Raw genomic sequence first — 59,521 nt, forward strand, 5'->3', positions numbered from 1 at the left:
CATGAGAAACAGGATGGACGTACTGAATCGCGTGTGAAGTGCACCTTATACAGGAGGGTCAGAAACTGTGACAAGTTTAACACATGTCATTCATTCATTTTGAAGGCAGAATGCCTAACTCAGTCGAGATTCATATAAGCGAAAATTGCCAAAACTTCAACAGGTTGTTACTCACAGTTTTAGGTCCCCACGGGCCTCTCAAATTTGCCAATTTGACGAAAAGTAGCCACCAGTGGCAACCCCGTTTACATGCCACGTTCATGGTGCGCTTGCGATCGTTTCACTAGCGTGATATTCAGCCTGCATGACAGACACAACTGATAGGTAATACATTTGTGAAGAAGAAAACGTATCGTTGGCAAGCAACATCACCAACGCTTGGGTACTGGGTGCTGGGCTTTTCTCACTCGGCTCGTGCTGATCATCGCCGGCATCTGCTTGACCGTTGCTCTGCCCGATCGTGTTTTCATCGTAGGGCTACCGTCGCAACAGTCGCCAATAAACCCCTTTTTCAATTAGTGGAGGGTGCTGACATTCCCCGTCCCCTGAACCTGGGTGCTGCCATTCGCCGTCGCCTAAACCTGGAGCTGGGCAACCAGACGCTACCTCCCATCATGGCCACCAACACGCGCAACCTGGCTCTTCCAGTCCATCCCCCAGCAACCCCGGCGTTCTTCGTTTGCAAGAGCCCAAGGTCTTCAGTGGAGCTGATGAGACCGACGTGGAAGACTGGTTCGCTAACTACGAACTGGTGAGCGCAAACAACAAGTGGGATGACGCGGACAAGTTAACTAACGTCATCTTTTACCTCACTGACGGGGCCGAAATGTGGTATAACAACCACAAAAACAACATTACGACGTGGTCCATCTTCAAAACGTCGTTTGCTGACGTTTTCGGCCGACCTGCTGTCCGCAAGTCCAGAGCCGAACAATCTCTTGCGGACTTGCGCACAAAAGCTATCTGAATCGATCATCAGTTACATCGAAGACATTATTAGTCTTTGCAACCGTGTGAACACCACCATGCCCGAGTCGGAGAAGATTCAGCACATCCTCAAAGGAATAAATGACGTCGCATTTCAGATGCTCCTGGCGCACAATCCTGCCACCGTTGCGGAACTTGTGACTTTATGTCAAAGCTTCGACGAGTTGAGGAAGCAGCGTGCCCTGACTCGGCCATTTTCCTCACACGTCAACTCACTATCCAGTCTTACTTCTGTTCCCGATTACTCACCAACCCTGCAAGAGATTAAAGACTTTGTGCGTGAAGAAGTAGCTCGGCAGCTGTCGTTGATTCCCTTCACGCAGCAGCCGCCGTCCTCTCGTCTGCCCTCACCACTCCGCGATGTTATTGCCGAAGAGGTAGCTCAGGCTGTTCCCGTCGCTGCCCACCAGCAGCCTGTGGCCATGCCTGTTCCCCATGCGCCGGCTATGCAGCCCGTGGCCGCGCCTCTTACTTATGCCCAGGTGATACGCAGCAGACCCCGCCAGCAGCATTTGCCACCCATGTCTGCACTTGCTCCCCACTCGACCCCTCTTTCGACACCTTGGGCCGCATCGCGAGTCAGCAATTCCTGGCGCACTGCTGACAATAGACCGATCTGCTACGCCTGCGGTACTCTAGGACACGTGGCACGATATTGTCGTCGCCGCTTCCAATCACAACACAACGCTTCTTGGCCGTTACCGTATGACCCGCAGCCCACGCACCTGCCTGCTCCCTATCCCTCACCGCAGTATGGCTACACTAACCTTCCCGAGTCTCAGTCATCCCAGCCCCCAGCTCCGACTCACTCTCCCCGCTCGCGGTCTCCTCGCAGGCGATCTCTGTCCCCAACGCGTCCCCGACCCGCTTCCTCCAACCGGGAAAACTGAACGCCGCAGTTCTGGAGGCAAGAACTGTGCCGTCGTCGAAATGCCCAAGCCCTCGCGCTTCACCTGCTAATGTCGTCGCCATATCTGTCGATAGTGTTTCTACCTTTGGCCTCATCGACACAGGTGCTGCCGTTTCCGTTATAGCCACCCAGCCCTGCCACTCCCTACGCAAAGTGACCACGCTGCTCTCTGGACTATCGCTTCGTACGGCTAGTGCACAACCAGTTCGACCTCTCAGCACCTGTACAGCCCGCATATTCATCCAAGGCTCTATGTACTTGTCGAGTTCATCGTCCTTTCGGTGTGCTCGCATGACGTTATCCTCGGGTGGGACTTCCTGTCACATCATCATGCCGTCATAGACTGCGCACGCGCTGAAGTTCAATTTTCGCACCTGTCTGACGAACCTTTGAACGAAACTCTTGAGGGGTCCCCAAAACTCGTCGTGCGTGAAGACACTGAAATTCCGCCAGCCTCTCTTGCCGTTGTCCCTGTTTGCTGCGATGACCATAACAATGCTACAGTAATGTTTACACCTTCCGACATTTTCATGAGCCGCAGAGCCGTTTCCTAGCCTTTCGCTACGCTTGACGTCAGTGCTGGCTGAAACAATATTTTCGTCTACAACCCCCTTTCTGCACCGCTTACGCTACTTGCCGGCGAATGTCTCGGTCGAGTGGAGTACCTCGATTCCTCGTTATTCCTTAACATGCCAGACGAATCGTGCAGTAGCGCCTCGACCGAACTTCGTGCCCTTTCCCCACTGGAATGCTCATCGAGTGACACCTTCTCGAGTTCTATCGCTGACACCTTAAGTGCCCATGAACGCGCCGAGCTTCTTAATCTCCTCCAGCACTTCGCGAATTCATTCGACGTTTCTCAGCCGCAATTGGGTCGGACTTCCGCAGTGCACCACTGCATTGACATCGGTTCGCACCAGCCAATGCGTCAAAGACCGTACCATGTCTCTGCTGCAGAACATCACGTCATCAACGACCAGGTCGAAGAGATGCTACGCCGTCGCATTATTCAACCATCGCACAGTCCTTTGGCATCTCATGTCGTTCTAGTTCGAAAGAAGGATGGATCGATTCGATTTTGCGTCGACTACTGGCGGTTAAATAAGGTGACGCGGAAAGACGTCTATCCATTACCGCGCATTGACGACGCCCTTAACAGCCTCCAAGGAGCCGAATTCTTCTCCTCCTTAGACTTACGATCTGGATACTGGCAGGTTCCTATGGCAGAAGCTGATCGCCAGAAAACTGCATTCATTACACCAGATGGCCTGTACGAATTTAACGTAATGCCATTTGGGCTTTGTAATGCTCCTGCCACGTTTGAACGACTTATGGACAACACACTGAGTGGACTGAAGTGGTCTGTGTGTCTATGCTACCTCGACGACATTGTCGTTTTCTCTCCCGATTTTCCTACACATCTGCTTCGGCTCCAACTAGTTCTGACGTGTTTAATCAACGCTGGACTCCAACTGAACCTTAAAAAGTGCCGCTTCGCCGCGTGAGAGCTGTCCATCTTAGGGCACATCGTGTCCAAGCATGGTGTTCTACCCGACCTTGAAAAACTGCGAGCAGTCGCTGAGTTCCCGAAACCTACTACACTGAAAGAATTACGCAGTTTTGTCGGACTATGCTCGTACTTCCGACGCTTCGTGCGAAATTTTGTGTCGACCATGTCCCCACTGACCAACCTCCTACGCGGTGACGCAGACCTTTCATTCTGGTCTCCTGACTGCGACGTCGCGTTTGCCACGCTCCGTAGTCTGCTAACATCTCCAATTCTTCGGCATTTCGACCCCACAGCTGCAACGGAAGTTCACACAGACGCTTGCGGGGCTGGTCTTGGCGCTGTCCTCACCCAACGCAAGCCGGGCTACTCCGAATACGTCGTCGCTTATGCAAGTCGCACGCTTACTAAAGCTGAGGCCAATTACAGTGTCACTGAAAAGGAGTGCTTGGCGCTAGTGTGGGCGCTTGGCAAGTTCGCCCTTATTTGTACGGTCGCCCATTCGACCTGGTAACGGACCACCATGCACTTTGTGGGCTCGCGCGCCACATTGAAAGATCCTTCTGGTCGCCTAGCTCGTTGGGCACTGTGAATCCAGGAGTACAACATTCGCGTTATATATCGCGGCGGACGCAAGCATTCTGACGCCGACGCCCTGTCGCATTCACCTTTACCTCCCGACTTGGCCTGCGGAACCACTGGTACCAACTCCGTCGCATCTCTCGACCTCGACTCCTTTGCCAGTGAACAACACAAGGACCCGTGGATCGCTTCCCTTTTTAACTGTCTCTCTGGATCGTCAACCACTGCGGTACCACGATCTCTCCGACGTCAAGCTGCTCATTTCGCCATTCGTGATCGGCTGCTACACCGACGCAACTACGCCCCTGAAGGTCGTAAGTGGCTCTTGGTTGTCCTGCGCAGCTTGCAATTACAAATCTGCGCCTCCTTTCACGACGATCCTCAATGTGGTCATGCCGGAGTTTTCAAAACTTACGAACACATTCGCCATCGCTTCTACTGGCGCGGAATGTATAATTTTGTTCGAAAATTTGTTATGGGCTGCCCTGACTGTGAACGCCGCAAATCACTGCCTTTCCACTTTTCCAGTGCGCTTCAACCACTTCCGTGCCCTGCCAAACTTTTCAATCGGATCGGAATTAATCTCTATGGCCCTCTACCGACAACATAAAATGAAAATCGGTGGATCATAGTCGCTGTGGACCATTTAACACGCTACTCTGAGACCGCCGCCCTTCCAAGTGCCACTGCGCGGGACATAGCATCCTTCGTCCTTCATCGCTTCATACTACGACATGGTGCACCTCGAGAACTACTAAGTGACCGAGGTCGAGCCTTCCTATCAGAAGTCGTCACATCTCTGCTTTCTGAATGCCATGTTGTTTATCGCAAGACCACGGCATACCACCCGCAAACTAACGGGCTCACGGAGAAATTTAACTGCACCCTTGGCGATATGCTCGCGATGTATGTGACATCCGATCATACTAACTGGGATCGCATTCTTCCATTCATCACGTTCGCATACAACACTGCGGAACAGTCCACCACTGGATTTTCACCTTTCCTTCTTCTTTATGGACGCGAACCATCCCACACCATCGACACTCTCCTTCCATACTGTCCTGACGCATCCGAATGCCCATCTGTGTCCGAAACTGCCCGAAATGCGGAAGAGTGCCATGAACTCCACGCACCTTTACGTCACAAGAACAGCAGCGCCAGAAAGAAAACAAGGCCGACTCTTCACAAAGCCACAGCTATTCCCCCCGATCACTTGTATGGCTGGCTGTTCCTTACCAAACCCCCGGCCTTTCCTCAAAACTCATTCTAAAGTACGAGGGCCCATACCGCATTTTGGAGCAAACCTCGCCGGTGAATTTTCTCATTGAGCCACTTTCCCCATCTGACGACATGCGTCGGTGTGGACGTGACATCATCCACGTCGCCCGCCTTAAGCCATATCATAGCCCTCTCCCTCCAGACTCTTAGGTCGCCAGGATGGCTCTTTTTCGGCGGGGGCAAATTGTGAAGAAGAAAACGTATGGTTGGCAAGCAACATCGCCACCGCTTGGGTACTGGGTGCTGGGCTTTTCTCGCTCGGCTCGTGCTGAGCTCTGTCCCGATCGTGTTTTCATCGTAGGGCTACCGTCGCAACAGTTGCCAATAAGCCCCTTTTCACATTGTATATACGAGATACCAGATTGTATATACATGCATGCTGACCAAATCGTGATTAACGTGAACGTACTAGATACCTTGAAATGAGTGGCTTCACTTGCCTTAAAGAGAAGTTGATGTATGCAGTTTTTGCTGGCTGCTTCTCATTACATCAATTCCCACTGTGCGTGGAATCTGCCAGATTTTTTTTTTCAAGTTTGTTTTTAACTAAGTGCATCCTCAGTCAAAGCCCGCCTTCATCACAATTGTTTCTTCAGGGAAAGATCTTATATAATGCTTCAAGGGGCCAAGTAAACAAGCGCACGGAATGAATATAATAGTGGTGGCGGTGATTTGGAGACACCTAATTTATGCAGCGCTACGAAGGGCACAGCACAGTGCCTAGGGGAGGAGAAGTGGGACAATCGTAGATAGAGAAGGAGGAGGCGTTAGACATGACGTGGCCCGGTCATCAACAGGTACAGTAGGCTAGCAGTAGGGATGGAGGTGCCAAGAGCAGTAGGCCGCGATTCCCATCTGGTCAAAGAACTCCGCCAGCGCCAGACTGCGAAGTGCAGGTAGCTAGGGACAATACGGGTGGAGGAAGGGCTTCAATGTGGAGGCGGGAAGGCCCTGTCTCAGGTAGGCTGTGGTGACGCTCAATCATTCCTGTGCCAACTTCGGGCAGGCACAGACGAGGTTGTAATGAGGCTGCAGCGAGCCAAGATTCAGCGAGCTGTGCGCATCGCGCCGGACAGGGGAAGGGAGAAATCAGAGGGGAATTCAGGAAGGAAATGCGCGCAAGGAAGTGCATCACTACTTTCCAGATCAAAAAGCTTTATGCCGCAATAGGGTGTCTCAATGCATGCGCAGAGCGCCCTATGCCGCAAGGCAATGCAGCACCATCACGGAAGCACAGCCTCGACTCTCATGGCGACTACGCTACCTACGGCAAACACAACCTAACAGGAGTAAGCAAACACCCCACAAATGGGGCCACAGCAGCTTGTGCTGTAGAACTGGCAAGTACTTTCATAGCCTAAATCAATATATTGCACGCTGTTTGCACTATGCAGATTGATATGTCAGATAATCGCACTGCAATCTTTATTAGAAAAATTGTAGGGCACAAATCACAGACATCTGCAAGGATCATCTTATAAGGCAGAGTTTTTGAGTAGCCAATAGCCGCATCTGAGCCTTCTGTGGTTTTCCGATGGGTGTCTTGGGAACTTTGGCATCGTAGATGAAGTAGCGAGGAATTTTGAAATGACTCAGCTGGAAAACAAAAAAATATAGCGTTTGAAGTCAGTGCCCGCATGTAGTTCCTTTTTGTGTCCCATTTTATATGTTCTAAAAACTATGCGTAATTATGGATTAACCTGCATTACCACCATTTCGGGCAGAAGTCTGGAATCTCATGCCACTATCCCTGTTGACTGACATTCCTTCACAACATGATATTGTTTAATACGCACCTTGCCCTTGCAGTGCTCTTTGAGTTCTCCATCTGTGGCCTTTTCATTTGGCTTGAGCACTATCCATGCACACACCTCTTCACCCAATCGTTCATCTGGCACACCAATGATCTAATCAAATATAAAAACGAACCATACCATATTAGAAGCACACAGCACATACCTTTTATAATAGTGCGCTGCCACATTGCGAGACCCGGCATTGACCTCTGAGAGACAACAATTACATTACAAATGTAAACTACTAGACTAGACTTCAGCACCACAGGTAAGCAAAACTATGCACACACGAACATGGAAGTGTCATACTTGTGATTTCCCATACTATGTATGCATAAGGTTGAGACACTGTGTCAGATTACACTGTCTTCAAGATTACTCCAAATTTCTTGGTTGCCAAAATTGTTGAGACAGACCCACGTTTTCCGCCAGATATACTAGATGATTCATTGCATTCACTGAGAACCCGCATGTACAGGCTTGTCCACTCTTAGGGTGAACAAGATTCAGCTCGGCTGCGCTCGGCGGAGCAACTGTGCGTCGAGACGAAGTGGTGCAGGAGCCTGGCGTTCCTGTTGTATTACAGCAGAGCTAGCGCGACACTACATCACTGTAGCACATGATGTGAAGGACCTCACGTGGGCCCTTGTGCACATGTGCAGCATCCCAAGGACGTGCAGCCGCTCCAGATGAACCGGCTCCCCAGCAAGCACAGCAGCACTGATCAGGGTTCATTAATGAACAAGCCCGTACATTCGCTATGACATTGCAGCCGTGAATCATTAGCAGGGTGCACAGAACAACAAACCCACTCACGTGACACTCTTGGACGGATGGGTGAGTATTAAACAGCTCCTCCACTTCGGTCGGGTACACCTTCTCGCCGCCACGATTCACCACATCTTTCAGGCGGCTGACGATGGTCACAAAGCCTTCGTTATCCATTACACCAACATCACTGCATGGTTCAACAAGTAAAAGGACAAAATATTATGAGTCCTCCACGTTCTAAAAAGTGGGGACAAGCAAAGGTTGGAATGTACAGTCCGTTTCACACTCAAAGGAAATCTCACAGCACGTGGCACCGCGATGCGGCCATGATGCAGTGAGCATGGCAGTCGCGCACCAACAGCAGCTTGCGCACGCGCAGACGCTTGAGGGGCGTAGCGCTGAACGGTTCAACCGCGTCGTCGACTACAGTGGCAAGCGCAGGCCGCATTGTCAAGCAGCGGGTGAATTTCATCGTTACTGCGTGAACTGGGCCAATATTGCTCATCGCGTCACTGTACTCTTCACTGCCGCCCATAATGAGGGCTGTCATTGCTGCCCCTGGGGACTTGACAAGGTTAATTTTTCTTTAACGTGAAATAAAATGAACTGTGTCTCATACTGGTATAAGAAGTGAAAGTTGTAACTTCATTAACCATGTTTTTACTTTTATACTGCAACGAGATGAACAAACTGTGCATTGAGCGAGACATAAAAATCAGTCATGCTTGTAGTAAGAATATTGTAATTCGATTATGCTTAGTTCATTTTTTCAATGATCATAATTTACATATTTCACTACAAGCTGATAAAAAAAAGTGCAGCTGAAAAATGAGCCTCTTTAGTGATGTTGGAGGAAGGAGTTTGCAGTGGCAACTCTGCCTTCCCAAACTAACAGTGCTTACCGTTAGAGAGATAGTGAAGGTTGTCTGAAGTGTTCTACAACATGATAATGACATTATGCTCCCACACAAGAAATCGACTGAATAAGGGCTAGGTAAAGCATTATGAAAAAAAAAAAAACAGTGGCTAGACACTAAACACGATCAATGGAACACACAGTTAAAGGTGCCAATGCATGTAAATCCTTTCAAGGTTATCGTGAGCTAATGAACAAGAGTGTTACTAGAGTCCACAATGTATTGTCTTTACCCGGTCTTGTAAAATCCATCAGGTGTCATAGCCTCCTTGGTCTTCTCTTCATCGTTGTAGTAGCCAAGGAAGACATTAGGACCACGACCCCAAACTTCCCCCGGCGTGCCCGTTGGCACCACTGTGCCCGTGTTGGGGTCAACAATCTTCACCTGCATGGAAATGCGCAGTTTCACTACTATCTTATACCATATACCGTGACAATCTGTCTCAATTACTAGACAACTGCAGTTGCTAACCAGACTGTTTGAGGCAACGACCACTGATTTTTACATAACTTATTTTTTATACAGTAGAGAAGCTATAAATAAGCAAAGATGAGAAAAGCAAAGTGGTGCATGTGGCAGCTACACGTGCGTAACAGACGACTACACATGAACAAAAGGATTACTGGTCGCTGTCACCGGTCATGGCTATGGTATGCAGAAAAGGCTGCGAGCCATTTTTCTTTGTACAAGAAATTTTCTATCCGTGCAAAGATGGAGCCTAACACTGGAAACACATGCTGGAAACAGCGTGCTATAAGAGGGTTCAATAGAAATTATATTCTTCATGCAGTGTCATCATACGACCATGCTACTGCTACTTCACACATTTCTGGCACCAATTTATAAATTATGCGTCTTTGGCCAAAGCTATCTTTAGAGAACACTATGTGCACACAAGTGGCAATGAACGCGTTACTGATGGTAATAAACTTCATAACCTTCTTGAAACAAACTCTCATAAGTCAAGTACCTCTTTCACATTTTATCGCCATCAGCAGAAGACTTCTAAATGTGAACCACTTGGAAAGTCTTCTAGTTAAAATCTCATTATTTGCAGAAAGGCATGTGTAAAATAGCACAATGAGCCTATATTCATAAACGTTACAGAACATACACTTAGCAGGAATGCAATAGGAATAAGTTCAAGGCGAACACAGGTAGCATGCAGCGGAGATGAAGAGTGTAGCAAAGATGAGACATTCACTCTAGATTAACGCCATGGAGAGAAACATGCTGACATATGCAAAGGACAAAGCAGATGGGCTAACCGAGTGCATCACGAGCAGGGAGCAGAAGCATGAAGGAGAAGCTGCAAAATAAGGAACAGCACATTGTTACAGAACACACCTGCTGCTTCTTTTACATCACTTTTTGTTACGACAGCAATCGCATGGACACTCAAGTGAGCATAGATACAGGTTTAGAAGCCTCTATTGAAAGTATTTTCAATAGAAGGGTCTGATGTTGTGGGTGTTGCTTATGATTATAGACAGATTCCATTTATAACAATATTAGTAATAATAGTAAATACTAACGAAGTTCGGCATTGTTTCATATTTATTTCAACAGTAAGAATTGACATTCCAGCATGATGCTTTAGTTCTATGTTGGTCTTGAGACAAATAATTTACAGAGCTGTATAAAGGCATAGGACAGTTTTAACTGGTCACAGAAGCAACAGAAATATTCAAATATGAACATGGTCAGTTTAACTATGATTGACAGATATGTGGGGACCATCCCAAGACCACCATATGATTATGAGAGACGCCGTAGTGGAGGGCTTTGGAAATTTTGACCCTGGTGTTCTTTAACGTGCACCCAAATCTGAGCACACGGGCCTACAGCATTTCTGCCTCCATCGAAAATGCAGCCGCCACAGCCGGGATTGTTCCTGCGACCTGCGGTTCAGCAGCTGAGTACCTTAGCCACTAGACCACCCCGGCGGGGCCAGTTTAGCTATGTGTACTCCAGTAGCGAAGAACCATTACTTTATATGACACTCTTTACAAATCAATAAGGTTTTCTTGTGCCTTCAGAACAAAAGAACAGCGACAAGTAAGAAGAATATTATGAATTTGTCACATGCAACCCACTGGTACTGCATGGAAAAAAATGTCAAGATGAGGGAGAAAGGGGTTCAAGATTAAAAAGACATTCCCCAGATCCCTGCATGCTCTGAAGGGATATTCACGCTGACAATTTTCTGACCATGCGATCACAGTATCAATCGCATACACACAATTTGAGTCCTTGCAAGGACAAAAGATCTCCAGAGATATGAATGACAGCATTACATTTTAATGCAAGTGCAACAATGCTAACTATGGATACCAAATTATTGGCCCTACAACAGAGCCAAATAACTGTTTCGCTTTCTAGTGCTACCACAGGCATAGTGCTCACACGCACCAAAATTCCCACTGTTCAGCCGTAATAAAATAATAACTGTTTGGGTTCGAAACCCCAACATCACGACACAATTATGTGATGCTGTAGCGGAGGGCTCCAGAAGTTTTGAGCACCGCGACGGGTCACTTCTCAGCTATGCCCACTACACCGTGAAGCATACAAAAGGTTGCACAGTAGATATGCAGCTCTGAACTGTGAAGTTTTTTTTTTTAATCTTGTGTGCTAATAAGGCATACAATGGCTGCGGCAGAACTCCTTGTCAATCAGCATTGTGGGGGGGGCTTTAATAGCAATCATTGTTTTCTATGGTTTTTGCAGTCGCCTGGTGCACTGCATCATGCCAACATTTATTTAAATTTCCACAAGACAAGACGCAGCACCAACATTTGAGTACAAGAAAGACAAGCTCACCTCAAGACCCGGTAGTGGTCGACCAACTGTGTTCAACTGCTTGTCGTCAGGGTCATCATTGCTCGTCACTATAGCCGCCGTAGTCAGCTCAGATGTGCCAAAGCCCACCTGAACATTGCGTTCAGGAGTGTTCATACAAGTTTGCTATTTCATACTGCGGCAAGATGGGTCAGAGATATAAAACTTTCTCACTGCTTGAATAGCAGTGCCAGATAAACAGAATTCTTTTTTTTTTTGCACTTGCTGCAAAACTAAAAAATTCAAGGGACACAAGCAGATTATTAAATTTTAGTTGCATATGCATCTGCAATGCACACTTACAACAGTCAACTACACAGGCACTTTTGCAATTACATCATTTTGCAATTTCATCAAAACACACTAATTGCAAAAACCAAGAATCAAGCTTATGATCTTACAAATCACAAGAGCGGAATTTTTAAAGCATGTTTCATGAATACATGTATTCAGAATTAAATAGAAGACCGTGTGCTCAACTGGATGCGACTGATCACGCAAAAGAAAACATGCCGTGTAAAAAGATGGAGGACAATTCATTCGAGTTCTTAATTGTGAATAGTCGTAACCGAAAGCTCGCCAGTACACTTTGGACAATCCAATAAAAAGAAAAAAGCTTCAGCGCTATCGATATACACTCCAAAGCTTAAAATGGGCTATCTTGAAAAGAGAACAGTTTTTTGTAATATTTTAGCACTCTTGCCACTCAACATTTCCTTCTGAATGCTGCTCAAGTTTTCAAAGCCTTTGCAGGATTGAAGCTTCAAGGGCTGATGCTGGCAATTACCCACTTTTCATATTTAAGTATACTATGAAATTTTAATAATGAACCAGCCACAAGATACATATAGAAGGAGCTGTTATCAAAAACAGAGATGCTAATTATGGAATTGATACAGGGATGGTGGCTTCACACATATTTAACCAACAATATAAACAAGAAGATCAGTGAATATCACTAATACGTTATTACTTGTGATCATGAAAGGGAAAGATGTGTCGTAGTGGGCAACCTGGGTTTAACCTCACCTAGCTGCACGTGCACCTACGAGCAGCTGCCGCCAAACTACACCTATCCAGGGAGACTGTCCGCAGAGCTGCCATGCGGAGTTTGCTCGGCATGTTGTGAGCCGAGTATGAGCGACAGAAGGTTTGTGCTTCTACTGGGGCTGCTACTGCCAGATTAGCATGTGAGTACTTGTCGCTGAAGTTCGGACACTTTTCCAAGTGTGAGTGATCAGATCTAGTTCGACTTTACTCTGTTTACACGAAGGAAAGGCCTAGCATCAGCCAAGACCTAAGATCGACCAGCTTCACTGTTTCTTAAGCATTACTTGGCTAGCGTGAACTTCAGTTTTATGGGCAAAGTTCTTGAATATTAAGGCTTGTCTGTTGGTGGCCTTGGCGTGCGCCATAGCCGTGATGACGATGGAGAGGGTGACGATGATGATCACAAACAACAACTGGCTTGTGCAGTATATGACGTCTTGATATGCTCTACGATGCATTTCACGTGACTGGAAACAACGAACAACCACCGGGAACGCACCCGAACCTCGTCATAGCCAACTTCAGGACAGATCTGATGCCACAAAGCAGTAATGACGAAGGCAAAACGAAATTCAGAACTCAACACGACATCCCACTTATGGCCTATAAACAGTGTATATAACCGTGCACCACTTTGTCATAGATTTACATACGCGAGTAGTCAATGTCACGGGTGGTTTACAGTAACACCGAATATTCTGCTGCTTCACCCACTCGTCGTCGTTCACTCCAGGGATATGGCATATTTCTTTTTGTATCACAGCAATTCGTGTGTGACCAACTAAAACAGGTGTCTCTTCAGGGCCAACAGAACTTTTCGTACTCACCCTCACATTGATATGCAGCTTTTCTCGGACCAGACTACGTATTGCAGGCGTGACAACATTTCCACCGGACTCTCCTGAAAGAGTTGAACTCTATGAACACGAGCATCTGAAATAACTGCAACGATGAGTCGATGACCTGAGCTGCCAGAATCGCTAAGCTTTGATGGATACAGCAGACATAATCTATTTCTTCTAGGTCAACACTGCAGGCTCTGGATTCCCACAAAAGGAAGAAAGATGGGGTCATCTTCAAATGTTTTATAATTGTACATTCAGCAACGGTATAAAGTTACAGATGCACTAGCATTCATGATATCAATTGCAACATAACAAGATAAATGAAGCAAAACATTTTCAATGATAGCCAGTTGATAATGGGTGGTTAAATTTGATGTGCTGCCTCAACTAAATGAAACAAGCAAAAAGAAATAAATGATGAACAAAAAAATGGACAACTATGTTGTCATAATTCTTTATGTTCACTCGTGCAGTGCATTATGCAAAATGTCATGCCTTGACAGCTAAGTAAAATCAAATAGTACAATGAATTCAACATCCACATCTCAGTATTTTATAAGAAAGCTCAGCAATCTTTCCAAGCTGCCCTTTCAGCCTATATACAACTACTAGTTACTGATACAGTACAGTACCACACTAATAATCTATCTGCAGCATCAGTACGCATGACTGAGTGTGCAAAGCATGTCAAGAACTTTACGTCTTATTGTTGCCGGGACAATAAAACATTGCAAAACAATAAATTCTCATTAAGTTTAGGTTGTAGTAACCAGACCATATTTTTTTTTCTCTTTGATAAGTTGTGCTTTAAGATGAGCTTATTGCAAAAAGACAAGTCCACTAGCTATACATAGCTTGCACTGGCAATGCCAATAGCTCGAATGACTAGCCAATAGCTTGCACAAGTGATGCATAGTTTGCACATAGCTTGCACTTATGCACTCAAAGTGGTGCCAGTAACTCTCTTAAGGCGCAAAGCGTCTTATAGTCAAGCCCAATCCAGTGTACGGCATGACCACCCTTACTGCGCACGTGTGTACCCTTCCCCTCTTTTCCCTCTCCCAGGATACCTCCCTTTCTCACCTCACAACGCCGTCGCAAGCAGCCTTTGCAGTCTACACCCGCTCCCCCCTCCCTTCTTTGGTAATCCCTTCTCACTGCGTTTACACCCTATTGCACATGCACACCCCCACCTCTTCTCTAGTCTCGCAACGCTGACACTGGCAGCATCTGCTAGCGAGTTTCTTGATTGAAAACACTGATTGCTCACACTGCACAGCCGTTCAATGGCCATTCCGTACACATAGGCACTGGATCTTGGCCTCCAAGGTAGTGCCGGTGAGATATTGCTCCTGTACGTTGTTGAACAATGAAAATGCAGAGCGTGTGTATGTTAACTAAAAGTGGATTGCAGGTCTCTGTGTCCTGTCGGAGTCCTTTGTCTCTCGTTGCCCATTGGCAGCGATTGGCATGTTCCAGTAGGAAACACCGACCAATCACTGCTTGCCTTGCGTCTCCCAGGTTCCTCTCCTGCTCAACGCTGCGATGAGCACCAACGTCAATGCCACTGCCAGTGTAAGCGTTAGCGTGCGCTGCTTTGCATCTACACATGCTTTCCTTTGCCAGGAGATGGTGTAATTTTTTTGTCTTCACCCAACCCTCGAAGGGTCTATGAGTTAGCTCAAGTGATGAGTGAGTGAAAGAGTGAGCGAGAGAAGGCACCTGTGTTTGTACCGCCCACCTACGGTCCTCACCTGCCCATCCATCTATCTACCTATCTAGCCACCTACGTCTGGGTAGCACCGAAAATTTTTATAGGAGGGTAAGAGAGCTTGAGGATATGACTGTCTGGTCACGGCATGAATAGTGTGAAAATCCTGTCACGTACATCATCAAACCTTTCCCTCCAAACACAAGCGGCACATACCACGGGCCACATTACGCAGGTATGCGCCACAGGCGACTAACATTTTTATATCTACCCTGGAACGGTGAGACCAGGCATAGGTAACGTAAACGAGAGAGTTAAAAAAAAAGAGACACCAGCAGCAAAGACGCAACAAATGCAGAGATAAAAATCAGAATCTCAGCTGTAGTCAAATGCAAGCATTTTGCATGGCAATTGGGTATTTACCACCGTGTCACCCCAGGTCTTCAAACGGCTTTGGAAAAAGACTATGTAGGCGTAATGCTGGTGTAACGTCGATTGTTGTTGCAGTGGTGGTCATGTATAGCAAATCAATAGACATTACAAGTGTACTTTTGACTGCATCTTGTCAGGTTAACGTGAATTGCGAGTGAGGATTTGCTCAGCTTGTACAGCAGTCTCATAAATATTTGATGTGTATTCCTATGATTCGACAAGCTACATTGAAGTGTTGCTCAACCCTGGAGCAGTAGGATAATGAAAGTTGTGCATGTTATTCTGTGCTATGAATGTCTATGCTTTACTGTGATTGCTCACCTAACGTCAGACCATAAGTTACCCTTTAAACACGAGTGTAGTCAACCTACCTGGCAAGCCCAAGAAGTGCGCACAACTACTGTGCTTATAAAAAAAAATGCACAGCATATCCACAGAGTGAATGATGATGAGTGGGGTGAAGCGGCCTTCAGCCTGTGCATCTGTTCGTTCTTGCTTCCGTCCGTCCGTCCGTGTGACAATCGGCGCATCCGTCTGTGCATTCATCTAGTGAACACTCCAAGTACCACCATCTCGCACACCCTGTGACAGATACCCACTCTAGAGTGGGTATGTGTCAAGCGTATCACGCCGATAGACAGGGGACATTGCTCTACCCTAAGGAGCTTCGCCCCTAAAACAGGTCGATCTCCATTGCAAACCTTGGCTCATAGCCAAAACATGCAGCGTAGACAATTACACGCTAAGTGCTTCACATGAAGCGGATTCCCACAAGGCGTAGATTCTGGCAAATTTCCTTCATCTGTTGGCCTTGCTATCAACCAGCATCGCACTGTGCTAATCCTTTCAACACGAGATGCAGACAGAGAAAGTGAAATAAAAAAACCTAAAGTTTCAATGCATTCAGTTGTATTGGTGGTGCAATGTATAGGGTTTCTGTGCTAGAAAGAGCAGGTTCACTTCATTTGGAATCTTCAACTTTAAGTTTGCTTTTCTTCTGTTTATTCTTGTTTCTGCTTATATCATTTATTACAAGTCACCGTTTTGACATCATTATTTTTACCTTAATTAGGGGTCGGTGATATCAGAGATAGGCAACTCGCACACACTTCTTCACACTTTTTACTCACAATGACGCTGCTAACACTTCATTTTTGTAATGCTATTACACAATATGTTATTCGACAGCTTAATATCACAGTGTCTAGTTAGACTGACCTAGTTGCAGAGAGGAAATGTCAAACTGTTTCCTCTGTGGGGAGTTGATGATGTCCACAAACATGGTGGGCGAACCATACAGCTCGGTGCATCTGGAAAAGTTCCACGAGCATAGTTTTAGAAGCTCTGCAAGACAAAAAGAAAGGAATAAGCTTATACTAAGAAAATCATTTATTAACTCGGAATCGGTATGAAATTGGTGAAACGAAGAAGACCGCAAAATCTAAACGAAAGTAAATTTGTTTTTCTAGGTTTATCTCACTGTATTCAAGCTACCGGAGAGCTTTCATGTGTCTGGTATTCAGATATGCACAACGGCATTAGTGGAGTACTAGGTGCGTAGCACAATCCTTTGTTAAAACCACAATTAGTACAGGCCAGTTTTTTTTTTTCCCATACTAGCACTCACTAAGAACACAGCCGCTCGCCAAAAAAAGACATGGCTGAGAAGCATGCGTGCTAGAGTTGGAAACACATGCTATGAGAATATAGATCAGGATACTCTGAATTAAACAAGAAATGGGATTTGCTTTCGCGTAGCTCCACTCTACACAAGCGAATCCTGGTTGTCCGGCACGCCCATGATCAGGCCGGTCGGCGAGACCAACCGGTGCCGACGTGGTACTAGCCAGGTGCGTGACGTGTTCACATCTTTGTCAGACCACCACTAATGTTTCACTCGCTCACAAGCATCTGGCCTGGCATCTCACTGATTAACTGGCTGTGAACGCCTTTGAGCGTTACTGTTTACAAAGAAATGGGCATTTATTTGTAAGCATTTGATTATCTGTCTCATAGGAATACTTCAGAGAGATGCTGCATCACCTGTGCTCCTGAACGGCCTTCAGGACGGACACAGCATCGTATGCAGGCGCTGGCACAACAGCCTTGGCACCCAGCACCAGTGTGCGAGCCAGTACCACGCTCAGGCCATATACGTGGAAGAAGGGAAGCGGGTTGCACATCACTGTCTCCTGCAGTTGGCAAGTAAGAGAGCACCATATTTTATACATCAGAAAACATGTTTCATGTTGGGAGTAAGAGATTACAAGCACTTTACACACTGACAGCAAAAGGCATGGGCACTTTGTACACAAGGTTGGAAACTATCCAAACCACGCACGAGAAATGAAACGCCGATTTGCCATGCAGGAACGTAGAGTTAGTGGCCCACCTTCTGGTTTAACTTTTTCTTTCTCTTTTTTTGTGCAGCTGTGTCATAACAAGGAAACTTTCATGACAACTTAATACTGCTGTATATAGCTCTGACTGCATGTGCCATAAATGCCTCTGCTCACTCAAACTGAAGACAGAGAATGATACTGACTTGCGTAAGCTTAGCCCTCTGGTCGTACATGAGAACATTGTTGATGAAGTTGCTGTGGCTCAGCACAGCAGCCTTGGGCGCTCCAGTCGTGCCCTAAAAGGCAACGCGTTGGTTACAGAGGTACATACTGCTCGGGTCAACCATTCACAGAGCATTGCATGCATGTACGATTGACTCACAGAAGTGAACACTATGGTGAATGGATCATTGGCGGACACACTTTTCTGCGCTCTCTGCAGGTCGGCCTCTCCCCCTTGCATCAGATCTTGCAGAGCAATGCAGCCACTGCAATAATGACATGCACAAGCGGGCATGAAGCCAGCTTGTGTTCAATCATGGTCCTAAAGCTTCTGCGAGAGGCTACAACACAATAATAGTGTCTCCAAGTGTGACCAACGTAGGAGTGCACTCGCTGAACGCGGCATGATGAACGAGCACCACAGTACATTGACAACTTCCGCGTCGTCGAGTTAGATGCCGTGAGTGGCTGAACGTTCTAATTGTGGCGCATCTAGGCAACACTCTAAAGCGTCAGCTGGTCTACAGGTGCGCAGTCGAGCGTCTACTTTAATGTACTTCAGCACGTTACAGCGAAAACTTGCGACTCCAGCGCATAGATAAAAATAATCTATACAAACAGTGCTCTTCGACACCCCCTCATCACGCCTAAGGAAGAGTAATGAAGGACACCAAAACGACCAGGTTTATCGTTTTCGTAAAGTACAAAACGTTTCTACTTTCAATCTTTCCGTTTCTTGTTGTCCCTCTTTTGTTCACGTTATAAATCCCTGTTCTCAGCTTGCTCATAGAAAAAAAGCACAACAGAAACTAAGCCTCTGCAGGCACTTAACTAAGCTTACAATATTACCCAGTCATGGCCTCCCAAGATATTCTAGATGCAACTAAAAACATGTCAGTAAAGGTTGCCGACAGCATTGAGCTATAGCACTGCACAAAGGTGCAGTGCTAAATTCAAGGACCACTGGGTCCCGTAATAAAACTTTGAATTCGCCAGAAATATGTAACTGTACTCAGTCTAACTGCATAAAAAATGTTGGTAGCACATTTTAGACGTGTTCAAAATCCCAATTTAATTAAGGCTGTTAGCTGAAGTAGCGAGAATATTCAGCTTTTTCCTGTGCCTCACGGTTTCTAAACTTATGACGATGACTGTACTTACATGTATCTATCTTAAACCTGGAAGGAGCAAGAAATTTAGGGGGATCCCGAGTTTTGATCCATTTTATCAGTAACAACTTCACAGATTAAGAGATGGTGAAATTAGTAAAAACACTGGGTAAATTCATTTTTGGTAATGGAAAGGTAAAAAGGTTTCTTTTCAAATTCAACTTTTCGATTCAGAATAAGGAATTCCACCTGGACTATCGCTGACTTGACTGTCTGTTGTAAGCCTGTAACTTATTTCCTGGAAATTAAGTTGAAGGAGAAGTTTCAAGGGGATGCCAGGTCCAGCCATGGGGCGTGGGATTCTCGAAGTCATGGCCAAATTAGAGTTACTTTGTTACTAGCATGTCAATGAGAACGCGAATGAGTGTGAAGGCATTTCAGGACATTTTAACTTTCAGTGACTCACTTAGGAAACAGGAAAACAATTTTCCAGCCCCATTTCTAAATCACAGCATTGAAAGATGTCGCCACCTGCAATGTTGTCTTCAAATTCACGTTTGATAGTGTCTTAATGTAAACCTCTTAAGGCTGTGCTGTGTTTAAATAATTAACTAAAAGTCAGTACTAAATAGTACCACTGCATGTGTAGTTGGCTTAGGAATATCAGAAGAGTTTGTACAACAAATCAAGAAAGAAAGAAAGAAAGAAAGAAAGAAAGAAAGAGCACTTGCATCACAGCCTACTGCATTTGGTTAAGCGACAAAGTAAGGCAACAGCTAAACACAGAATCTTTCAGGAAACTGATGACAAGTTTTAAAAAACTCCACATGCGTGCTGTGAGAACGCAATGCTATGGACGCTTGTTGTTTTTCATTGTGGCCTTTTCGTAAGTTTTATCTAGGAGCAGCTCTGTTCATTGTGATAGCGCATGTGAAGGTGCCAATGTATATCTGTGTGATTGCATAGTAACATTTTTTCATAAATCTTGCATTTTCCTTAAAATCCCACAAAAAGTCTAGAAGTGCTCAAAGAACTACTAACTAAGCACTGGTCAGCACAAATAGTTAACAGCAATTATATACAACATAAAATAAAATACTTGGACACTATAAGGCTCATCAACTTCTCCACTGTAGATATTGCAATTAAAGGGTTACTATAAAGCTCAAGTAGATTCTAAATTATTTAACCGAGCTCAATTTGAGAAACAGCCTGAGCATGTCAGGAGCACAGTAAACAGTAAGTGATTTTCATATCGTTTCTTTTTTTTTAGGTTTGGCCAGAGTTAGCAGACATTAGAGTAACAGCACGTGGGTCAAGAGACAACAAAAAATAACAATTTGTCACTTTATTCCATTCAATCTATTCTACATACACATCATTACACCGTTTTGCTACAGAAAGCATCAACCTGCTCAATTTGTCATTTTTTAACAAGAGAACAAAATATTGTATATCACTTTTGCACAGCTGACAAGGCAGATAGAACGAGTGAAAGTTTCATACACTAAAAAAGTTATGCAAGCTTACTTCTCATAGTAAAACTAAATAAAAGTGAGAGGGAGAAGTGGAGGACCGCATTTCAAAGCTTCTAAGAGCCACTGTACCTATACTCTCATTTCAGTTGACACTAGATTTAGACGTGCCGGCACAACATTCAATCACTGTCACTGTTGTTACGACAATCATTTCAGAAAGCAATAACGAGCAATGCACGAAACTTACGGCATGCTCTGGTCGCTGTCGATGATGACAGTCTTTAGGGATGGATACCTGTGAAAATCGGGAAAAAGGGAAAAGCAAAGGAAAAAAGTCGCAGAAATGACAGCTTGCGGCAGTTCTCTCATTGAAAACACAGCCCTCGGAATGCTGCAAGAGTGCATGCCTTGTGCTCGTTGTCTGCTACAGTCTGCTGCTCTGTTCTCAACAAAGGCATTGTCACTTCAGCCAGTACACTATTATTGTTGTATCGCCTTGACAAACATTGCACACAAGTTTCATTTGAAAGTGCCACTCTTATCACATGTTCATGGCACACAACCAACTCCCACATACACTGAAACTTAACTACAACAAAGTTTGTTACTACTGAAAATTTTTTATAAAGGTGTATTCCTAACACTAGATCTATTGCAACACTATTCTCCATTTACTTTGTTATAACCAATATTTCGTTATATCCAGGTTCGTTTTACCGAGATTTGAGTGTAGTTCATCTTGCTGCTTAAAGGTCTTAAGGTATTTATAATAAAGGCCAATTGATGAATGCCATATTAAATCGGTGTAATCACGCATTTTGGTGAGTTATAAAATAAATGATGATGCATAACATAAAGACCAGCGTTATTAACTCATTTAGTAACTTAAAATGTGTGGGTGTATGACCCTTCTTTTATTGTCGTCGTCATGCCATGCACTTCAAAACATGTTGAACCAACACAACCAGTCTGTCGTTCTTAAAGTTCCCTGCGTGCCCCTAGAAGAAACTATGCCTACCAAGAGCTCACAATTATTCTTCGGTCATCCCACCCTTATTGGGACAGCCAATTAACACTGCCACTGTTAAGCACTTGCACTGAAAGGTGCCAGGCCTGGAGTTCAAAATTTGGATAAACGTTTGTCCAAATGCAAAGCTTTCGAAATTTATCTAGGGCAACACTTTTTGTCGAGGCACATATTACTTTAAAAAAACAAATATTTTCTTACATGCTCAAATAAAACGAAAACAGTAAAAATAAAAAATAAGACAAAGCTTTCTCACTTCTTCGACTTCAACTGCCCTGGTGGGGAGTCCTTGAGTTCAGGTATTAGGGAGCACAGCATATCATAGTAGTTGAAGATCTTAAATGGTTGTGGAATGTAGATACCTTTGAAGTTCACCTGTTATTATAAGGCATGCTCACTATTATATATTCAATTGAGAGTGGACATGAACAGCATTCATTCAATTTTCAACTTTCTTGATACAAACAACAATGACAGTAACACTGTACACAACTGTAGAATCTTGATTAGCAGCCTGCCAGTCAGCCTGCTCACTTAAATTTTGTTTCTGGTTCTGTACATTGAGTCCTGTCAGTAAAACACAACCACCTTTACTGTAAATGCCTTTCCTGAATCTTCCAATGCCATATAGAATATTTTCTCGCTAGTAACAAATAACCCATCCTGGGGTGTAATTCGTACTACCAACCACTACTCGCAGAAATACTTAAAAAAGAACACTGAGTGTTTTGTCAAGCCATCGAGCGGACCGAGATTCACGTATATTATGCTTGTCAACTTGCGGATTTTCTGTATCTATGCAGATCATACATAAAAATATGACACCTTATGTCTTTCACAGTTGACTAACATTTATTCACAGCAGTCAAATACAATAAATTACCTTCAGCATGACATTTATACGGAGGGAGGTTTCAATGTGAAAGCGTTTGTTGAAAGTTATAGAGTTTCCTGCAAAATCTCTCACTAGATGAAAGTGCTAATGTCTTCAGGTTCAACCAGAACGAGAATGGCATATCACATTTATATGTGCAAACACTTCATCACCATGCCGTAAAACAGCTTTGCGGCTTTGCAAATCTGACCACTTCTAACAGGATGCTATAATTAAGTGCGTCAGTGAACAATATTTGCGTCATAAGAGACTTGCAGTGGCAGCATGATAGAGCTTGCAGGGTTGTTACCGAACTATGGCAGCTGCAATATTATGTGGCAAAATGCAACTAACATCCTTGTGCAGAGATTTAAAGGGGCCCTGCAACACTTTTTGAGCATGCTTGAAAACGCTGCCGATTAGTAGGCAATAAAATTCACAACACCTTCTTGATTATAAGCGACACTGCATGCCTCAGTCAAACATGCAAAGCTTTCAGACTATGATAACAACAGGAAATGTGCAGAGCAGCTGACCCTATCATAAAAAGCTTTCTGCAGTAACTAAACAAAGCAAAGCAACACAGAACAATCACAGGTGGACGGCCTGACCTGTCCCATAGGTATATCCTGCTTTTTCTCTCACTTTTTTGTTGTTGTTGATTTATCTTTGCATTAATAAACGTACTGAAGCACTGGCAACAGCTGCCTGTCAATCATGTGAACACTTGGTTTGGACAGCAGCACTCCAGGTGCTAAAGAGCTTCTTTGTTTACTTTATTTGCTTTCTACTGTTCTATGAATGAATGGACGCACGTTTAACAATAGTATTACGACACCATAAGCGATGCTGCATTAGTTACCTTTATTTGTGTGGTTGCATGTCTGTATTTATTTTCTATCGATGCACTTCTGTTATGCCTCGAATATTTCCACTGTCCTTCTCAATCGATTATGCTGCAGCACGCACGTGCATATTTTATTTCAAATGAAGTCCTTTGCTTAAACATTTCTTTTGTCTCCAAGTAATGTTATGGGTAGACGAAATAAGATTAGAAAAATATAATCTTATAGTAGGTACATACTCTACATGCAATTCACATCAGATATTACTTTTTCTCTTCTTTTTTTATACGAATTACAGGAAAGAAAGTTTTCTTTAAATATGTAGGCATGCATATCTTTGCATAGCCCTGTGTGCCGACTGCTTCCTTATTATGTACCTCAATCAGACCCTTGTGCATAGAAAGTCAGATTTCGCAAGGCACCATTGGCCTCACAAAAGGCCCGTACATGCGATTCCCCTGCAGTCCATTTAAATATGCTACGCCACAACTACGCCAAGATGATCATCTTCAGTGAAAACTTCACCAAAGGCATTTGCCGCTACATGTACAATCCTAACTTACAGTTGTCAGGCACTTCTCGAATTCCGGAGGAGTCAGCCCAAAATGCGTGCTTGCCTGTGAAAAAAAATTAAAAGAAGCGCTTGCACCAATTCATGCGATTCACTTTCTTCCTTTTCGTTCTTGTACATATTGCTAAGTGCAGTGTGCACGGCTTAATTAAACAAAGAACATCATGCAAGATTGAAAGTGTTACCTTATTTTGGACAAGCAATGTACGACTTAATTATGTTATGTTTACGTTTTTATTTACAAATATTGAACTAAGGGAACAGACAATTGCAAAGTGTTCTTGTTTCACGGAAACAGCAGCTGTGTCCTGCTCGACAGTACTTCTGACCTGCCCAGGCAGAGGGATTCCTATGGGAGCACGTGTCCCCACTCTCGTTCAACGGCTCACCATTGGTGGCGCTACCTGTAATCTATCCTTCTGCTACTTTACGGCTGTTCGAATGAGGCTGGAGTAAGAGCGCCCGCATGCTGTGATAAACAGCCGGCATATATGCAACTAATTCTGCAAACTTAGGCGGCTGGTCAAGTAAGCTTTCAGTGCGAGTAAGTATTTATCGCACACAGGTTGACGAACGAGGGAACCCGTAAACTTGCGTAGTGTAGGACAGCCTACGTGGTACCACGTCCGTTTATTTAAAAATGATTTCTGAATGACTTGTAGTATAATTATTCCAGACTTATTTTGCATTTGTGCATAATAATTAGGCAATATTAGTGCTCTGGTAGTCAAATTATGACCACAAACGCTAAAGCTGACATCAGCGAACAGGTGCTGACTAGAGTCACACCGCTCATAGGTTACGGCCCTGGGGACAGAAGGTACGAACTCGACGTGGGCAGGTTAGGAGACAGTAGGTCGTGCTGCAGGTGAAGCTCGGGGATGCATTTAAAATAATAAATATTTCCAGTTATCGTGCTTTTGTGGTCCCTGTACACTCCTAGAAAAAAAGTTTTGCAGACTCGTACCTTAGTTGTTCTGTTTTCTCCGTTTTTTCGTCTGCACGTCGAGAGACCTCCAAAATAATGTTTATGAATGTAGGCCTAGCCTTCCGTAATATTGAATTTGTACCATAAATCCTTTAATGTCGGATTTTCGCACTCAGAAGACTGTTTAGAGAGCGGACTTCATATGTAATTCAATTCCCTACCATCTTTTTTTATTTCACAGGTAAAGCGCACTACTGATGCATATGTTAAAACCAGTTTCCCTCAGATCAAGAACGTGCGCAAATAAAAAGGGTGCAACTACACTTAAACAACAAAATTGACTTGAACATAAAATCTGCGGTAATATTTTGTACTGCCATGAAATACCACCAATTCATTTTGTTGGCACTGGCAAAAGTAGCTGGTGTTACTTCTGGTGCTTGAATTTTGTGCCTTTCCGGGCATCGGTTTTTGTAAACTTTCATTTAGTCCAATGAGTGACTGACCCACAATATTTATACTCAACAACAAAAAGAACCTTACGTGGAGATTATACACAAGGTATATATTACTTGAAATTAAGGCTTTTTTTTTATTTATACATCTTCAAAATAAAGTCCTTATAAATTGTGTTTTTAAAAGAGCCCTGCAACACTTTTTGAGTATCATCAGTAGCACTGCCGATCGATAGTGGAGGCTTCCGAGAACACGCGAGTCAAGTATTATAGCGCAGCACGCAGCTTGGAATTCACAATAAATCTTCAAAGTCGGCTAAAAATTGCTTTCTCTTCTCTTGACAAATGATGAAAGACACTCAAAAATCATTTGTACAAGGCCGTGTATCAGCCATCGGCTGATTTGAACATGGCGCGCTTGGTTGTTACAGGGATCGTCATAAGAGGCGGCGACTTGACGATGCGTGCAGGCACGATCACACTGAAAAAAGTCGCATATTCGAAGAAAAAATAAGAGGAAAAGTGCTCAAGGTCACGAGACACGAGTGACGTATTTTCTTTGCCCCTGCCATCTCTCCCTGCTTAGCTTCAAGCGTTTCTTCGGGACAAGAGAAGAGAGAATGCGACTACAGCATGCGACAAATCTTTGTAAATCCGCTCGTACTGGACGGATCTTTAAAACTTTTGCTGCCTTGAATTCATTATGCAATAAGCCATTTTAGTGAATACATTTTATGGTTACTTGAAAAAGTGATTCAGGACCCCTTTAATACAATTTTGTTGTTTACTTTTTGCCAACCTGACTTCTTTACAAAAGTGGAAGCTTGGGCTTGTTGGTGCATAGTCGAAAAGGCAAGTTTCTTTTAGCACACGAACACAGAAAAAGAAAGAGAGTAGACAGAAAGAGTGCTGTTTCTGTCTACTCTCTCTTTCTTTTTTCTTATGTTTACGCACTGAAAAAACTTGCCTGTCTGATTACACTAATTAACTTCAGTCATTTAATTTTCCTTTCTGGCAAGTGCAACATGTCACACTGAAATACAGTGACATGTGACACATCCCGTAGCCTTCTGAGTGCGTATGGGGATGCTGGGGTACAGAGGGTCAATCCTCCCACTAGCAGTAGATGGCACAGCTCACGCTAATACTAGATATATGATAACAGTGCACATCAACCTGTAAACATTAGGCTTGTACGAATATTCAAATGCCTCGTATATTCAAACAAATATTGCAGTATTCGAATTTGCTTTGAATCGAAGTTAAATTATTGAAAATTTCAAATTATTCGGAACGAATGAATAAGTGCATATTAATCCACATGTAGTGCTCTGTAAAGGTGGTTCCACTGCAGTAGATACCTGCTAAGCTGTGAAAGAACCTACTCAAGTGTATTAGTTCACATGTAAAAGTGGTTTTACTGCAGTAAAATGATGTTAACCAGTCAAAACACATACTCAAAAGAAATTCTCACTGCAGCGAAGACCCCCTTTAAGGTTTCTGCGGGTTTTTGTTTATATTATTTTCAGATTCAAAAGCTCGTTACACCCATTTATATGCTCTAAGAATAGCAAATTTCTAAACTTAGCATATTTTGCTGGCTATCACTAGGACTGTACCAAATGTCAAATGCTGTTACTATTCAAAGTTGTTGCCACTTCCTATAATGCAAAAAAAAATGCCTTTGCACAGGACTTGTTTCAATTTTAAAAAATATATTGTGCAGATTGGTTTGGTCATAAAAAATACGGCCCTTTTTCTTTATAATATGCAATATATATACTGTTTGAATTTTATTCAAAATTATTCGACCAAAATCAACATTCGCTTTGACCCTAAAATCACTGTTCGCACAAGCCTAGTAAACATTTGTTAGCCCGCTAGACATATCTGATGCAGCTTGCTATTCCATCTGATCAAATACACACACCGAAAGTACACCAGCTTTGGCTGCTGCTCCAGCCAGGAGAGTCCAGTTGAAAGTGCTTGGGGACCAGATCATCAAGGGGTCACCCTTGGAAAATCCTGCTGACAGAAGGCCTCGGGCCAAATTGTCCACCTGTAACGACAAGGTATGCTCATCAACCAACAATACAGTGAAAGCCCGTTCATTCGGATTCTGTGGGATTGGGGAAAATGTCTGAATCAATCGAATCATTAAGAGTATCACAATAACAATGAACTAATGTCTATTACATCAATTCCAAAAGTAAACACTTACATTTTCTTCATCAACACATAAATAACGTACTTATTTTACATAAGAACTGCAGAAAAGCCACAATTTTCCTCATTCACGATTTTGTGACCCAGCTCATGACCCTGTCTGCTACTGAATAAACCTCGCTCACTTATTAACAATCACGGATGGCAACTACTACACAGCTCCGAAGGTAGGCGGCCAAAACCTTACTGCTCCCCACAGCTTTAGCCTCAGTCACTGTCGATGCGATCATGGATAGTGCCCATACAGTTTATGTAAAATTAAAAACAAGCAGATTTGCCGCGGCTGCCAAATATTTGGTCACCAACAACGAGATTGTGGAAACACTGTGGATGGCAACCATGCTTTTCTGGAGGCCCACAGCCATTTCAGTTGTTCGCTAGTGCCATTCCTGCTATTTTTTGTAGTACATTTGTGGTGCTTCATGCTTAATGCACTCCGTGGATCATCCAAACTAACTAATTTGTGGCCAAATATGAGCAAATTAACAAGTTTGATGCCATAAGCCATTGTATATGCTGACTATAACAAGAGAACGCATGTAATTTATCTTATTTTTCAACTTAATGTGGGTTTAATTAATGAGCTTTTGCTGTACTAAAACTCGAGAAAGGGCTACGCATAAAGGATGTGAATTGGATACAGTTCACTGATGAATAAAAAGACACACAGCACAAACACCGTCATCATGTTTTTCTAGGCATGTAATTAGACTGACCATTTGAATATATGTATGATTGAAAGAGGCTACCAGTAGCGAATCTGCTACTGGGTGAGGCTGGCATGGCATTCAGTACAATATACCAATGATCAAATTCAATACAGCAGCAGGATTGTGCATGGAATTGTGCAGCAGGATTGGGCATGGAATGGCAGCAGCGACGATGGTCGCTAAAAACCCTTTCTGCTTTTTTGTTCAGTTGACTGCACTTCTCCACACATGCCGTTATGCCTGCGCCGTGACTTCGGCGCACCCAAATGCTGCTGAAGAACGCCAGGTCCTGGAGATAACAACGATCCATTCTGCGCCATGTGACCTGCCTCCATACGTGTCTCCGCAAGGGGACGCTGCCCAAGCCACCAGAGGGACATCGACTGCATCCAGCATGGCCTACTTAAGCCGCCTTCCGACTTCGCCTCATTTAAGTGGGCATGGAATGGCAGCAGCGACGATGGTCGCTAAAAACCCTTTCTGCTTTTTTGTTCAGGTTGGTACTGTACCCTCGCTCTATTCGAAAAGATCCGATAATATCTGCCTGCTGCTATTTCCGTGCCCACATGTTTTAGTGTCTGAGTTGTACGACATTGTGTATGTTGTTAAACTTGTTGTACTAGGAGGCGACGTTGAACTTAACCCTGGTCCCCCAAAACTGGACCCTGCAGCTGAAACTAGCCAAGTCTTGTCTGCAATTAACCGTCTTACTAAGCACCTAGACGAGCGGCACGACCAGCTCTTGGAATCTATCAATGAGGTAAAAGAAAACCAACGAATTCTTGACACCAAGGTATCTGACTTAACAATGCGTCTTGCCGCTGTTGAAGAAAAAGTAAGTTCCTTTGACGCACTACATGATGAAGCGAATTCGGACGCGATGATTACGTCAGCTGTACGTAATGAAAGCGCCACACTACAATCACGGCTAGATGATTTTGAAGACAAGGCACGACGAGAAAATTTGGTGTTCTATGGAATATCTGATTGTGCGAAAGAGACGTGGGCTGAAGCAGAAGATAAAATTAGGGCAATTCTTTCTGACAAGTTCAAATTACAACTGTCCGATGAAGCGATTAATCGTGCGCACAGATTAGGAGCGTTTGCCGAAAATAAGTGCTGGCCAATCATTGTTCAATTTGCGTATTTTAAAACGAAAGAATCAATTTTTTCACAAAAGTTTAAGCTACGCGGTACAAACATTTCAGTTGCTCAGGACTTTTGTAAGGCAACGCACACCGTACGTAAAAAGTTGCTGGATTTCGCGAAGGCCACCAGTCAGCCATTTTCTCTGAAGTACAACAAAGTTGTAATCGACAAAAAGAGCTATGTGTATTGCAGCATTACCGATCGTGTTGTTGAAATTGGACTAAAGGATGGGCGCTTTCAAAACTGCCGAAGTAATCATAATAGTCTGGGCCAAGCCGGATCGTGTTCCTCAAACAAAAGTGAAGGTCAGTCTTCAACGTAGCTAGATGTGCGCACACAAGCTGATGCTATTGAGCGGGAAATTTCCTTTCTCCTTTGTAATGTAAGGAGCGTAATGAACAAGCGTGACGAATTATTATCCCTTGTTCATGCGTGCCTGGCAGATGTAATCATACTGACGGAAACTTGGTTGTCAGCGAAAATTGATAGTAGGGAAGTTTTGCATGGTGCAAAAAACTACGTTCTTTATCGGTACGACAGGGGTAGCCGTTCTGGCGGAGGTGTCTTAATTGCGGTATCAAATGAATTTGTGTCTTTCAAAGTTAATGTCGCTTCTGAACTAGAATTAGTTTGTGTGTGCATTCGCCTGCACCACAAAGACTACATTCTTTGTGCCTGCTATCGGCCTCCAAATTCTTCTTCAGGCTTTTCTGAGATATTTCATGATGTTTTAAATAAGATACATATTAGATTTCCTGCTGCAGTGTTCTTTGTTCTGGGAGACTTCAATCTGCCCGATATTTCTTGGTGTTTACCCCAACCAAGTGCTAGCTCCAGCTCGTCTGAAAGCGCATCTTTTGTCAGTGTGTGCTCAGATTTCAATCTAATACAACTTGTCAAATACCCGACCCGTGTTACTACTACCAGCTCAACTAACTATTCTAGAATTAGTCCTCACAACTCATCCAGATCTTGTTACATCCCTTTCTGTGATACCTGGTCTCAGTGACCATTCAGCAATCCACTTTACTATTCCCAACAGGAATCCCAGACGACAGAAAACCTCCAAAACATTCAGAGACTACAAACGTGCAGACTATGCTGCAATATATAGGGAGCTTGAAATATTCACTGAAGAACTGTTTCAAAATTTTGATCAGCGTTCTGTAGACGAAAACTGGCATCGGTTCAAATCCAAGGTGTCTGAGTTAATAGACCACTATGTACCACTGCGTAGAATAACGAATACTGTTCAATCCCCGTGGTTCACACCGACCCTAAAGCGACTACGCAATAAAAAGCAGCGCCTTTTTCGGGAAGCCAAATGCTCGAGGTCAACTGACCGATGGGCTGCGTACAATGAATCAGCCGATGAATATGCGCACGCGCTTGCCGTGGCTAAGCGTTCTTTCTTTGAAGTTACCCTCCCCTCTATGCTTAGAACTAATCCCCGTAGATTTTGGCTAACCATCAACGGAAAAAGTGAAAAGAAAATTGAACTGATGTCTGAAGACGACTGTATGATCCCAAGTGAAATGTGCTGCGAAGTCTTAAATACGGTATTTTCGTCGGTATTTGTAACCTGTACGCCATACTGTTCGTCCCCTTTTTTGCCTGCAATTATTTACCCATGGATCCATTAATCATAGACTGGGTGGGTGTTGCCAAATTGATAAGGAATCTGAAACCTTCCTCCCCCGGAGATGATGGTATTAACCCCAAATTCTTAAAAAATACTGAAATGTTATCCGCTATAATTCTATCTAAGATTTTTTCACAGTCTCTGGAAACTTCTGCAATACCACAGGATTGGAAGGTCGGGAAGGTAGTTCCCTTGCCCAAAACAGGTAACACTCACAATCCCATCAATTACAGACCCATATCGCTCAACAGTGCACCATGTAAAATTGTTGAGCACATTATCTACAGCCATTTAGTCCGCTTTCTCGAAAACAATTCCTTTTTTAGCAAATTCCAACATGGTTTCAGAAAAAATTACTCCTGTGAAACTCAGTTACTTAGCCTCACTAACGACCTATTTTGCACCGCTGACCGTTCTTCAGTTATCGACTGCGTATTTATCGACTTCGCGAAGGCATTCGATACCGTTTGTCATAAACTACTGCTTTCTAAATTAAACTCAATCAATCTAGATGTAAATATTCTCAAATGGTTGGAGTGTTTTTTTAAGTAACCGCACACAATACGTAGTTGCTAATGGCTTTATTTCCACGCACTGCTCTGTTACGTCTGGTGTGCCGCAAGGTTCTGTCTTAGGTTCCCTATTATTCTTAATTTATATTAATGACTTGCCGAATACACTATCATCAACTATTAAACTCTTCGCGGACGACTGCGTAATTTACAGAGAAATTTTGGATTCCGCCGACCAAAGTGCGCTACAATCTGACCTTAATAAGATTTCTACCTGGTGCGATACATGGTTAATGAAACTGAACACAAATAAGTGCAAGGTAATGCGAGTAACCCGTCAAAAACATAATACTACAGCGTGCACTTACATACTCAACCATGACCCCCTAACCAAAGTGTCATGTTACAAATATCTTGGCATGTACATCTCGGATAACCTTTCTTGGCAAACACACATCGATCATATCACAAGCGACGCTAACCGCATGCTCGGTTTTTTACGACGAAATTTTGCTCTTGCTTCAGCAGATATAAAACTCGTTTTATACAAAACTTTAGTTCGGCCAAAGCTGGAGTATGCGTCGTCGATCTGGGACCCGCATATCAACTCGTTACTTCATGATATCGAAGCTATCCAGAATCGTTCCGCACGCTTCATATTATCAAACTATTTTCGTACGGCTAGCGTCTCGTCCTTGAAATCTTCCCTTAACCTACTTGATCTGTCTGTTCGCAGGAAAATATCACGACTTTGTCTTTTTCATAAAATTTATCACAACAATTCAACGCTCAAAGATTCGATGCTTTTTCCTCCCACTTATCATTCGACAAGAAACGACCATCAGTTCAAGGTTGGCGTACCCAGCAGCCGGACAAACTATTATTTCAACTCATTTATTCCTAAAACCAGCTCGGACTGGAACCACCTCCCCACCTGCATTGCTTCAATAATTAATCCAGCCAATTTCAAGGTGGCTATTAGTGGCCATATTACCTAATTTTTTTTTTTTCGCAAATTTTGCGGTTTTGTGTAAATTCTGCTCGGTTGTTCCCGTGTACGGCAAATGTTTTTTGCGCCTTTTGATTTTTCCTTTCTGTTATTGTTTGTTTATTTTTCCAGTTTATGCGGATATTTCAAATATGTTTCATATGTGTAACCACACTCCTGCTGCATTGTATACCTGTAGAGTGTTTACCCCCCACTCCTCTCTGTAATGCCCTTGGGCCCTGAGAGTAAATAAATAAATAAATAAATAAATAGATTGTACTGTACAGTACAACTGTGTTGTGTACAGTACAGTAACTAGTTCAGTTCAGCAAAACCAGCAAAGCAGAAAGTCCCAGAAGTTGACATGTAAAGGCAGGTTTTGTTTCAAATTAACAATCTGAATAGTATACAAATTATTACACAGAGAACAGTTCACAAGACAAATAACAGCTTTAGCAATTTAAAATGCTCGTGCTTTCAAGAGACTATGCTGCATTAAAACAGATTAGTAATAATCAAGAGATATTGTGGATGTTCAGTATGACAGGAAATGACAGTGATTGGTGTAGGAAACCAACCACACTTAAATTTCGACATGCTCTTTTTGAATTGTGATTTTCGATAATATAAATGTAAACACCTTTCAGCTCACATGCAAGAGTCAATCAGTGGTTTACTATAGTTTACAAGTTTATATAATTCCGACATTTTACATCAAAGATGCAGTGACCACACTTTGCCAATGACAGCGTCAGTTGTGGGGTGTTTTAAAAGAGCAGCTCATGACTAGCATATTGTGGCAATAATGTAAGCACACCTCGGATCAGAATGCTGACAATGCACAAAAAGGAAAACATTCAGAGTCGTGCAATTATTTGCGTTATATCCTTTTCACAAAGACTCTGACCCTACTAAAATGATGTTTTCGACATCTTGTAAAACTAATCTGTACATCTTCAGGTTCACCTAATTTTCTTGACAATAAATTAGGCATTTGGTGTCCCTTAAAGGGCTCCTAGAGCATACCGAGTTCCAAGGTAAGACAGCAGTTTTTTCTCGCCTTCGCTACCCTTCCTACAGGTGCTTGCTACAGGTACTTATTTCTGCATAAAACACAAGGAATGTCAGCAACAAGCATTTAGGCAGTCAAAATTTTGCACTTTTCCCCTACGTGCTGCTATCTCCACTTACGCAGTCGCAAATGTAGGAAATTAAGTGAAATCGGTTTATTGAGCATGCTACTCGCGGAGAGACAAGGAACAACGGGCAGGCGACTGCATGGCAAAGCAGGGTAGGCAACAACAGATATCTCTCGTATATCGAGCAATGGAGGCCTATATCGTCCCGACGTCACATGAGCATCTGCTGACGTCACGAATTGTGATGCAAAGACGGAAGTGCCAGGAGAAAGTAATGCGCTCGCTCTTGCTACTTTTGGAGATGGCTTAGAGGCCCTCTAAAGAATCAGGCACCCTAACCTGGTTCTTGTACTCGCTGTAAGTGCAGTCTCTTCCTTCCTGCACAAAGGCCCACCCGACACGGTCCCCCCACTTGTGGGCAGCAATGTCGATGCACGTCCCCAGAGTGTCCTCGGACAACGGCTTGGTGCATGGCTCGAACCAGTAGCTGGACTGGAGCTTCCTGCTTTGTGTCGCTGGCTGACTGCGTGTACAGAAAAAGTGCACCTAGCAGACAATTATGAGAAGGAAAGCAAATAATTAATTTTTAGGATTCATTGGATTAATTCAGCATAGGATTGATATTAACTGTTGTCTTGGTAGTGTCGTCGATGGTTCAGACGAAAAGCGCGAACCTGTGTTTTGAACAAGAAAACAAACAATTTGCTTATATATTCACATGCCATGCGACAGTTTAGTCACATTAAAACAAAACATTTTGACATAAACTGACATAATTAAAAGAAGTGAAAAACGTCTACATTTTTGTCAGGAGGATCCCAACAGAAGAATAGACACTCAGTGTGTTCAATTCTTTGATTGTATTTAACGTCCTGTTTACGGCCAGAGCATGATGGCCAGAACACTGATGACCTGAGCAGTGCTCTGAATTAACACTAATTATAGTTAAGCATTGCAAAATGCTAAAATATTGCAAAATTTCCAGGTCATAAATAAATGAAGCGCACTATTTAAACATTAGTCCTGCATTTCACGTGTATTAGGATATGATCGCTTACAGTAGCTAAATTACAGCATTCCCATCCTTCGCTACTAAGAATCTTTCGCCACTGAGTGCACTGCAGCTTTGACTGAACAAGTGGCGCTGCCTATGGCACGGCGCACTATTAATCAGTTGTGGCTGAAAGCGAGTGCGCAAGGGCAGAAGCATGGCAGCTCGAGGGGACGAAGCTAATTTGCGGCCAAACAGGAGCGTAACTATGTCGTTGTGGCGTGTATGGCTGTCACAACAGCTAGGTACAGAAACTCTGCCGCTAAGCTGTAAAAAATTATATGGATTTATTTGGAAGGCTCACAAGGACGAACGATGAGAGCTTTAGAAAAGGTGATGCGATGTGCGAGATAAACACACGCTGCTCATTTTTTTAAATGCTTTCTTTGTTATTATTGAGCATATTTGCTCATTGTGGTCAGAAACTCTGCCCTTTTATAGCGGCAATGGTCTTTAGTAGAGGACAATGGCAATGTGTGAAGCACTGAAACCACAGTGCCTACTTCTTGGGCTACAAAACATGATCGACAGCCCTGCACTTTGCCTGCTCAGACATTTTTCTGCATGCAATGGGAAAGGCGACAGCGCGCGAACCATTGATGAAGTGTTAAAGAACTTCATATCGACAAGGAGACATATGGTGCACGATTGCCAGAGCCTATGTCTGTGCAAAATGTGCACTTGGACTTGTTGACAAACGTAGCGAAGGCGAAAGCATGCTTACACCATCTTCGAAGACCAGCTGTGCTTGTGCACCTTGCTCTCACAATGTGCAATCAGTTCTATACACGACTCGAAAAATGTGCAGAAATCATTGAACAGCCCGAAGCATAGCCCGAAGGAACGAGCAGAATGGAAGGAGCGAGCTTTTCTTTTACTTAGCCCGGATACCAACTACCAACAGAATAAATGCAAAAGTCAAAGGATGCTCTTCGCATAAGATTAAAAACAGCAACTTTTATTTATAGCAATTAATGCACGACCTCGATAAAACTTATATCCTGAAGGCGGACGTCCCAGTCGACTCTCTTCATCTGAGCAACACACTTGCCAGTAAAATTATAGGGCCCCTGAATTTGCACACAGTTTTCTCCACAACATTGTAAACATGTTGCCGGCCTAATGATCATTACCATGTAAAAAGACTGCTTTTATTTTAAATGTCTTCAGTCGTGTTCAGTTCCTAAATATCCACACAAAAACATGTGCTGCCCGCTCACAACGTTATTGCAATGAGCGCCTGCAACATGTCACGACGAGTTTACGCACGCGTCTGCTACTGGTGGCGCTGGCTGTCCTATCACCGCAGCGCCGCCATACCAGAGCCATACCGGCTGTCGTCGAGGCCTGTATACTGCCTATACATCCAGACATGCGCGTCAGCAGGGGAGTGCAAAAGGGCCACTTGCATCTCCCAAATTAAGCCTCACTAGCACTTGCCCTTACTCAAGCTACACGTACCTGTGCTCTCCCCTTCACCTAGCTTTGATGCAACACTGGTTGGCACCACCCAAAAGAGAATCCTGCCTACGACCACGTATCCAAAAGTATGAAAGACATTTTTGCATGAGAGAGTGAAAACATCGCCCCGCTGTACGTGCAGCACGCGGTCTGACGTGACAGTCTTATTGACAGTGCATTTTTGAGGGAGTCACGTCAGTGCAAAGATGACGATGGCGGCGCCAGGAGAGCCGCCCGTGAAGAGGTCTATACATACGTAAATCTTTTTTTTTTAATCTTGCATATGCAGTGGCGTGTAGCTAGTGCATGGTGGCACACCGTGCCCGTATCCCCCCCCCCCTATCTTTTTTTTTATCTTTTTTTGCTACGGCACACAGCGCTCAAAATGACGGTCAACCACGTCTCCCAGCCTGGCTCCCCACTTCAGATCGAGGAGGTGCCCCCACCTGAAAACAATTTTCTTCCTGCCCCCTGCTCCTGCATTTGAGGCGGGGGCTTTGCCACATGGCCACCGCTGCGGTACGATGAGATTCGCAAACGTATATACTTACTCCAAATCAGATTAATCGATAACGTCCGTACGCGCATGCGGGCTATCTCTGCGGCCATACAAGAGACCGCCGCCCCTATAGGCGTGAACGACAACCAGTTGCTCACATGCGCCGGCATAGCTAGGGCATTTCGCAAGAGTGCTCCAGGCATGGCAATGCTCGAAACTCTGCAGAGAGAATGTAGCGACGTATTTGCATACCTGTACAGCGCTCGACAACGGTAATGTTCCGCAACAGCCCACACGGAGAGACGGTGAGCTGTCAGTACTCGCAGAGCCATATCAGCGCGCTGGAAACTCGATCGGTCCCTGTCAGCGGTCCGGAGGTCCGCTGTCGCGTCCACTAGCCAGCAAGATAAACGCTTACATGTCGCTAATACGACGTTGCGTTTCCGTTCTCATTGCTTGTTAACGGAGCAACAACGCACACACGTTTTTTTTTTTTTTTTTTTTTTCGTTGCGGCGAGAGCGAGGCAATCAGCTGGACGAATGGCTTTACTCATGCAACTAAAGTGCAACAAATGCTACAGCGCACGCGCGCGCGGTGGCGCCCCGCGTGAACGTTAGCACAAAGACAAAAAGAAAAGCTTGGCGTAACCACTCGGTCTAGCGGTCTCTCGTTGGTGATTCGGCGCAGCAGCTGACGCCAGTTGCGCCTCGCAGCCAGTCAGCATGCACCCGCAAACTCTTTCCACGCAACCGGCGCCGGATGCGGCTTGGTTTGCGCTCAGCAGCAAAGCTAGTCGCACGTCGATGTACTACGTGCCGTCACCCGACACCCGTTCAAGCGGGTACAGCCACTCGGCTGAAGCAAATGGTAGTGTATAGGTGTTCCGTGGCTAAAGTTTAAACGTCGTGGAATGTAGCGTTCCGCAACAACCGCCAAGTCTTTGAAATGCTCGAAATCTTTGAACTCATTTCGGCGTTGCCCGCGCCAGTGCAATGATTTTTCGCGTGAGTTTCTCGTCGCTCTCCGACATTTTCGATTCTTGCGCCATTTGGCGTAAGCACAACAAGGAGTTAAAATAATCACGCTTTCCTAGGCACGCAGCTACTAAATTTACAACGAAAAAGGCTGAATTCGCTGGTTCAAATGAAGTGTTATTGAAACCTTAGCTCACGGCACCTGTGCAGAACTTCCTTTTTTTTTTTTTTTGCAACCATTACACCTAATTTTGTTTTTGTTACACTTAACGCAAAAGTTCACACCTAGTGAATGTAGCAAGCATTTTTATGCAAGCCGTTTATTCTTTGTACAGAGCTAATATTGCCAACATGAAGGAATGGAAGTTTTCAGTTTACAATTCTGAACTCTGCAGTATGAAGAAGCAGCACCCCACTTCTGTATAAACTACACCAAATAAAGTGGACCCATTTATAATAACAGCGAAAGCTGTTATGAGGTCACAACTGGGGTCTCGCGCAGCGCCGTAGTTGTCTGCCGCCGCCTATAACAACATCCCGCGAAATTAGCAAAAAAAACCTAGTATCAATGACACAGTGGGGCTTGAACCAGGATCCACTGGGTGCCAGCCCAGTAGTCGACCACCGAGCTACGCCAGTGCTTGGGACTTGGCAAACTTGCCTTACCCAGGCTTGATGTTGGGAAAGCAATCGCGTTAATACGACTTATAAAGCGTTTTAAAACAGCGAAAGAACAAGCAGTCGTCGCACAATGCGAATAGCGTAACGAGTGGGTTGTCCAATCCTCCAACCCATTACAAAAGCTTGTTCTTCTTGACCTATTAACTGTGGCACATACCCACTTCAGGCATAATTTCTCATCGTCATCAGCCCCTGCGTGAACAATTCCCACAAAATTCCTCGCAGTAGTTTAGCGGATACCACGCTTCTCAGAAGAATGGCGAAAAATAGCATAGCGAATGCCGGCCTACTACCCTCAAATTTTTATTATTAATGCCGTAGTGGGCATCAAGCAAGTGTGCTTGCACAAATGAGTGTTTAGAAAACCCTCTGAAAGGTCACTCTTCTAGCTTTCCCTATGACTGCGCTGCACCTTCCGCACAGGCCTGGCGTTTTTATCATACATCTCTCAATAATATACCACTGGTTCGATGCGACTTTTCTGATCACGCACAAAAACAGAAAATTCACGTGGCATTAACAATGATTTACATCTATGTGTTGGTTGGTTGGTTGTCCCTTAGCGACCTGGCACTACCCACTGCAGTCATTTATAAAAAGTGTTAACAGCACATAGAACAATTAGGAAAGTGCGACACAACAGAAACAAAGAGCACCAACTTCCAACTGGTTTTTTTATTTCGATAATAAGTACATTTATGCAATGCTAGAGAAAGGGTACAAGACCAAAAAAGATATGCATGTGGTGATATGCTCTAAGTAAGTGAACTGGTGAAGCAATGCTTGCTGCACATGTACATTCTTTCTTGTTTCCTTTTTTTATTCTTTTTAGGTCTTGCAGCCTCACCCTTGCATTGTATAAATGCACTATGTACTGTTAACACTTATGGGACTTTACTTTAGAGATAATGTGTTATAATTCCAATATGTTTAGCAATAGTCGGTTTAAAGAGAGATTCACTGGTACAATCAAGGTTTTCGAAAAAAAAGCCCATTGGTGAAAACCTTGAAATTGCACATAAAGTTAACAATCTATTCGTTTCATCTACCGTGAAAAAAATCACAGCATAGCCACGGAGTGAATGATGATGAGTGGGACAAAGCGCTGGAAGGTTTCATCGCTAACCTATCAAACATCCGCGAATATCGCCGACTACACCACCAAAGACGTGACAAATAGTGTATATATTTGTACAAGAAATTTTATTATTCATAAGTGGTAGCTATATGTCGCTTCCGTTCACCCTTCATTATAACGACTTTATGGTCGGTGAAGTGATGGATCAGTGATGAGGTGTAGCGGGATGTTTGCCAGGACGAAGTAGTGGGCAGTTTGGAAAGGTGGAACTGTACGCCCTCACGAAGAAACAAGGGATGGACACAGTGGGAAAATCTACGGTTCTTTAGCGCGCACCTGGATACAAGTACATGACCATCTTGCATTTCATATTGGCTACTTCTCAACAGTATTAGCTTTATGGTCGCTGAAGTGGTGGATCGGTGATGGGGTGGGGGTGTAGTGGGATGTTTGCAAGGTGGCTACATACACCAATGGAGGAAAGACAGAGCCACACACTAAGGAGCTTCACCCCTAAAAATCGCAAACTGCTTTGCAAACGTTTTCATGGCTGAAACCTATTTCGGTTGCACCAAGAGAAGAAACACTGGAAGTATAGAGGCTAGAATACTGGAAGGAATAAATGTAAGCCCATTTTTGGGATGTGTGCATTCGTAGCACGTTAACTATTTATTAACTTCATACTCTTTTTTTACTTAATGATTATTGTAAAAAGTCTCAAAGGCCTGTATTTAAGTTCCGCTTACTCATAAGTCTATTCTCTTAAAATGTAACAAACTTTCATTTAATTAGAACAGGCCCGTAATGCTTCTTGAAAACAGTTTCACTTTTTAAATACAATGTAGAGACAACAAATTTCCAAGTGCAAAAACTTCCGCAAGCAACAACTCGAAAGCACAATCTGGGTAACTACCAATTTTTCAAAGATGGTTTGAGCCAGAGACTAAGTGTTCAAGCCAAAATTATGCCGACATTAGGCATACCTGCATAAACAAAAAAAAGTGTTTTCGTTAGGTGTAATGCATTCGTATTACAACGGTCCGTGAATTTACTTGAGTAGTGGTGTCAGAGTTGACCCTCAGGTTGAGGGAACGTTTTAACTTTGCAATCTTTATCTGTACTTTTTCTTTCTCCAAGAACATCAAGGCATAGCGCTAGCAGTTGTAATCTCAGCCATGCAAGTTCCCTTCCACAACTCAAGTGGTATCTTCTGAGAGTCTCTGATCTCACAAAAGAAAACTATTGCAACAATGTTTTGCTTTGTCAATGGCAACATCGCTGAAATGTCACCAGCATCAGTTTACCACTGGCGGTGAGCCTCTACAAATCAATCTCTTACTTCGGCTGCAATGTCAGTTATAACAAAGTAAATGAAAAATGCTGCAATACAGTGTTAGAAAGAAACTGTGCCAACAAATTTTTAAATACAAGAAGCTTATTTTCATGCAAGATGAAACTTTGTTTTAATGAGGTTTGAGTACATACTGCTATGGCAGTTTTAGACGTAGTCATGCCTCCATATTTCCCACAATGTCCCGACGATCATTTCATCAAGACCTTTTGCATTATGTCAACACGACTTACCTGACAAGAATGAAAGCTTCCAACAATAGAAATTGCCATCACAATGTACCTGAAATTACCAGCTATTTTAGTTTTAATTCAACAAAGCTGACGATGCGACGCTATCTAAACTGTGTACATTACCCCATGTAGTATTATAGTTAAGCCAGTTTAGTGTGGCTCCAAAACCAAGAACAACATTTCAACCACAAAGCTTTATTTTATATATATATATATATATATATATATATATATATATATATATATATATATATATATATATATATGCAGAAGAATAACTTCGGTTGCCGCAAGGTTATAAATATGAAAGTAGATGCGCTTTCACATAACAACTGTTTATTGTGCCGACGTTTCGACAGGAACCCTGTCTTTTTCAAGGCATAATGGCCTTGAAAAAGACAGGGTTCCTGTCGAAACGTCGGCACAATAAACAGTTGTTATGTGAAAGCGCATCTACTTTCATATTTATATATATATATATATATATATATATATATATATATATATATATATATATATATATATATATATATATAGCAGGAGCTTGCACAGGAGGCCTTGCTGCCAATCCTTTTGTGCCACAAAACTGCCACTGTTTATCAACACACAACAGCAGGAGGGGTAGGCTAAATACTTGAATCCAACATTTATTCACGGAAAAATAATTCGGCTGTCATTCCAGCAAAAAGTTCTTCCAGGCTTCCAAAAGATGGGGAAAAATTTATTAATTGCTCGGGCTTCAGGGTGTGCTAATAGCGCATCAAATAAGAATTTCTCATTCCAAATACTTTTCCGTTATCACTATTAATTATATATAAGTACTGAGACATTTGTACAGAAATCCGCATTAAAACCAGTAAAGATTCAGCTGCTTCGTTGCAGGCATTGAGGATGAGCACTGTCTCCCAAAAACTACAGTAACATTATGTTCTAAACGTCCAAACAACAAGGGTGCGGTTGGCGGAAGAAGTAATGCCTCTCGAATGCAGCACACACATTATTGATGACTACAGCACCTCTGTTGCTGCTTCAGTGGTGCCTGGAAAATGAAAAAGTCATAGCGTTCGTTTAAAAAGCGACATTATTTACACTGACTTTGTCCAATGATAAAGCGATACTGATGTTCTGTTGTCGTCAACACTAGCTGGGTGGTCTAAGCAAGAACTTTGCGATCAGAGGAAGGTGGTCCGACGACTGTACTTCGTTAGGCAGCCCACCGACGGCCACGAGCTGGCTTTGCGACATCAAGCGGTATGTCGCCAGTAATCGCAGCGGTCCCTCGATGATGCAGGCATGTTTCACTTGGCCCTCCCTGAACATGGTGTCCTTCCTTTTCACCGAGTAGAAGATGTAGTCGACGGTGCAACTCGCGCGTTGGTGATGTGTCGTCACCTCGGCATTGGCGCCTTTGACGTTGTGCTTGTAGGCAGAGATCAGGTTCAAGAAGTGCCTCACAACCCGCTGCCGGCTTTCCTTGGCCGGCGTTGAGTCATTTGCGTCAGAAGCGTTTGCCGCCGGCGCCGTGTCTTCTGCGGGTGGACTTTTTGCTTGCGAGTCCTTTGAGGCACTGTTTGTAGCCGATTTTGATGGCGAGTCCTTCCTCGAAGAACCACTCGTCGACTTTTCCTTGGCAGCCATGTCCCTTATTGCAGATTTGCATTGCACAAGGTTGAGAGTATTGTTAAATTCAGCGGCTGGCTGCGTTGAATTGGAGGGAGCATCAACGTTTTGAGATGCAGGTTCCTTGGCCAGTGCAGGCAGGTACCGGGACGAACCAGAGATATTCAGCTGACGAAGGCTGCTGGCGAGGGGCACGTATTTTCCGCGGTTTGCACCGTCGCTCTGCCCGGAAACGTCGCCTGAGAGAAGCCCCTCATAGCACAGGCTTCCACGGGTGAGAAAAGTGTAGAGGGGTGAGTGCGGCTCGCTGTTCATGTCTCCGCACAAGAGGATGGGAACGTACAACGGCGTGCCATCCGGCGAGTCTCCGCGAAATGCCAGCCGGTCGATCTCGGCGAGCAGGAGGCACAGCTGGGCGAGCTTGATGTCTCCGCGGCGTGGGTTGAACAGCAGGTGAGTCGTCGACACACACAGCCGGAAATCTGCACCAAACTTGGCATTGCCAGCAACCGGCTTCAACATGGCAATGAGAGCAACGTTGTCACGGTCGAGGACGGTAACGTCGGAGCGGGCGTACTCGATCGGCTCGAAGCAGTCCAGCTCGAAAACAGACTTGCGAAAGAAAATGCCACAGCCATCTCGCTTGTCACCAGTGCGCTGTTTGTATAGGCAGCCATAACCTGAATGAGAAGATGAGGCATACGTAATTGTTAACCTGTGCTACAGTCACAGAGTACACAATGTTTATGAGGATACGGTACAAAGAAGATGCATCAAGAATGCCAATGTTTATGTGCATCGATGGGGACAGTTGAGCTACTCTTGACCTGTGCATAAACTCAGACAGATAAAGCACACAAAAACATGCAAAGAAGCTGATGGTACAGAGAAACCATCTGGTTTTCATGACAACAAACAAGACAGTTCTTTTATGTGGCTTAATAATGCCGCGAGGCGTAATGCGGATAGTGTTGCGTATGCCGATACCGCCGGCACACGGCCTTATTGTGGTCCAGGATGCACCGCGACTCATCTGCGAAGATCATGGCCCGCACGTCGACCATATGTCACGTAAGAGTGAGGGTAGCCCGAAGACAGGAGACCGGGAGGTTAGTAGAAATAGAAGGAGATCCGTTTATTTGGCGGACTTGCGCCCACTAAAGCAAAACAGACACACCGGCTTAGCGGGAGGCGAACAGCGCGTTCGACGGCCGTCGGGTAACAGAAAATGTCCCACTAGAACGCAAGGCGCGTTCGACGGCCGTCGGGTAACAGAAATGTCCCACTGGAACGCAAGGCGCGTTCGACGGCCGTCGGGTAACAGAAAATGTCTCACTGGAACGCAAGGCGCGTTCACCATCCGAGATACAGTCGCCGTAGCGTCTGGCGCTATCTCGTTATCAACGAATGGTCGACGTGCGGGCCATGATCTTCGCAGATGAGTCGCGGTGCATCCTGGACCACGATAAGGCCGTGTGCCGGCGGTATCGGCATGCGCAACACTATCCGCAATACGCCTCGCGGCAATATGGTTTAAAAACGAATGATTACCACCTATACCATGTCCTAATGCGCGCCTTTCATCCCAAGAACAGTGGTCCATAGGTTATGCGATTGCACAATAAAGCAAAGTTGCATTCATGGATTTAGCAACAGGCTATCAGCACTGTAAACACAAGGTCTAAGGCAAAGAAGTTGTTGCATAGCATGGCAATAACAATGTGCAACTTTCAGGCTTGAAGCACAGAGGCACATTCAGCTGATAAGCTGATCCTGGAAAGCCTGCACTGTGACACTTCCTAAGTGACAGCTGCAAGACAGCCATAAACTTGTACGAAACTATTGCAACACAATCACAACGAAAAGTGAATGCAGGTGGAATGTTCTGGACAGTCACATCCACAACAAAAGCTCCCTGAACTATGGCAGAAAGTGTGACCAAATAACAGTGATCGATAAAGTATTACTGAGCATAGAGAGGAAGCTTTGCTGACCCATTTTCTCCAGCTCGGGCTTGAAGTCCGTCTCGTAATGGTCTTGCTGGAGTTCTTGGAGGCAGAGAATCTGGAGCATGGGGGAGGACAATCAGTGAAGAGGGCAAGTCAGATTACGATGCCGCAGTCCCAGGCCACAGCCGGCCGACCCCCGAGAGCCCAACGTGAAAGCCCGGGCCTTGCGGGCCCGCATGCTGCTTTCGTAGCACTGATTTCCGGAAAAGAATGGGACGCAGTCAACACACACTGTTCCAGTATGAACATAAAGAAATCAGATCTGCTGCTAATGGGAAGCAAACACACGCCTGACGTTACTGCTTTCCTCTGGTAATGGAACACACTGTAGAGAGTGTTACCATACAAGCATAGCATAACAATTCTTTTAATAAAAACACTGACGAGGAACCTTGCAGTGTACACATTATCAAGATCTAAAAAAAAGTTATAAACCATCTCCTCAAAGGGAACCCCTATGGAATGCGAAGCAGCAGCGGTGCGGACAGCGTTGACCCCGTTGAAACGGGCATCGAAGCAGGTGCTGGAAGAACGATTTGAAGCGAAACTCGGTATAGCATTTACTCGAGTAAACATTTGTTTGAAACGCAAAAATGCAGGAGGCGGGTTGGGTTTTGTGTACCTTTAATCGCAGGTAAACAAGCCGAAAGAGTGGACAGATTTAGTCACGCATCCGCAGTAGTCGTACGGACACAGCCTGTTAGCGATTTTCAGTGGCAGGCCGCATCCATACGGGTACTGCAGACGCGCAACTAAATCTGTCTAGTGTTTCCACTCGACGAGCGGTCGAGCGTTGCGGGCAATGGAGAGGGTGAAGCGATAGAGAAGTGTGTTGCGAGCTGGGGGAGGAGCCAGCAGCTACTGTGGGTGAGGGAGAGAGTGACGTCAACATGCAGCTGCGACTTGACCTACTTGGCATCATTCCAGCAACTGCGGAGAGAAGAGCGTGGTGCAGCACATTGGCACGTAGACACGGACGGACAGCGTTACACAGGCTAGTCAAAAAGCTGCTTCGCATCTAACGGTACTTTATTTTTACACCTTGTACTGCAATGAGTTCAACCCAGCGGCAACAGAATGATGCAGAAAAGTCAGCCTTTTGACATGGTTCCCGTTTCAATGTCCCGTAGCACCTATTCAGTATAGTTGGGTAAAACTTCGGACTGCAATAGTTTTTCCTACTAAAATGTGGTTGAACATGAGCCTTCCCCAATGTAATCATACATTAAGTGGAGACGCTCCTCGAAAAAACTTTTTTTTATTTCTGACTTCAAAATTTTTTATTTATGACTTCGAAATTTTGTCATGAATATAGTTTTTCATAGATATTTCAAATATGCAATCATTTTTTGTGTAGCTGCTATAGTTATTGAGTTACACCATGCACAATAGCGAAAAGTTACATGTTTTGGGGGTACTCTTTTATGTACTTAACTTTAGGTAAAAGCATCGTCTCTGATCTTATTTGACCCTCGGTAGATTGTAAAGTACAAATATCTATTCAGATATGTCACAGAAATATTGGAACCAAGGAAAAAATATTGTATTGAATGACTAATAATTTTTAATCTCCCTTGAAACAATAACCTAAGATTTTCGCAACTAATTCTGACAGGCATTGCAATTTCAAGTAGATATTTGTATTCTACATGTGTTGATGAATATGCGTGCCAAGCTTCGTTATTATACAATAAGTATAAGTGTCTAAAAGGCTGCCCGGAAAATGTGAAATTGTCAAAAAAAATTAAAATGAGAAAAAAAGTTTGAAAGTTTGGAAAGTTGGCATTTATTAGGAAAGTTTTTTTTTTTTTTTTGCATCAAATCGGGGCACAATGAAAAGCATCTTGCACTGAATGCTCGGAAGACCGAGAATCGCACAGAATTGTGAAAGTTGGTCATGGCCTGCGCCTATAACGTGTGCTGCCAGAACTGCCTTCAACATTTACAGCCAAGCTATCACGCGGGCTCCCGCTGTCGAAACGAGCGCTCGTCCCTTGGTTCTTGGTCGAAGTAGTATGTCTTGACGCGTGCGTGGATGAAAGTGTAGATTCAGGGCAATCGGTATTTTCACAGCACAGTTCGACGAATGCCGAAAGCCCTTTGCGGTTTCCAGCTACCTCGGACGCTGAGTTCCCGTTCGCAGCAGGTTGGGCATAGCGCACCCGCCACAAAGGCAGTCAGCGCATCGATTTCGCAAAGCAGCCTGTTGGCAGTAGCAGCACCTACTGATCTACGTTCACTCTCAAAGAATCCGCTGTTCATTTGGGATGCACTCACGAATTTCACGGCAGGGCGTTGGTCAGCGGTGTCATCGGCATTCACTGTCGCCTTGGGAAACGTCCGACGCCGTTTCCCTCGATATTTGGGGCGAGTTCTGAACTTTCAATTATCTAGACAGCGCTTCTCGGGGCTTTCTATGACGCAAAACTGCAGAGAAACACCGAAAAACTCGATTGCGACGTCCGAGGAAGGATAGGAGGAGGCGGAGCGCATTGCCGACCAATGGCGGCCTCGCCCTGCTTGCCGTGATATTCAAAACGTGTACGTATGCATTGTTTTTCTTGTTTTTGGTTCATTCTTCGTAAAGATACGAGACTGGCTATTAGTGGATTGTGAAGGGGAAGGCCTTTGCAGCATGCGTGCACGATTGCAAATGGCAACTAACGCATCGTTTTCGCGACAGGACAACCCGAACTGTGTCATTTTTGGCGACTTTTGCGCATTTCACACGTCATCGCTCCCTGCTTCGAAGCATTTTTAGCGGATTTCAGCTTGATATCTTCAGAAATAAGAGAATATAATCCAAGGATACCAATACAACCAGAAAAATAAAGCGAAAATTTTTCGGTAAACCGCGACTTTTCGACCCGCGTCTCCCCTTAAAGTGATGTCATGAGTTGGACAGCCAGTGACCCGGATGTCTGGCTTATGCGCAGGATAATTCGAGTCGCACAAGCAATGAGCCATTATGCTTCCGCCATTTATGTTGGACCTCTTCTTCCTAAGGTGTAACACATCTGAGACTTCAAATGAAACTAAATCCTCACTTGCCAAGCTGTGAATATCAAGATCAGTGAAAATGTTTCAGACAATAAAGCTAGAGATATGATTCGAATAACAGCATGCATGTTTTTGTAGCTCTCTGTGCAGGGCACGCACATTCTGTGGAGTACATGTACACTCTATGCAGCAACATTTTAATTTAACCCTCATTAATTTAAAAAACAAATAATTCATGCTTGTTCTGTGGTCTGACTTAAAATAATTAGTGTTGTGGTGGTGCTAACACCCCCTGTAAAGTCATTTGCGCCTTGTGGCAGAAGTGTTTCACACATCGGCCGCATTCCGGGTTCACAACTACCAAGCAGTAGATGGCGTTGAACTCGCAAACGTTTATCACCGCGATCATCATCATCATTGTTAGAACGATAGCGCCAGCGGTGACGCTTGACGGCAAGCCTGGGTGGCAGCAGATGAGCGAGAAGCGGTCCTCTTTGGCGGGTGGCGCGAATGATTGTCTCGAGCGGTGCGTCTGCAGTAGACTGCCCCACTGGTTGTCTGCCGTAGGCTCGTGGCGAGTCAGGCGCTGGTGAAGCCACCTTGTGTGTGTTCTTGTGTTTGTTATGTTGTTGAGTGTTGTGTAATATTAGGCACTTTCAACTTGATGAAAGTCAGTACACGCCCAATTTTCTTTCCTCATGAAAACACTTCAGCATAGGCCTAGAACAAGGAGTGAAACTTCTTGACAAATAGTTCTTATGTCAGCGAAATGGCAGAATGAGGCCAAATGGGTAAACTTGGGGCAAGAATCCTGAGAAGCCGACAGGCATGTCCCCGCACACTCACGTCAGCACTGATCTCCTTGAGCTCGGCGAGGAGGTTCTTTCGGCGCAGGGTCCACTGGAGCACATCCTCGTGGCAGTGCTGGTACAGGTAGGGATTGTCCTCCAGGAGCCCTTGGGCCAGAACATTGTACGACATCACCGTGAACACCAGGCCACCGCCAGAGCCACCGCTTCCGCCGTGCACCTGGCCCAAATCGGTGGGCACCCAGTACCGACTCCTCCGCACACGCTCACGCACGTTCGCTGGAAAGCGGGGAAGTCGTAGAAATAGATGAATCATGGAAGCTTCAGCACAGAAAGTGGGCTGGCATTTATTTGACAAGCATAACTGTAGCGGTTTTACGTCCCAAAACCACAATATAGTTATACGAGAGAGCGTAGCGGCGGGATCCGGAAACTTTCATCACTTGGGGTGCTTTGATGTGCATATAAGACTATGCATAAGGGCATTTCACATCTATTAAAAAGCGGGCGCTGTGGCCAGGATTCGATCCTGCGACCTTAGGGTCAGCGGTCAAGCGTTGTAAACACCAGACCACCGCGGAGAGTTGTTCACTGACAAGAAAGAATATGTCCAACAAGTGCAACAAGCAAAAAGGCAACAGGTCCTGGTCAAGTGAGCGAGAGGGAAGGCAAAGAGATAAAAGAAAGCCGTGGGAAAAACCACTGTGCTGTCGGAGTACGGTGAAATGCCGCCGCAGTATCGCTATACATCATCATATTCCATCAGTCAGTTGCTGCAATACAATGCAGCTCCTTTGAAAACACCGACTACAACAAAATTCACTTTCACTAATTTCATTATAAACTACCAGAAACATTTTGCCAAAGCTGCAGCATTGATAACTGCCAATATTCCTAATAGGAGCATTCAAACAGTACTTAAGTGAACAAAACACGCACTTGGAGGTTAGTGAATAGAACTGAAATGTTTGCGACCAGTGTGACTCCAATACTTGACCCGATTTATATAGCAGTCCTTTTCAAAGTCCTCGATTCTCATGTGTCATGGCACTTCACTTGGTCAGAAGCGACTATGCAACCCTGAACCTAAATTTTCTCGTGGTACAAAAGAATGGCAACACAAGGCATAAAGTTGAAAGCAAAAAGTATTTTTACACCCTTTCTTGAATTTTTACAAAAGGTCTCACAAGTGAACCACAAAAAAGCCCTGCACAGGGAGCGTACCTGTCATAGCACACCTATGACCTGCATCACATTAAATATGTCACTATGACACCATCTTCCACTCTGGGCAGTTCAGATGGCTTTGCTTTCACTGTGAACCCAAAAAACACATTATCTGGCTTTAAAAGGACCCAGAATTTTTTTTGTGTGTTTAGGCTATAGCGGCATTAAACCATCCGCACCACAAATTTAGCGGTGCGCTGTGTACCAAGGCCACTACAGACCGTTATATCATGCCCTCCTTCTCAACCTTGCCATGCCTCCTCAAATCATGAGACACCCTGATATCGCTAGTGATTTCTGAGCTCTCATGAGCACACTCGACAATTTCAGCTTCACCAAGTCATGACCGGGTTTCGGACCACATTCACAGCAGAGTCAAAAATTAGAAAGCACAACATAGTCTAGCACATAACCTGAAAAAACTTCTATCACCGAGGCTATTCCAATGTGAGAGGTGTGTCCTCTTGTGTGCCAGCTTCCATCAAAAGAGACGGCAATATTTCCGAGGTTGCCAAAATTAAAGTCCTTGTAGAAGCACCACTGTGGCACACTTAGTCAAATGTTCGGCACAAGCTCTTGTTGTTGCTGGCTGAAGTTTCATTTTCAAGTACTCGTGGTACGTTTTCGTGTGAAGGCCCCGATGTGAAACATCGATAGCGGCAAAGATGTCATTCAGAGCTGTGTGACCATTCCCAGTGCTCTGAACCGCACGCGCCGTGCGAACGTTGATTTCGAACGGGTTGCAGTTACTAATGCCACCAACCCATCACGAGCTCCATTTCGAACCAACTTCTCCGCAGTTGCTGCAGTGAAGCTTCAGCTTAACGGCTACGCTGTACTCACACGCGTCACGTTCGATGGTCAACTGACCACGGCACACTCGGCAAGCAGAACGTTCGTTTAGTAAACTTTCACCATGTCGAGGTCAACCATGGTATACGTCCAGGCCAACGAACTTTTGGTGCTGCGCTGACTCACGAGAACACTCATTTTGCGATCGGTTGCCGAGACCGAGGAAAGTTCCGCTGCTTCTTGCTGGGCGCAATGCTCGATGGGTTCCCGGTCAGCCGATGCCAAAAATGTTGCGTCTATCCTCGCAGCTCGATCGCACATACTTGAAGCACTGCAGACAGCGGTCGCAGTCGCCGCCATACTTTCTCTGGCTGCGAAATCTGCTGCAGCAGCATTCTCTGCTGTCTTGATCACAAGTGGCAGCATTGTTTCCTGGCGCCTTGTTGAAGTATCAGTGCAATCAGCTGATTCTGACGGTACCGTGGTCGCCTCGCGATCGCTTGTGTTGCACCGCTACATCGTCGCGAAATCCGTTGCGCTCTTCCGCCGAGATCTGAAGATATCTTCGTCGGCAGTTGCGATGATTTATGGCACTCTGAACGCGTGTCGCCACTGGTAGAAGTTGTAGCGATAAAAGGCCGCCTTTGTGTCGGGCAGCTGCATCGCGGCGACTGCCGGTTTCCTGTCCCGCTAGGCTCTGCCGACATAGCCTGCGCTGGCTGCGATGACTCCTTGGGCTGCACAGCACATTTTTTCCGTCGCTTGCCGAATTTGTGAAGTGTGCGGAACTTTCGAGCATGATTCAGCATCTCGATTTCGATCGCAAAACTAGAAAACTTCTGAAATGGCGGTGACAATGCGCGTGTTTGCGGCCACACGCGCAAGATCACCAGTGTTGTTAGACCCTGCGCTCCAATCACAAGCCGCTGTTCACTCACGTGACTGCTATGGACCAATGATACCGCACAGTTTTGTCGCTTGTTTTTGCCTAGTAGCGCAGACTGGCTGCAGCATTGAAGGTTCGCTCCTGGCGGAAAAGCGAGCTCAACAGAAGCTCTTTCAAATGAGACTAAGATGGCCGCAATCCGATGAGTGGTTAACCCGATCTGAGCAATGCAAAAGGGGGCTGTTTTCGGCGATTTCATAAGCGAAACCAAGTTCTGGGATCAATAAACACGACATTTTTTGGCTCAACGATGCGTCATTTCGAGTTCATTTTTTGCTGGCAGGTGCGGGATGGTATAAAGATAATGAAAATCACGAAACCGAAAAATCGAATTTTTTGGCCGTCGCCAAGACTCGTGTCCCCCCTTAAACCAGGTGTTGGCTCGGCTACTAACGGCTACAATATAGTCTAGGTGGCGTTAGTTGTGCACCACTTTTTTCAATAAAAAATGGCACTTTTTTTAATATCCTTAAATCTAAGCCGACCTAGAGTTTGATCGAAAGAAATTTGAAAAAACTATCGGCCTAAATTCGAATAAATATGGTAACACTTTACAAAGTTATCTTCTGAAAATTCAGCTAGAGTAATATTTATGCTATTTTTATACCTTGTGCAACGTAATGAAATATTTTAAGCATAATTAGTGCTCTTCAAGCACCATAGCTGTCATTGTTACTTCTAGGCACCTTGGAGTCAACATAAGAGCATATAAGTCAGAGTGCATAATAAGCCTTTGAGCTTCTCTGTTGTTGCCACATGTCAACAGAATGCACAGGAATGTGAGAAACGAGCATAGCCAATTAGCTCTGTCACACCATCCGTCAAGCAACAACCAACAGCAACCAAGAGCAAAACCAACCAACAGATTAAATCTGAACAGATGGCATGACCATTCCACATTTGTTCCAAGTTTAGAAGTTATCTTGCGAACAACAGTGAAAGATGGGGGAATTTTTTCGAGGGACTCGTGTTTTTGTTAGACTAACCAATCGAATCCAACGAACAATTAGGCTAAGGAGAGCATTGTGGACATTAAATGCTGTTTTTAACTGCGGTGTAGTACTAAGTCATGTAAATTGAAATAAAGTAAATAAAAATCAGCTTGCGGTGCGAATTGGTGGTGTAGTGAGGCCTCAGGGCCTATCAGCAACTTACCAGCAGCAAGGACGGGGTCATACGCTGCCACGGGGGACGGTGTGCTGCAGTGGTCGACACTGCTGTTCGTGCTGTTGTCGTTGAGCACGGCGTCAGTGACGTCCATCACCACCTTGGGGGGCGGTTGCTCTGAGAAGCGCCTCTTCTGCTTGGCCGCAGAGGAATGGTCAGCAAGGTCACTGACCTCTGGTGTACCTGGCCGGCGCCGACTGGAGGGCAATGGTAAGTGGCTGGCATCCAGCAAAATATCAGGCTGGGCAGCCATGGCACCGGAAGCCTGGCTGTTGGCATGCAGCATTCGTGCCCTGCCTGGGGCCAACAGTTGAAAATGGGCCAGTGTCACCAAACGAGAGTATGCTGTTTTGCAGGTTGATAAAGAGTACCATCACGGTCTCAAAGCACTTGCACCCTTTGAAGCATCTTTATGTCACACAACAGTAACAGTCTTTAATTAAAGACTACATCATTGTGCCACAAAAGCCAAATGTAAGTCCAATTTATCTAATCAACGCTGTTACAAATGCCATGTGTCTTTATGCCATCCAAGCTTTTACAATGTTTGCATAATCTATGCGCTCCATTAAGCCCATAGGCAGTTTATTCCATGTTCAATGTAACGATGTCTGAATTTGGTTCAAAGATGTGATTGGTCAAAAGAAAAAATTAAGCAGATTCTTAACTACCAGGCCGTTGACTTCAGAAAGTTACACAGTGTAGGGGGGTGCTTTTTTGCTACTTTGCTACAAACATGCTTTCACTTCTCTAGATGCTAAGCAGCTTAGGGTCGGAGCTTCTCTGTTGGCCGTTGTGTTGTAGTCACGCTAGTACTTAAAGCGCCCGCAAGATGGCTCTGCAGTAGAGCGCTGCCCCGCTCTGGCACGGGCTCTCGCACGAGTGGACACCACTAGCAGTGCTGCGCTGCTCTGTATAATAAACGCGCTTACTCCTCTCTCTCACACACAGCGTAGAAGTATGAACGAAGACATGGGCATGAGTGCGGGGGGCCGAGGGCTCGCAAAGCGGCTGTGTGCACAACTATGCACGCTCACGGTGATGAATAAAGAGCACCTCTTCATATATCTCCAAGTCGACCCATGGCTGCTTCGCATACTACTTATGGATCCCTTTACGGGGAGATGAGTGCGATCTTTTCAGGTCATTGGGCTGTGAGTCTCTGTACTCCATAAACCAAACATGCAGTTAGCGTGATCATGCACCCGCAAAATAAAACAATATCCTCTCTGCCCACCTCTTTTGGAAAGCGAAGAAAAATGCACACAGTTGAGATGTAGAACCCAGAGAGAATGAAAAGGAAAAAGAAAATGCAAATAAAGAAAGACAAAAAAAATAAGACCGGCAATGAAGCTAGCCGTGCTGCGCCGGACCACTACGAAATTGAGTTCTGATTACCCTGGGTTCACTTAACATGCACCTGATTAAAGTAGATGGCTGTCCTTGCTTCCACGCCAACCGAAAGGCAGCCACAGTAGTCAGAAATAAAACCCATAACCACTAGGTCACCACACTGAATCCGTAGTATACCAATGTTGAATTCCAATGGCAAAATGAAAGTTGCCAACAGACTCTGCAAGTGAGCAGATCTATGTCTCTGCATGAGACCAAGACCTCCAAATCTGTCAATAGAATGTTAGCCGTCCCCTTGGGGATAGGCAGAAATGGAGTACTATTTTTTAGGTTTGAAGTTGAATACATGTGGTTATTCCCTTGCGCTGTCAAATTCCATCGAATATCCTCTTCTACATAGCAGTTTCAGCGTCCCCATCACTGTACAATAAATTGCTCACGCAGGAACTGAAGTTCAATCCAGGTTGCCATTATCGACCAGTGGAATTAGGGCTGCACAATTCCATGCCTTTCGCTATTGCCACCAGAACACCCTACTGCTGACAGCACTACCAAGCAGGCAAACATGTTGAAGCAAGTGCATCACGCAGAGCTACAATCCACTCTGCCGGTTTTGGCAGAGCAACTTTTCCCACTTTGTGAAATGGCTCCCACTGTGATTCCACTTCTATTCTCCCACTGGAACTCTTCACTCTCGCCATCACTCTGTCATTGGAACAAACTTGCTCCGACTTCGCAATTGCAATTTAACACTAGACAAGTGTTACAATAGACCTACCCGACACTTGCCAACTGTCCCCACGCCGCTATCCCCGGTTTAAAGTAGCAGCAGTGCACAAGCTCTCACCTAGGGCAATCCAGGTTGCGGCCGGCAGGGGCCCTCTACCCACAGTCGGGCCAACGCTGTTGGTCGTCGGATGTACAACAGCACAAGGTGAGGCCACTGCAGGTGGGAACACTAGTACGGGGGGCCGAATCAGGCGGAACAGAGAGTTGGGCCACCACATGGCCGGCTGTGGCTGCGACCCTGGCTGCTGATACTGTTGCCCCGGCTGCACACCAGGCAGTGGATGGTGTTGTGCAACTGGCAGGGGGCTAGATCGCGTACGACCCCGACCGAGCTGAGGGATCCGGTCACCTGAAACATACGCCTGCTGGCCATTGGCACCTGCTTCATTGAGAGAGGGAAACAGGAGTGAAACGTCAGTCAACAGTAAACAAGGATAGCCAACAAGTCTATAGACCCTTTTCATAATCTGCTAGAACACTTCTATGTACTGCATGCTTGCCCAGCTAATGATTGCACCTGTCGTGCTTCAAATGGAAGCGAGGCCCTGGTTGTGCATGCTGGGGCTTGTCTTATATACGTGTTCATATTAAGAGAGCCAAGTCTACATTATAGCAACCGTGGTTGAATACGCTGTTAACAGTAAGTGACTAGCCCCCATTGGTTGGGAAAAATGTATAGCAGGAAAGCTAGCTTTACAACTATGATAAGGGTGTATAGTAAGATACAACTTGAAAAGTTCAGAGAGACCCCGCCCAAACGACTTTAGCGCAGCAGCCGATGCAGAGTGCTCGTGCACTCTGCAATATTGCGCAAACATGGAGTCGCCAGCCGTCCGGCTCATGACATCGGCCTGGGAGTGCACGCACGTTGGTTGAAACTTGTGCAATTTTGAGGAGGAAATGCTGTGAACTTGCAAAGTTGTATATAACTATAGCTGATGTTTAGCGTTTTACAAAAGCCCCGCCGCGGTGGTCTAGTGGCTAAGGTACTCGGCTGCTGACCCGCAGGGCGCGGGTTCGAATCCCGGCTGCGGCGGTTGCATTTCCGATAGAGGCGGAAATGTTGTAGGCCGGTGTGCTCAGATTTGGGTGCACGTTAAAGAACCCCAGGTGGTCTAAATTTCCGGAGCCCTCCACTACGGCGTCTCTCATAATCATATAGTGGTTTTGGGACGTTAAACCCCACATATCAATCAATTTAGCGTTTGACAAAAGCTCATTAGGCAAGGAAAAAGCCTTGCCCTGAGTTCTTCGAAAGTCTCTGTTCTTTCCAGTGCATCACTGTCGTGAAACATCAAGGTTGAAGAAAACGTACACTCGCCAAACTAAAGTAGAACACTAATAACAGAACTGACGTTTCGACACCCAATATCGGCACCTTTTTCACAATGAACAAATGCATGGCAACCTTTATTACGTATGCATCGAAAGACACAATGCACTTGTGTGTATCCCAAGAAGTGGACCCCATATCCGTTTTATTGTGTGAGTAGTAGATTGTATGCAGAAAGATGCGTTGAGCAGACGGGACGTTTTCTTTTTCGACGATGGAAGCCGAGTGCCAGTAAAGACTGTGTCTAGCTTTTTTTTTTTGTAATGCCCTGCCGGGGTGTTCGAAATGATGTCTTTAAATTGTTATGGTGCTGCTGTACCCTCTCTTTAAAGTTGCCAGTCTCACCTAAATAGCCTGCCTAAGAGTCTTGGCACAAAATTTTGTAGAAGCAACAGGGCATCTCTCCTTTTCAAGGCAGTGTTGACACGAACAAGCTGTTGTTTCAGCTTGCTTAGAGGGATGTGGCAGACTTGCACTCCATATTCTCAAAACATTTTTTGAAAGTGACTTGCTCACGCCTCATGCATAGAAGAGTGCAGCCCACCTCATCAATGTAGTTGGCCTGGCAGGAAAGCCATTACGCGTTTTTCATTTAGTTTTTACTAATTAGCTTGAGTAGCCATTGCTGATTAACCATGACTATAGCTGAGTCTCTTATGTCTATAAAAGAAGAATTCACAGACTTGTGGAGACGCTCGCACATCATATACAAAATACCAACAATAAATGTACTGAACATACCTGAGATCAGTTCTAATCAGCATGCCATGGAAGCTTGCCCAATATAAAACACCTTACGACATTAAAATCAACCTGCTTTCAACGTAAGCTACCAACATTCACCTACGTGATGAGTTTGTGTTGGCTGCCATGCTTTCTGCTGCAGTTCTCAGCATATCGCTCCCATGCACTTGCCATCACCCACGTCACTGTTTTGTGCAGTCATGTGACCAGTTAAGCTTACAAGTAAGAAAAAAAAAAAGACGTGGTTTCACTTCTCGATACTCCCTGGAACCCAAACTTCAACTGCAAGCTCTACAAAATGTATCCAAATAATTAACCATTGCATCTTCGAAAAAACGGGGCAGGGTCATTACCTATTTATTGCAGCAGGAAAAATAACACACGGTTCTAAGCTTTTGTGCCAGCACTCTGTTAACTTGTAGCCTCTCCCAGAATACCACGTAACCAAAGCCATGAACTGCTCCAAGAACACTAAGGCAGCATCTTGTGAACCTGTGTTCAGTCCGCTACACCTCGCACACATATTTTTGTGTTATTTGGGTATTTCTTTCTTTAAGGATTGCTAGTTAACTATGATCCCACTAACACATTCACTAACACTGTACGCAGTTCTCATATGGAAACACCATGTTCTATGCAAGACGTGCATATAAATTGCTGCATTGGAATGTTTACGTTTCTGTTACTTACAGTGCGAGTAGAATAATGTAGAGTATTTTCGGTTCTCTCCTTTCACAACAACGTAGATAACATTACAGAATTCATAAGTCCAGATCAGCCGGCGTGAAGAGCACAGCTTCCACGAATGCGTGTAGATTAGACTGGCAAATTGAGCAATCGCTCTCGTGACCTCCAGAGAAGCAAAGTGCGCAGAGATCGCCCTTGAAATTCGGCACACATCGAAGGAGGCAGGCCTATTTCCATGAGTCGGGCAAGTTTCGATCGAAAGAATGAGCGGTTTCGGACTCCCAAAGGCTTACCGCTGAAGGTTTAGTCTGCGATGCTTCATTTTGGGTCGAAGTTACACAACCAACGTGCAAAATCGTCAATACGCCTGCACCAATCGGCGTTGGCTACACCACTACTTTCGCACAGGCAAGACACGTGCTACGGAGGTTTCGTTAATTCGACGCGGTGTTGCGTAACCAGGCAGTCGAATCCAAGACGGTCGACAGCGCGGTGCAGCTTCAGCCGCGATCGCTCAGCAACGCGGACGAAACTTGCACGCCACGTTATTCCAGAACAGCGGGTGACCCACCACCTCGGGCAACGTTCAACTTCTAAACAAAAATATACACGCACGTGGGGGGAAGAACGGCGGCAACCCGTTTTTAGCTAGGAACGCTAGACGTCTTACAATAAAGTTGTTTCCATTCATCAACGAAGTGAGACGCCAACGGTCTGAGATGATGCGCAAGGCTAACAAACCAGATGTCCGCGACGATGGCTGTTCATCGCTCATACTTCTGCCGCATCCATTGAAGAATCACGACGAGTGTGAAGGCAGCTGTGAGCACGACTTTCGCTCAAACATCCGGGCTACCGCGACACCCCGAGCGAGTTGTCAACAAATTGGCCATTTCCGCCACGCGGTGACAATCACGAGGGCAGGAAGCAGGAACTTACGTCAGACAGCTCCACGAGATAACATCCACCGCGATTTTGAGAGCCGCGAACGCGCGGGGCGTTCTTCCGTAGTAATCGAAAATTGTCGCGATAATTTACTAACGGGCGGCCATCTTGTACTGTTATATAGCGACGCGAGCGCCACCTGCGCGGTTTGTCGCTATTTTGTTATCTGCTACAACCTCAACAACGCGCTTTGTGTTTAGAAGCGGCAAGGTTATTGATTGAAAATGTACAGTCCCTTTAGCAACCGTAAGGAGTGTAGGGACGAAAGCCTACGCTCTCACGAGAAACACGTGAAATTATATTGTTCCCATGTCATTGCTTGCTTTGTTGCATCTTTTTGCTTGTTCTATTTCAGTCGCCTAGGCATCGCCACAGCTTCTACAGGGTGACGATTGGTCACCCAGGCATGAATTCACATTTGATTCATTTTTAAGTCCCATCTGGTTCACTTGCACACACTTATCTTTATTATATCTTTATTTGTATGTAACTACCATCAATTCACAGTACGTAGTGAACCGGTCCTATTGTCATTGCTGTCAAGTGTCAGAAACACTTGAGCACATAATTTACACCTGTTCAGTGAACGCACGTGATTTGACAGTGACAGGTTTCCTCTACTGAACTATTTCATAATCACCATGCACTGACAAGGTTGTGTTATTGTACCCTTGACCTGATGCCAACAGCACAACTGGGGTCTCAAGGGTGGTCAGAGCCTTGCAACAGGCCATTGAACTAGCACTGCTATAGCATCGTACTGACTTGACAGTACTGAATACCATAACATCCCTAACTTACTATCTCCATTAATCAGTCTTTTTCCTCTTCGTTTCCCTCCACTGGTATACAGTAATAGGCTGGAACCGGCTCCTCTACAAAAATGCCCACCGCTTTAGCCAAAAACCTGCTGCTCTACCCTTT

At 44.8% G+C, this 59,521-nt stretch overlaps 2 protein-coding genes across 7 annotated transcripts; both read right to left on the reverse strand.

Annotated features, from left to right (window-relative positions):
- Positions 1-6,647: 6,647 nt before the first annotated feature.
- Positions 6,648-37,316, reverse strand: LOC142765509 (medium-chain acyl-CoA ligase ACSF2, mitochondrial-like). The gene is made up of 16 exons (XM_075866608.1): positions 37,111-37,316; positions 34,187-34,370; positions 27,412-27,540; positions 24,091-24,144; positions 22,065-22,183; positions 21,029-21,076; positions 18,355-18,460; positions 18,176-18,268; positions 17,674-17,822; positions 16,849-16,940; positions 13,470-13,543; positions 11,575-11,682; positions 8,984-9,135; positions 7,880-8,021; positions 7,064-7,174; positions 6,648-6,863 (listed from the first exon to the last, which is right to left on the reverse strand). Exons 1-16 carry the CDS (start codon positions 37,188-37,190, stop codon positions 6,738-6,740), a joined length of 1,767 nt encoding a protein of 588 aa, XP_075722723.1. The 5' UTR covers positions 37,191-37,316; the 3' UTR covers positions 6,648-6,737.
- A 4,482-nt stretch (positions 37,317-41,798) lies between these two features.
- Positions 41,799-58,734, reverse strand: LOC142765510 (protein angel homolog 2-like). Of its 6 annotated transcripts, none has more exons than XM_075866611.1 (6): positions 58,592-58,734; positions 54,947-55,270; positions 52,735-53,043; positions 48,652-48,893; positions 44,791-44,860; positions 41,799-43,476 (listed from the first exon to the last, which is right to left on the reverse strand). In XM_075866611.1, the coding sequence occupies exons 2-6, from the start codon at positions 55,104-55,106 to the stop codon at positions 42,317-42,319; spliced, it is 1,941 nt and encodes a 646-aa protein (XP_075722726.1). In that variant the 5' UTR covers positions 55,107-55,270; positions 58,592-58,734; the 3' UTR covers positions 41,799-42,316. The 6 variants fall into 6 exon arrangements, with proteins under 6 accessions (XP_075722726.1, XP_075722727.1, XP_075722725.1 ...); XM_075866612.1 differs by having other exon boundaries at positions 54,947-55,267; positions 58,592-58,730; XM_075866610.1 differs by lacking the exon at positions 58,592-58,734 and adding an exon at positions 58,394-58,562 and having other exon boundaries at positions 54,947-55,267.
- Positions 58,735-59,521: the final 787 nt, after the last annotated feature.

The sequence above is a fragment of the Rhipicephalus microplus genome, chromosome 6 (genome assembly GCF_043290135.1).
Source record: "Rhipicephalus microplus isolate Deutch F79 chromosome 6, USDA_Rmic, whole genome shotgun sequence".
NCBI classification, from domain to species: domain Eukaryota; kingdom Metazoa; phylum Arthropoda; class Arachnida; order Ixodida; family Ixodidae; genus Rhipicephalus; species Rhipicephalus microplus.

Coding starts and splice junctions, on each gene's coding strand:
- LOC142765510 (XM_075866609.1), bottom strand. CDS start 58,427: ATGAGCGATGAACAGCCATCGTCGCGGACATCTG. Junction 53,044..54,946: donor CGCAACCTGGATTGCCCTAG/GTGAGAGCTTGT, acceptor TGTTGGCCCCAG/GCAGGGCACGAATGCTGCAT. Junction 43,477..44,790: donor GCCCGAGCTGGAGAAAATGG/GTCAGCAAAGCT, acceptor CTTCTCATTCAG/GTTATGGCTGCCTATACAAA.
- LOC142765509 (XM_075866608.1), bottom strand. CDS start 37,190: ATGGCTCTGCGAGTACTGACAGCTCACCGTCTCTCCGTGTGGGCTGTT. Junction 34,371..37,110: donor CGTTGTCGAGCGCTGTACAG/GTATGCAAATAC, acceptor CTGTACACGCAG/TCAGCCAGCGACACAAAGCA. Junction 27,541..34,186: donor ACAGCGAGTACAAGAACCAG/GTTAGGGTGCCT, acceptor TTGTCGTTACAG/GTGGACAATTTGGCCCGAGG.